At 53.7% G+C, this 62,608-nt stretch overlaps 4 protein-coding genes across 6 annotated transcripts in view; all 4 read left to right on the top strand.

Annotated features, from left to right (window-relative positions):
- APOBEC3C (apolipoprotein B mRNA editing enzyme catalytic subunit 3C) overlaps nt 1-2,563 on the top strand; it is a 5,501-nt gene extending 2,938 nt beyond the window's left edge. For 2 of the 3 annotated variants that reach the window (XM_064368340.1, XM_064368338.1), the window contains 2 exons: nt 1,715-1,994; nt 2,222-2,563. In XM_064368340.1, the coding sequence (XP_064224410.1) occupies nt 1,715-1,994; nt 2,222-2,376 (435 nt within the window). In that variant the 3' untranslated portion in view covers nt 2,377-2,563. The remainder of the gene's footprint in view (nt 1-1,714; nt 1,995-2,221) is intronic. The other variant, XM_064368339.1, reaches the window with a different exon arrangement.
- A 3,441-nt stretch (nt 2,564-6,004) lies between these two features.
- On the top strand, nt 6,005-30,941 carry LOC105721802 (uncharacterized). Its single transcript, XM_064368313.1, is given in 16 exon segments — nt 6,005-6,134; nt 7,715-7,865; nt 8,846-9,639; nt 9,950-10,229; nt 10,442-10,556; nt 13,965-14,121; nt 16,244-16,523; nt 16,752-16,899; nt 17,056-17,180; nt 19,144-19,258; nt 20,827-20,983; nt 23,316-23,595; nt 23,808-23,922; nt 27,325-27,481; nt 29,485-29,764; nt 29,991-30,941. Coding segments are annotated over 14 exon segments (2,550 nt in total). The 5' UTR covers nt 6,005-6,134; nt 7,715-7,865; nt 8,846-9,453; the 3' UTR covers nt 30,146-30,941.
- A 1,831-nt stretch (nt 30,942-32,772) lies between these two features.
- Nucleotides 32,773-45,293, top strand: LOC105721803 (DNA dC->dU-editing enzyme APOBEC-3G-like). The gene is made up of 8 exons (XM_064368341.1): nt 32,773-32,845; nt 34,777-34,933; nt 37,699-37,993; nt 38,233-38,347; nt 40,776-40,929; nt 42,129-42,417; nt 43,105-43,220; nt 43,496-45,293. The coding sequence occupies exons 1-8, from the start codon at nt 32,829-32,831 to the stop codon at nt 43,502-43,504; spliced, it is 1,152 nt and encodes a 383-aa protein (XP_064224411.1). The 5' UTR covers nt 32,773-32,828; the 3' UTR covers nt 43,505-45,293.
- An 854-nt stretch (nt 45,294-46,147) lies between these two features.
- On the top strand, nt 46,148-56,363 carry APOBEC3G (apolipoprotein B mRNA editing enzyme, catalytic polypeptide-like 3G; the record flags this gene model as incomplete). Its single annotated transcript, NM_001308530.1, is given in 7 exon segments — nt 46,148-46,164; nt 48,868-49,027; nt 50,820-51,111; nt 51,351-51,462; nt 53,585-53,738; nt 55,594-55,882; nt 56,248-56,363. Coding segments are annotated over 7 exon segments (1,140 nt in total), but the record flags the coding sequence as incomplete, so codon positions are not given.
- Between the last annotated feature and the right edge of the window lie 6,245 nt (nt 56,364-62,608).

Below are 62,608 nucleotides of genomic sequence, written 5' to 3' on the forward strand. Positions count from 1 at the left end.
GCCACCATGCCCAATGCCCTCCCACATTTTTTAAGTCCTTGGCTCAGATCTTCCTGCCTGACTCTCCTGGGATCCTAGCCTGGAGGGGGTTGTCCTCTTCACAAAGGCGTTGTTTGGAGCCCAGCACCCTGATTCTTGATTTGTTTCCTAAAATCTTGTCATGGAGCTGTGCGTCCAGCAGTCCTCAGGAAACAGCAGCTATGGGATGCGGGGTGTGGGGTGTCCAGCGTGGTGTCTGTGTCAGTCACTGCTGGGCTGGTGTGGCCTCCCCCACCACTGCCCTGATTCCTGGATGTCAAGGACACATCATCACAGGATGGTGAACCCTCGATCCTCACCCTGCTGCCCACAGTGGACCACTGACCATCTCCCCACCCTGTCATGTCCCACTCTCCACCCAGGCAGGAGACTTTTCACAGTGTGTCTGGGGAGGGAGCTGTCTGTGTTCTGGGCAGGCCTGGCTGACGGTGGTGCTGGCCATGGAAACACCCAGGGCTCAGGAGTGAAGGGGTTCCAGTCCCCATAAGCTAAAAAAGCAACAAGAACTGGCAGAAGTAATTTTAATGTCTGCCTTAGCTCTAATCTTTCACATACAATTTCAACATATAATTAATATAAAATTCCTCACCAGAGAGGTGAACATTCATTTTATTCTGAGACATGTCAAGATCTCTAATCAGAGCCCCATTTCAGGTGCTCGGTAGCCCCCATGGTCAACCTTGAACTCCATGGGGCAATGCTGGTCCAGTGACCTCCCCAGCAGAAGGCAGGCAGGGAACAAGGCAGACCCTAGGGGGCCAGGCCACAGCAGGGACTGAGGATGCCTCCTGAATGGATGCCTGGGAGAATGGATGCCAGAATTCACACATGAGGCCGTGATGAGACAGGGAAAGTCTCAATCAAATAAAGAAGGAAGGGACCAGGTGTGGTGGCTCAATGTAATTCCAGCACTTTGAGAGGCCGAGGCAGGTGGATCACCAGGGGTCAGGAATTCGAGAGCAGCCTGGCCAAAGTGGTGAAACCCTGTCTCTACTAAAAATACAAAAATTAGCCAGGCGTGGTGGTGGGCGCCTGTAATCCCACCTACTCAGGAGGCTGAGGCAAGAGAATCGCTTGAACCTGGGAGGCAGAGGTTGTAGTGAGCTGAGATCACCCCACTGTGCTCCCGCCTTGGTGACAGAGCAAGACTCTGTCTTGGGAAAAAATAAAAATAATGAAAGGAAGGAGAAGGATGGAAGGAGGAAACTCAGTCAATTAAATGCCCTTGCATCTACTATGTACCCATAAAAATTAAAAGTAAATAAATAAAATAAGGCCATGCATGGTGGTTTGCACTCATAGTCCCAGAACTTTGGGAGGCTGAGGCAGGAGGATTGCTTGAGCTTAAGAATTTGAGATCAGCGTGGGTAACATGGCAAAACCCTGTCTCTAAAAAAAAAAATAAGCCAGGGGTGGTGGCACGCACCTGCACCCCCAGCTAATCAGGAGGCTGAGGTGGGAAGATTCCTTGTGCCTGGGAGGTCAAGGCTGCACTGAGCCCAGATCTCACCACTGCACCCCAGCCTGGGCAACAGAGAGAGACCCTGTCTCAAAAATACATCAAGAAAGAAATGCCTTGGGGCTCCTGGCCTGCCCTCTGCTCCCATCGCCCCACCCCTGCACTCCTCCTGCTCCTGGTCTGAGCTCCCCCTACCCCCTCCTCCTCCTTCCCTAGGTGAGTCCTGATCCCTCCTGTCATGCAGAAATGTGCTTCCTCTCTTGGTTCTGCCACAACATGCTGTCTCCTAACAAGGACTACGAGGTCACCTGGTACGCCTCTTGGAGCCCTTGCCCAGAGTGTGCAGGGCAGGTGGCCGAGTTCCTGGCCAGGCACAGAAACGTGAGGCTCACCATCTTCACTGCCCGCCTCTACTACTTCTGGAATCCAGGTTTCCAGCAGGGGCTCCGCAGGCTGAGTCAGGAAGGCGCCTCCGTGCTGATCATGGGCTATGAAGGTGAGATGTGCAGGGCTGAGGAGAGCAGGTGGCGGGGGATGGCATGAGGGACAGGTGGGTCTGCAATGCTGTGGGGCGGGGCAGTGTCCCCGAGGAACCTGTGGGGACAGGCTGGTGGTGACTGCAAGTGGCAGCCAGGAGACCTGGCCTGGGAGAGGAGGGCCCAGGGCCCGGGAGAGAGGCCTGCTGGGCCCTCACTGCTTTCTCCTGTTTTTTTTTTCTCACAGATTTTGAATATTGTTGGGAAATCTTCGTGTACAATAACGGTCAGACATTCAAGCCTTGGAAGAGACTACAAGACAACTCTCTATCCCTGGACAGAACGCTGCAGGAGATTCTCCAGAGAGGGGTCTCCCTGGGTCTCCCTGTCTGGCTGCTCTAGCCTCCTGCTCTTCCTGCGAGGGCCTCCAACCCATCCTGGACCAGCTTTGCTTTTGCTGGATCATCCTGAGCTCCTCCTGTCCTCAGGCCCATTCCACAGTGCTCCCTGCCTCACCGCCTCCTCCTGGCTCTCCCGGGCTCCTCCTGCAGAGGCCCCTCTCTGCCTCCATGGCTGTCTCCATCCACCCCCTTAGAATGCATTCCCCAGCCTGGCGCCCCTAACCTGGCTCTTCCCATCTCTCCAACAAAATCTTATTAAACTTAACATAGGCTGGGGGTGGAGCCTCAAGCCTATAATTTCAGCACCTTGGGAGGCCGAGGTGAGAGAATCACTTGGTATCAGGAGTTTGAGACCAGCCTGGCCAACATGGTGAAACCCCATGTCTACTAAAAATACAAAAAAAAAAAAAAAAAAAAAAAAAATTACTCAGGCCTGGTGGCTCATTCCTACAATGTCAGCTACTCGGGAGGCTGAGGCAGGAGAATCGCTTGAACCCAGGAGGCCAAGGCTGCAGTGAGCTGAGATCACGCCACTGCACTCCAGCCTAGGTGACAGAGCAAGACTCCCTCTCAAATAAATTAATTAAATAAATATAAATAAATAAATAAAATGTAGTATGACTAATGATAATAATGATCAGTTCTTCCATTCTATTAACGTTCCAAGAACTGTGCTAAGTTCTTCACATAAACTTTTACAATTTTATCTTCCCCATGACCCTATAAGCTGAGTATTATTAGGTCCATTTATAGATCGATCTAGGGTTATTATTACATTTTCTTTTACAAAGCACGTTTCTGGTAAACTGTGGGTAACTCTCCATCTGGACACTGAGGAAGGAGCGCTAAGCAGATCCCCGGCAGAGTTAGTGCCTGAAGAATATCTTAGTTTGTAGCAGGAGCGGCGGCGGGAAACGGATCTCTCGGACACCGAATACAGGAGGAAGGAGTTTATTCGACTGGGAGCAAGGTGGCATAGTTGCCTAACAGCCAAGCTCTCCTAACAAAGGAAGGCTCCGTCTTTATATAGGCTTATACCTTAGATGTTACACGTGGAAGGATCTTAGGTTTGTAGCTTAACATATGAAAAGGGTCTCGGTTTACAGTCTCAGGAATTACATATGAAAAGGGCTTCAGTTTACAGTCTTAGGAATGAAAAGGGGAAGTTTACAGTCTTAGGAAAAAGGGGAAGTTGATCTGAGATGCCTGGGTCTCCCTCTTCAAGTTTATAGTGCTATTACTCAGTTATTTCCTTTCTATAATCCTTTATGTATAATCATGTATTAGTTTATAGTCGGAACAACTGGTGGCTGAAGAATATCTTAGTACTCAGTTATTTCCTTTTATATATATATAATTATATCTTAAGTTTATAGTCAGAGGAATATTTAGGGCAGACTCAGTACAGAGCATGAATTAAGGGAAAAGCAGCTATATATATATGTATAATCATATCCTGCTTATAGTCAGAGGAATGTCTAGAGCAGACATGATGCAGAGCATGAATTAAGGGAAAAACAGTTATACCAGGACAAGAATCTATGGCCCAAACGGTAGTCCCTCTGCCTGAAAGGGACTACCTGGCAGGCCGGCCCAGGCGGCAGGGTTCATTATCGTAAAGAGACCCGCTGTACAGCAGGCTTGGCACAAGAGGCACTCCTCCTGAAAAGGAGTTGTGGTACCTTGTGTCCAGTTCTTGTGGAAAGTTGGCCTCTGGCAGGCAATCCCGTATGCGTCAGAAGGCTTAAAACCCCTCCCATATAATCGCACCTTGGTGGCTGTGAATGCTGTCAGATCTGTTGTTACTGTGTTGACTCAAAGCATCCTCCTATAGAAATCACTGGACGCTGCCACGGGTGGTGGTAGACCCTGTCAACTCTGTCGCTGCTGTGCTGACTCAAGGCATCCTCCTATAAATATCCTTAGAAGTAGCCTGCCCATAGATAAGGGATGATGCATACTGCCCCCTCCTCACTGCACACAGCCCACCTCCTCGGTGACCTAACAGAGGTGGACCCCTTGTTCCGAACTGCCCACCTCCTTGCCTCGGTGACCTAATGGGGGTGGTGGGCTCCTTGCTTATAGCTCAAGCAAATGTCTTGACTCTTATCACTATCCTTAAGATAACCTCACTCACCACCCTGCCCCCTAACCTATACCCGATAAATACAGATGCTTCTGGACATTCGGGTCCTCACCTGTCTCCGATTGCAGGTGGCATGCCCCCCCACCCAAGCCCAGCTGCGCTTTCTTTGTCCTTCTGTGTCCCGTCTCTTTATTTCTTGGATCCTGTGCCTCAGTACAAAGATAGGGGACACCCCACGCACAACCTTGTAGGGCTTGACCCTACAGTAAACGAAACTGTTTATTTAATACCAATTTTTTTTTTTTTTTTTTTTTTTTGAGACAGAATCTTGCCCTGTTGCCCAGGCTGGAGTGCAATGGTGCAATCTGGGCCCACTGCAACTTTTGCCTCCCGGGTTTAAGCAAATCTTCTGCTTCAGTCTCCTGAGATGGGGTTTTCACCATGTTGGCCAGGCTGGTCTCGAACTCCTGACCTCGTGATTGCCCACCTCTGTCTCCCAAAGTGCTGGGATTACAGGTGTGAGCCACCACACCTGGCTCCACCGATGTTCTTATCCTTTGTCCATCTGTTTCTGATGACAACAGAAACTTCACCTTCCAAAAACCATCACTGGGAGTCCACTTTGTGCTGAGGGAGGACAAGCTTCCGTGCAGGTAGGGGCGCTGCTGCACCCCCAACACCCCTGTAGCCTCCTCCCTATCTGCCTGCATGTTGCAGCCAGAGGAGTTCGGAGCCTCTACAGAGAGCACAACTTCTCTAACTGGAACAGGCTCCTCCTAAAGGAATCTATCCAGTAAGATTATTTCAAGAATACAATGTACATGCATTCCTCCAAAATATGCTTAGATGGACTTAAGTAATCAGAAAGCTCTGTGTGTGTTTGTGTGTGTGTGTGTGTGTGTATGTGTGTGTGTGTTTCACATGTTCTTGGTCCACACGGAACCCCTTGAGAGGTCCCTGTGGGCAGTGAGCCTGTTTGTAGACATCTCCCTCCCCTCCTTGATGTCACAGACACCACAGTCCCTCTGAGGGTCTGACCTGCCCCCGACCCTCTGGAAGCTGGGAGGTTGGAAGAGGGGACGCCTGCAACAGAGCCAGCACACAGCTGGGGACTCAAGGCACATCTGAGCCTTCGTTACTGCTGTGCGGAGTCCACGCTTCCTTCACCACTGAAGTCTCAAAACCTCCCCTCACTCAACAGGGAGGTGCTGCTCCAAACTCTGGGCAGACATTAGGGCTGGGGAGGGGGTGGTGCAGAGGGGACTCCAGCCTGGCCATCCACCAGGCAAGGAGGCACCTGCCTCTCTCTCAACCTGGTCTGGACCCCCCTCCCGGGCTCTGGCTGCAATGCCTTTGTCTTTCCTTTGGCAATTCCCTTGGGTCCTGCCCAAGACGGATAAAGACAGAGCAGCTTGTGTTTATGAGAGGTTACTCTGCCAGGGGGAGGGACCCGGAAAAAAACAGAGAAAGAGAAAGCAACCAAGGGCCTCCCACACCAGTGCCTGAGCAGGAATGGGGAGGGGCCATGTCTCGCAAGGCCCTGGGATGTCACTGTAAGGAGGACTGCCCAGCTGCAAGACTCTGTAATCAGAAAGTGAAACCACAGCGCTTCAGAAAAAGGGTGAGACTGGGATAAGCCCAGCAAAGAGGCTGAGCATGAATCCACAGATCAGGTACACTTGCCCACTCTGTCTGCTGGGCCCTTCCTGCCCCTTCCTGTCTGGTGGCTCTGCAGGGTCTCAGCCCTGGTCTCCCCCTGCCCCTGCCTCATCCCCAGTCCTGGGCTCCCTCCTCTCTGGCTCCTCTACTCTGCTGTGTGGTTGCCCCACTGCTGCTTCTGAACGGGCCGCCTCCCCTGCCTGCCCCAGCTCAGGCCTCCTGCTGAGACTCTTCCCTGAAAGTCATGGCCAGGCTGGTGCTCCCTGCCTTGGGAGGGTGCTCCCTCTGCGTGCTTCCCACCATTCCTCAGCTCTGGAATGGGGAGAACTGAACCAAAGGATGACTGGAGCAATCGGGCATTTTGTTCACAGGGCTTTGGTGGATTTTCTGTAAGATTTACTTTGCTTAAATACAAAGTCTTAGGAGAGGGTTTCAGGGAGGAAATGGTCTCTGAAGCACAAGGTAAGTCATGTCACCCAAGGATGACTCCAGGGTGAGCAGATGTCCCCACACAAAGGTTCCAGTCCAAGGTCACTCTTCATCTTGTAGAACATGACCAGTAACACAGAATGTGAGAAAAAACGCAATGGTCAGGAGAAATGCTCTTAAGATTGAATGAAAAGAGAGCCAGTCCCCAACGGCTCCCTCCTGCAGGGCCCGTGATGCAGAGGCTGGACAGGGCTGGCCTGAAAAGGAGCCCCAGCTCCCTCCACCCAGCTCCATGTCCTGGGCAGGTTACCCCGCCCTCTGTGCCTCTGTTATCCCTCCTCTGTAAAATGGGGATGGCCCCTGCAGGCCCAGGTCAGCATCACATGAGCTCAGAACCTCACAGCACTTAGAAGAGTGGCCTGGGCCTTGGAATTTGGTTCTAGCATGATTCAAAAATAATGTTAGCCAGACACGGTGGCTCACGCCTGTAATCACAGCACTTTGGGAGGCTGTGGTGGGTGGATCACCTGAGGTCAGGAGTTGAAAACCAACCTGACCAACATGGAGAAACCCCGTCTCTACTAAAAATACAAGATTAGCTGGGCATGGTTGCAAATGTCTGTAATCCCAGCTACTCGGGAGGCTGAGGCAGGAGAATCACTTGAACCTGGAAGGCCGAGGTTTCGGTGAGCCCAGATCTCACCACTGCACTCCAGCCTGGGCAGCAAACGCAAAACTACATCTTAAAATAAAATAAATTAAAAAACACAAATAATGTTAACATGCAGAGGTGAAGCGTCAGGAAGGAATTGAGCTGAAAGGTTAAAAGCTATTATTTTGGGGTGAGGAGTTTTATTCTCCTTTGCATTTTCCTAATGGGTGGGGAGTGGGTGGGCAGAAATACTGGAGGGTGGGGAAAGTACCCCTGGAAAGACCAGCCCTGGGGCCTGAGCGGGGAGAGGTCACCCCGCCCTGCCGCCCCTGCCACCATCGTCTCCTCTTCCTGTCTCCTCATCTTCCTGCCTGGGAAGGGGGCAGAAACTCTCAGGGCTGTGGAGGGATGGGGGAGTCCCAGGGCTGTCCCGGGAGCTGTGTTGAGTGGACATCAGCCCCGAGACTCCGGGGAGAGATCTGTGCATGGGCCCTTTCTCTCTTGTGCCTTCAGAAATCCGATGGAGCGGATGTATCGAGGCAGATTCTACTACAACTTTGAAAATAAACCCATCCTCTCTGGTCGGAAGTATACTTAGCTGTGCTACGAAGTGAAGAGAACGAAGGACCCCTCAAAACTGGACACAGGGGTATTTCAAGGCCAGGTACCACCCAAAGTTCAATCACAGACAGGAACTAAGCAGCTGGGACTGCAGAGAACACAGCACTGAGTAAAATGCCGGGTGGCGGACTCTCAATTGTGTATTTTTCCCTTCTTTCTTTCCTTTCTTTCTTTCTTTATTCCTTCTTTCTCTCTTTCTTTCTTTCTCTTTTTCTTTCTTTTTTTTTGAGATGGCTTGCTCTTGTTTCCCAGGCTGGAGTGCAATGGCGCGATCTCAGCTCACTGCAACCTCTGCCTCCTGGGTTCAAGCAATTCTCCTGCCTCAGACTCCCAAGTAGCTGGGATTACAGACACGTGCCACCACACCCAGCTAATTTTTTGTAGAGATGGGGTTTCACCATATTAGCTAGTCTGGTCTTGAACTCCCGACCTCAGGTTATTCAACTGCCTCAGCCTCTCAAAGTCCTGGGATTACAGGTGTGAGCCACCGCATCCAGCCTCCACTTCCCACATTTAAATCCGTGGCCCAGACCTTTCAGCTTGACTGCCCCGGCCATGCCCTGATCCTTCCGTGGCAAGGCATCATCACAGAATGGTGAACCCTCACTCCTCACCCTGCCGTCCCCAACTCGAGACACTAAAGCCTATGCCTTGTCCCACCCGTCCCTGCGGCCCCCTCCATCCAGGCAGGAGACTTTTCAAAGTACATTTGTGGGGGAGCCCTCTGTGTGCTGGACAGGCCTGGCCAATAGCAGTGCTGGCCACGGAAACACCCAGGACTCAGGAGCCAAGCACAAGTGTCTCAAGTCCCCACACACTAAAAAGGTGACAAGAACTGGAAAAGCAATTTTTTTCTTTTTTGAGACAAGTCTTGCTCTGTCACCAAGGCTGGAGTGCAGTGGCACAATCTCACCTCACTGCAACCTACACCTCCTAGGTTCAAGAATTCTCCTGCCTCAGCCTCCCCAGTAGCTGGGATTACAGACCCACGCCACCATGCGCAGCTAATTTTTATATTTTTAGTAGAGACGAGGTTTCACCATGTTGTCCAGACTGGTCTCGAACTTCTGACCTCGTGATCTGCCTGCCTTGGCCTCTCAAAGTGCTGGGATTGCAGGTATGAGCCACTGCGCCCAAGCAGCAATTTTCATATTTTGTTTAATGCAATGTAGCTAACATATTATTTCACATTAATATAAAATTCTTCACAACATAATGAAGTTTTGTTTTCTTCTTACACTGAGTCTTTGAAATGAGCTGTGTATTTTTCCTGTGCCCAGGTCTCTCATCAGGCCCCATTTCAAGTGCTCTGTAGCCCCCGTGGCCAGTGCCCACCACCCCACATGGGACAGCACAGGTCCAGAGGCCTCCCCAGCAGACGGCAGGCAGGGAACAAGGCTGACCCAAGAGGGCCAGGCCACAGTAGGGGCTGAGCATGTCTGGTGAATGGATGTTTGGGAGAATGGATGCCAGAATTCACGCATGAGGCCGTGAACAGGGCCAGAAAAACTACCAACAGAAGGGAAGCACGTCTTCGTGCACCCTGTGATGCTTCAACAGCATGACTGAGATGGGGAAATTTACAATGAACAGAAATACATTGGTTCCAGTTCTGGACTCTGGGAAGTCCAATGTCAAGGCACCGGCAAGTTTCTGGGGCCTGCGAGCTGTGCTGTCACGTGGGGGTGAAGGTTGTTGGGGAAGCTCAGGGGATGCTGCAGACAGAGCGGCCTGGGATGTGGAGTCACTGCTGCTCCACCACACGGGGACAGAGGAAGCAGGAGTTTAGTCTGACACGCTGCCCCTCCGGCTGGCGGGTAAGAGACAGAGAGAGGGGCTGAAGTCACCCTTGAATAACCACCCCAGTGGCACCCACAAAGGTGCAGTCCCCACAGCCTCATAGCCGAGTGTCGGTGCCACCTCTTAAGGCCATTACAATAGCGATTAACACTGAACATGAGCTTTGGAGCAGACACTCAAACCAAACAGGGGGGATGGAGAAAAGGAGCTTCCATGAACAAGATCCCCTGGGCTCCTGTCCTGGCCCCTCCTCCCCCTGCCCCACCCCAGTACTCCCCCTGCTCCTCCTCTCAGAGCTTCCCCTGCTCCCCCTTGCTCCTCCCCCAGGTCAATTTCGACCCTGAGCACCATGCAGAAATGTACTTCCTCTCTTGGTTCCGCGGCAACCTGCTGCCTGCTTGCAAACGCTCCCAGATCACTTGGTTTGTATCCTGGAACCCCTGCCTGTACTGTGTGGCAAAGGTGGCCGAGTTCCTGGCTGAGCACCCCAACGTCACCCTGACCGTCTCCACCGCCCGCCTCTACTACTACTGGAAGAAAGATTGGCGGAGGGCGCTTCACAAGCTGTGTCAGACAGGGGCCTGTGTGAAGATCATGGACTATAAAGGTGAGGAGATGGAGGGGTCAGGGGAGCTTGAGAGGGAGGAACAGCCTCAGGGATGGATGGATCTGCAATGCCCTGGGTGAGGGTGTCTCAGGGCAGCCTGCAGGGGCGGGGCGGGGCGGGCACTGACCGAAACTGACAGCCAAGAGACCAGGCCTGGGACGGCAGGTCCAGGGTCAAGGAGAACCTGACTGCTTCCTGTCTCTTCATCTCAGAATTTGAATACTGCTGGGAAAACTTTGTGTACAAAGGACGTAAGCCATTCAGGTGTTGGTACAAATTCAATGACAATTACACATTCCTGCGCTGTAAGCTACAGGAGATTCTCAGGTGAGGGTCTTCCTCTGGCCTCATCTTCTCTCTCCTCTCACCTACTACTCATCCTCCTGAGGCCTCCCCTGGCGTGGCCCTCCTGCCCGGATGCCTGCCCTCACGGCCGCACCCCCTCACCCCTACGCCTGGTGATCCCTCGACCTCCTCGCTGTCTCCCCTGCTTTCATGGGTCCCTCCTGTGAGCGAGAGGCCCCTTCTGCCTCCAGAGTGATCCCCATTCACCTCCGAGGCCGGCCTCCCCACAGCCTGGGAGCCCCAACCAGGCTCCTTCCATCTTCTTGGCATAACCGAATTTATCATAAACGGGTGTGAATATTCACAAGTACAATAGTCGAAAGATTTCAGCAACATCCTTCAAGGCCGACCCGAGCCTCTGAGAAGGAGCCGCCTCCGTGGAAACAGAGCTTCAGGCTTCGGCTGCCATAGAAGATGCCCCGGGCCGGGCACCCACACGGCAGCCGTTTACTTATTCACAGATGTGGAGGCTGTAAATCCAAGGTGGAGCTGTGGGCAGGGTTGTTTCTTCTGAGACCGTCCTGGCTGGCAGGGGTTCTTCCTACCCGGTTGAGAAGATGTCATTTAGCTCATGACAATGGCACAGGGTGCTTTGGATCAGTCTTGGGTGGGGCATGCAGGGGTCCCCGTTCTGTGTGTCTGTCTCCCACTTGAGTCCTGCCCTGACCCTCCCAGCCCCTCCCTCCACACCTTGCCCAACCCTGGGCCCCACCCCATGGCTTCCCCACCCAACAGCACCCAGTCATCCCTCCTGCTCATGCCTGTCCTTTTGCAAATCCACCCCCCACAGGGATGGAGACGGAGAAAGAGCCAAGAAAACACTCTGTGATCAAGGTCCCATTTGAGTAAGATTTTTTTTTTCTTTGAGACAGAGTCTAGCTCTGTTGACCAGGCTGGACTGCAGTGGCGCACCTGATCTCGCTCACTGCAACCTCCACCTCCCAGGTTGAAGCGTTTCTCCTCCTCAGCCTCCCAAGTACCTGGTATTGCAGGCACATGCCATCATGCCCAGCTAATTTTTGTATTTTCAGTAGAGACGGGGTTTTGTCACATTGACCAGACTGTTGAGTAAGATTTTACAAAAGAGTAGGCTTGGATAACGGGAGGCTTCAGATGCCAGGAGCTTTCCAAAAAGCAGAATAGAAAAGTGGAACCAGGGACCAGAGAGCCCATAGAAAGGAGCTCACACCCTTGGGAGAGATGGGAAGTGAGCACCTGGGACCAGAGGAGCAAACTGCAAGACAGGGTGACCCGGGACACCAGCCACTGCCCTTCTGTGACATGGGGACAAGAAGAGGCAGGAGCTCAGCCTGCCAGGGAACAACTCCGGGCAGGAGATGCAGAAGGAAGGACGGAGCTCAGTGTGGGGGCACACATGGCATCCTGGGGACATCTGGGGGCCACGCCCACCCCCATTCCTCCCTCTGAGTGTGAAGGCATGGGGGGAGGCAGACACCTGCCCTTCACTCACCCTCCCTACCACAAGTTGCCGGGTGGGGGTGTCCCTGGGATGGTTCCTGAGGCCAGGATCCCAGGGTCCCTCCGGAGGTCCTCCCATCCAGGTGAGAAAGCAGCATGAAGTGAGGCCTGCCCTCGGATGGGCCTGGGAGGTCACTCACAGTGCGGGTGTCTCCTGGAACAAGGGCCCAGGAAGGTAGAAATAGAACCCAAGCCCCGGACTAACATCAGGGCCAGGACAAGCCTGCCAAGGAGGCTGCACATGAAGCCTCAGATCGGGGACCACTGCCCTCTCTACCTGCTGGCCCACTGATGCCCCTTTCTGCTTGCTGGCCTTGCTGGGCCAAAGCCCTGGTGTACCCCTGCCCCATCCCCAGCCCTGGGCTCCCTCCCCTCTGGCTCCTCTGCCGCCCCCACTCCTGGCCAGGCTCTTTGCTCTGCTGTGTGCTCACCTCCCTGCTGCTTCTGAACAGCCTGCCTCCCACACCTGCCCCAGCCCAGGCCTCCTGCTGAGACTCTCCCCTGAAAGTCGTGGCCAGGCTGGTGCTCCCCACCTTGGGAGGGTGCTCCCTCTGTGTGCTTCCCGACATTGTTCTGCAGTTCTGGAACTCTCTGGGTTCTGGAACTAACTGGGAGAAATGAACCAAAGGATGATTGGAGGAATCAGGCATCTTGTTTCCAGGGCTTTGCGGGATTTTCTGCAAGATTTACTTTGTTTCAATACAAAGTCTTAGGAGAGGGTATGGGGGAGGGAATGGTCTCTGTACCAGAAAATGTCATTTTTTCCAAAGATACCTCCACTGTGAGCAGAGGAGGATGCACATGACCGCAGACACACGCTCCTCCTCCGTGAGCACCATCCACCTTTTACAGTGACACCTGTAACATGGAATGGAGGAAGAAATATAATGATCAGGAGAAATGCTCTTATTTTAAAATGTAGTGAGAAGAGAGCTGGGTCCCTAACAGCTCCCTCCTGCAGGGCCCGTGAAGCAGAGGCTGGACAGGGCTGGCCTGGAAAGGGGCCCCAGCTCCATCCTCCGCCCCAGCTCTGTGGCCTGGGCAGGTTACCCTGCCCTCTGTGCCTCTGGCACTTCCTCTGTAAAATGGGGATGGCCCCTGCAGGCTTCAGGCACAGGCCATGAGCTCAGACACACATGCAACACTCAGAAGAGTAGCCTGAGCCTGCTGCGCACAGTGGCTCACGCCTGTAATCCCAGCACTTTGGGAGGCTGAGGCGGGCAGATCACGAGGTCAGGAGTTCAAGACCAGCCTGGCCAACATGGCAAAACCCCGTCTCTACTAAAAGTACAAAAATTACCTGGGTGTGGTGACCCACACCTGTTTTCCCAGCTACTCAGGAGGCTGAGGCACGCAATCACTTGAACCTGGGAGGCGGAGGTTGCAGTGAGCCGAGATTAAGCCACTTCACTCCAGCCTGGGCAACAAAGCAAGACTCAGCCTCAGAAAAAAAAAAAAAAAGAGAGAGAGAGAATAGCCTGGGCCTGGGAATTCTGTATGATCCCAAAGAAAAAGAATCGTCATTGTCATCAGACAGGTGAAATGTGAGGAAGGAACTGAACCGAAATGTTCAAGCAATTATTTTAGGGTGGAGAGTTGTATTCTCTGTTGCATTTTCCTAATGGGTTGGGAGATGTGTGGCAGAAAAACTGGGAGGTGGAGGGTGGCCCATTGGTAGGTCCAGAGCTGGGGTTCCAGCTAGGAGAGGTCACCTGGCTGCCCCTGTCAGCATCCCCTCCTCTTTCTCTCTCCCAGTCTTCCTGCCTGGGAAAGGGGCAGACATGCTCAGGGCTGTGCAGGGATGCGGGAGGCCCAGAGCCCAGGGCTGTCCAGGGAGTGGGATTCAGTGGCCATCAGCCCCGAGGACCCGGGGCCGCTCTGCATTGGCAGGTTTCTCTCTTGTGCCTTCAGACACCCGATGGATGCTATGTATCCGGGCATATTCTACTTCCACTTTAGAAACCTACGGAAAGCCTACGGTCGGAACGAAACCTGGCTGTGCTTCACAGTGGAAGGTACAAAGCACCGCTCACCTACCTCCTGGAAGAGTGGCGTCTTCTGAAACCAGGTAGCACCAACGTCCTAGTTGCACCCCCAAAAAGGAGCTAAGCAGCTGGGCACGCAGAAAACACAACCGTAAGAGGCGTGCCTGGCGCAGGTCTCCGGCGTGTGCTCTTCTCCCGCATTTTCTTTTTCTTTGTTTTGTTTTTTGAGGTGGAGTCTTGCTCTGGCTCCCAGGCTACAGTGCAGTGGCATGATCTCAGCTCACTGCAACCTCCACCTCCTGGGTTCAAGCGATTCTACTGCCTCAGCCTCCTGAGTAGCTGGGATTACAGGCGCCCAGCACCACACCCGGCTAATTCCTTTGTATTTTTAGTAGAGACAGGGTTTCACCATGTTGGCCAGGCTGGTTTCAAACTTCGGACCTCGTCATCCTCTCGCCTCGGCCTCCTAAAGTGCTGGGATTACAGGTGGGAGCAACTGTACCCAGCCTCCTCCCACATTTTTGAAGTCCCTGGCCCAGATCTTCCTGCCTGACTCTCCTGGGGTCCTAGCCTGGAGGGGGTTTTCCTCTTCACAAAGGCCTTGTTTGGAGCCCTGCACCCTGATTCTTGACTTTGTTTCCCAATATCTTGTCATGGAGCTGTGCGTCCAGCAGTCCTCAGGAAACAGCAACTATGGGATGCGGGGTGTGGGGTGTCCAGCGTGGTGTCTGTGTCAGTCACTGCTGGGCTGGTGTGGCCTCCCCCACCACTGCCCTGATTCCTGGATGTCAAGGACACATCATCACAGGATGGTGAACCCTCGATCCTCACCCTGCTGCCCACAATGGACCATTGACCATCTCCCCACCCTGTCATGTCCCACTCTCCACCCAGGCAGGAGACTTTTCACAGTGTTTCTGGGGAGGGAGCCGTCTGGTGCTGGGCAGACCTGGCTGACGACGGTGCTGGCCATGGAAACACCCAGGACTCAGGAATGAAGCACAAGGGGTTCCAGTCCCCACATGCTCAAAAAGCAACAAGAACTGGCAAAAGTAATTTTAATGTCTGCCTTAGCTCAATTTTTTCACATACAATTTCAACATATAATTAATATAAAATTCTTCATGAGAGAGTTAAAGTTTGTTTGCCAAGATCTCTAATCAGAGCCCCATTTCAGGTACTCGGTAGGCCCCATGGCCAATCTTGAACCCCATGGGGCAATGCTGGTCCAGTGATCTCCCCAGCAGAAGCCAGGCAGGGAACAAGGCAGACCTCAGGGGGCCAGGTCACAGCAGGGGCTGAGGATGCCTCCTGAATGGATGCCTGGGAGAATGGATGCCAGAATTCATACATGAGGCCGTGACGAGACAGGGAAAGACTCAATCAAATAAAGAAGGAAGGGGCCAGGCGCGGTGGCTGAAGCCTGTAATCCAGCACTTTGGGAGGCCGAGGCAGGTAGATCACCTGAGGTCAGGAGTTTGAGACCAGCCTGGCCAGCATGGTGAAACCCTATCTCTACTAAAAATACAAAAATTAGGTGGGCGTGGTAGCGAGGGCCTGTAATCCCAGCTACTCAGGAGGCTGAGGCAGGAAAATCGCTTGAACCAAGGAGGTAGAGTTTGCAGTGAGCCAGGATTGCACCAGTGCCCTCTAGCCTCGGTGACAGAGCAAAACTCTGTCTCGGGAAAGAATAAAAATAAAAATAATAAAAGGAAGGAGAAGAATGGAAGAAGAAAAAGTCAGTCAATAAAACACCCTGGGACCTACTATGTACCCTTAAAAATTAAAATAAATAAATAAAATAAGGCCATGCATGGTGGTTTACACTCATTGTCCTAGATCTTTGGGAGGCTGAGGCAGGAGGATCGCTCGGGCCGAAGAGTTCTAGATCAGCCTAGGATACATGGCAAAACCCCATCTCTACAAAAAAAATAAGCCAGGGGTGGTGGCATGCACCTGCACCCCCAGCTAATCAGGAGGCTGAGGTGGGAAGATTCCTTGTGCCTGGGAGGTCAAGGCTGCACTGAGCCCAGATCTCACCACTGCACCCCAGCCTGGGCAACAGAGAGAGACCCTGTCTCAAAAATACATCAAGAAAGAAATGCCTTGGGGCTCCTGGCCTGCCCTCTGCTCCCATCGCCCCACCCCTGCACTCCTCCTGCTCCTGGTCTGAGCTCCCCCTACCCCCTCCTCCTCCTTCCCTAGGTGGGTCCTGATCCCTCCTGTCATGCAGAAATGTGCTTCCTCTCTTGGTTCTGCCACAACATGCTGTCTCCTAACAAGGACTACGAGGTCACCTGGTACGCCTCTTGGAGCCCTTGCCCAGAGTGTGCAGGGCAGGTGGCCGAGTTCCTGGCCAGGCACAGAAATGTGAGGCTCACCATCTTCACTGCCCGCCTCTACTACTTCTGGAATCCAGGTTTCCAGCAGGGGCTCCGCAGGCTGAGTCAGGAAGGCGCCTCCGTGCTGATCATGGGCTATGAAGGTGAGATGTGCAGGGCTGAGGAGAGCAGGTGGCGGGGGATGGCATGAGGGACAGGTGGGTCTGCAATGCTGTGGGGCGGGGCAGTGTCCCCGAGGAACCCGTGGGGACAGGCTGGTGGTGACTGCAAGTGGCAGCCAGGAGACCTGGCCTGGGAGAGGAGGGCCCAGGGCCCGGGAGAGAGGCCTGCTGGGCCCTCACTGCTTTCTCCTGGTTTTGCTTTTTTCACAGATTTTGAATATTGTTGGGAAATCTTTGTGTACAATAACGGTCAGACATTCAAGCCTTGGAAGAGACTACAAGACAACTCTCTATCCCTGGACAGAACACTGCAGGAGATTCTCCAGAGAGGGGTCTCCCTGGGTCTCTCTGTCTGGTTGCTCTAGCCTCCTGCTCTTCCTGTGAGGGCCTCCAACCCATCCTGGACCAGCTTTGCTTTTGCCGGATCATCCTGAGCTCCTCCTGCCCTCAGGCCCATTCCATAGTGCTCCCTGCCTCACCGCCTCCTCCTGGCTCTCCCGGGCTCCTCATGCAGAGGTCCCTCTCTGCCTCCATGGCTATCTCCATCCACCCCGTTAGAACGCATTCCCCAGCCTGGCGCCCCTAACCTTGCTCTTCCCATCTCCCCAGGAAAACCAGATCTTATTAAAGTCAACACAGGTTGGGTGCGGTGGCTCATGTGTGTAATCCCAGCACCTTGGGAGGCCGAGGTGAGAGGATCACTTGAGGTCAGGAGTTTGAGACCAACCTGGCCAACATGGTGAAACCTCATGTCTACTAAAAATACAAAAAAAAAAAATTAATCGGGTGTGGTGGTTCACGCCTACAGTGTCAGCTACTCGGGAGGCTGAGGCAGGAGAATTCCTTGAACTCTGGAGGCCGAGGTTGCAGTGAGCCGAGATCGTGCAATTATACTCCAGCCTAGGTGACAGAGCAAGACTCACTCTCAAAATAAATAAATTAATTAAATACAAATAAATAAATAAACTGTAGTGTCATTAATGATAATAACCTTCATTTCTTCCATTCTATTAACACTCTAGGTACTGTGCTAAGTTCTTTACATAAAGTTTCACATTTTTATCTTCCCCATAACCCTATAAGCTGGGTATTATTAGGTCCATTTACAGATGAGGAATATCACAGGCCCAGAGACACTAGGGTCACGCAGTAAGGAAGGGGCAGATCTCAGAATTGCCTGGCTGCAGAGCTGGTGTCCCTGCCCCACTGTGGCTTGATTGCCGCCTTAGAGCTGGATTTGAGGCCTCCCTGGTCTAGGGTCATTATTACATTTTCTTCTACAAAGTATGTTTCTGGTTAATGGAACTGCTTAATTAACACAGATGCTCTTATCCTTTGTCCGTCTGTTTCTTTTGTTTTGTTTTGTTTTGGAGCTAAAATTTTGGTCTTGTTGCCCAGGCTGGAGTACAATGTCTCAATCTTGGCTCATTGCAACCTCTGCCTCCCAGGTTCAAGTGATTCTCCCACTTCAGCCTCCTGAATAGCTGGGATTATAGGCAGGTGCCAGCACGTCTGGATAATTTGTATTTTTAGTAGAGACGGGGTTTCACCATGTTGGTCAAGCTGGTCTCAAACTCCCAACCTCAGGTGATCTGCCTGCCTTGGCGTCCCAAAGTGCTGGGATTACAGGCGTGAGCCACTGTGACTGGTGGTCCATCTGTTTCTGATGACAACAGAAACCTTCACCTTCCAAAAACCATCCCCAGGACAAGATTCCATGCAGGTAGGGGCACTGCTGTACGCCCAACACCCATGCAGCCTCCTCCCTATCTGCCTGCATGTTGTAGAGGAGTTCGGAGCCTCTACAGAGAGCAAAACTTCTCCAACTGAAACAGAATCCCCTTAAAGGAATCTATTCAGGAAGATTATTTCAAGGATACAATGTACATGAATTCCTTCAAAATATGGTTAGATGGACTTAAGAAACCAGAAAGCTCTGTGTGTGTGTGTGTTTCACATGTTCTTGGTCTACACGGAACCCCTTGAGAAGTCCCTGTGGGCAGTGAGCCTGTTTGTAGACATCTCCCTCCTCTCCTTGATGTCACAGACACCACAGTCCCTCTGAGGGTCTGACCTGCACCCGACCCTCTGGAAGCTGGGAGGTTGGAAGAGGGGACGCCTGCAACAGAGCCAGCACACAGCTGGGGACTCAAGGCACATCTGAGCCTTCGTTACTGCTGTGCGGAGTCCACGCTTCCTTCACCACTGGAGTCTCAAAACCTCCCCTCACTCAACAGGGAAGTGCTGTTCCAAACTCTGGGCTGATATTAGGGCTGGGGAGGGGGTGGTGCAGAGGGGACTCCAGCCTGGCCATCCACCAGGCAAGGGGGCACCTGCCTCTCTCTCAGCCTGGTCTGGACCCTCCTCCCGGGCTCTGGCTGCAATGCCTTTGTCTTTCCCTTGGTAATTCCCTTGGGTCCTGCCCAAGACAGATAAAGACAGAGCAACCTGTTTTTATGAAAAGGTTCTTCTGCCAGGGGGAAGGACCAGAAGGAGGGCCAGAGCCAGAGAAAGATAAAGCACCCCAGGGCCTCCCACAGCAGTGCCTGAGCAGGAACCGAGAGGGGCCATGACTCATGAGGCCATGGGAGGTCACTTTAAGGAGGGCTGTTCAGCTGCAAGACACTACAAGCAGGAAGTGAAACCACAGTGCTTCAGAAAAAGAGCGGGACTGGGACACATCTAACAAAGAGGCTGAGCATGAATCCACAGATCAGGTACTGCTGCCCCTTCCTGCCTGGTGGCCCTGCAGGGCCTCAACCCTGGCCTCTCCCTGCCCCTGCCCCATCCCTAGCCCTGGGCTCCCTCCCCTCTGGCTCCTCTGCTTCCCATACTCCTAGCCACGCTCTTTGCTCTGCTGTGTGGTTGCCTCACTGCTGTTTCTCAATGGGCCGCCTCCCCTGCCAGCCCCAGCCCGAGACCCCTGCTGAGACTCTCCCCTGAAAGTCATGGCCAGGCTGGTGCTCCCTGCCTTGGGAGGGTGCTCCCTCTGTGTGCTTCCCACCATTCCTGAGCTCTGGAACCAGGAGAATTGAACCAAAGGATGACTGGAGCAGTCGGGCATTTTGTTCACAGGGCTTTGGTGGATTTTCTGTAAGATTTGCTTTGCTTAAATACAAAGTCTTAGGACAGGGTTTCGGGGAGGAAATGGTCTCTGAAGCACAAGATAAATCATGTCACCCAAGGATGACTCCAGGGTGAGCACATGTCCCCACACATAGGTTCCAGTCCAAGGTCACTCTTCATCTTGTAGAACATGACCAGTAACATGGAATGTGAGAAAAAACGCAATGGTCAGGAGAAATGCTCTTAAGATTGAATGAACAGAGAGCAGGTCCTCAACGGCTCCCTCCTGCAGGGCCCGTGCTGCAGAGGCTGGACAGGGCTGGCCTGGAAAGGGGCTCCAGCTCCATCCACCCAGCTCCGTGTCCTGGACAGGTTACCCTGCCTCTCTGCGCCTCTGGAACCTCCTCTGTAAAATGGGGATGGCCCCTGCAGGCCCAGGTCAGCATCACATGAGCTCAGAACCTCGAGGCACTTAGAAGAGTGGCCTGGGCCTTGGAATTTGGTTCTAGCATGATTTAAAAATAATGTTAGCCAGACACGGTGGCTCACGCCTGTAATCCCAGCACTTTGGGAGGCTGTGGCGGGTGGATCACCTGAGGTCAGGAGTTGGAGACCAACCTGACCAACATGGAGAAACCCCATCTCTACTAAATACAAGATTGGCCGGGCATGGTGGCGCATGTCTGTAATCCCAGCTACTCGGGAGACTGAGGCAGGAGAATCACTTGAACCTGGAAGGCCGAGGTTGTGGTGAGCCCAGATCACGCCACTGCACTCCAGCCTCGACAACAACAGGGAAACTCTCTCTTAAAATAAAATAAAATATAAATAATGTTAACATGCAGAGGTGAAGCATCAGGAAGGAATTGAGCTGAAAGGTTAAAAGCTATTATTTTGGGGTGAGTTTTATTCTCCTTTGCATTTTCCTAATGGGTGGGGAGTGGGTGGGCAGAAATACTGGAGGGTGGGGAAGGTACCCCTGGAAAGACCAGCCCTGGGGCCTGAGCTGGGAGATGTCACCCCACCCTGCTGCCCCTGCCACCATCGTCTCCTCTTCCTGTCTCCTCAGTCTTCCTGCCTGGGAAGGCAGCAGAAACTCTCAGGGCTATGGAGGGATGGGGGAGTCCCAGGGCTGTCTGGGAGCTGTGTTGAGTGGACATCAGCCCCGAGACTCTGGGGAGCGCTCTGTGCATGGGACCTTTCTCTCTTGTGCCTTCAGAAATCCCATGGTGCGGATGTATCGAGGCACATTCTACAAGAACTTTGAAAATGAACCCGTCCTCTCTGGTCAGAAGTACACTTGGCTGTGCTACGAAGTGAAGATAAAGAACGACCCCTCAAAACTCCCTTGGGACACAGGGGTCTTTCGAGGCCAGGTACCACCCAAACTTCAATGGGATCATAGGCAGGAGCTGAGCAGCTGGGAATGCAGAAAACATAAGACTAAGTAAAATGTGCGGCGGTGGGCTCTCAATTGTCTATTTCTTCCCACATTTCTCTCTCTTTTCTTTCTTTCTTTCTTTCTCTCTCTTTCTCTCACTTTTTTTTCTCTCTCTCTCTTTCTCTCTCTCTTTCTCCCTCTCTTTCTCTCTCTCTTTCTCTTTCTTTTTTTTTTGTGGAGATGGAGTCTTGCTCTTCCTGTCCACACTGGAGTGCAGTGGCACAATCTCACCTCACTGCAACCTCTGCCTCCCAGGTTTAAGTAATTCTTCTGCCTCAGCCTCTGGAGTAGCTGGGATTACAGGTGCGTGCCACCAAGCCCAGCTAACTTTTTGTATTTATTGTAGAGATGGGGTTTCCTTATGTTGGCCAGTCTGGTCTTGAACTCCTGACCTCAGATGATTCACCCACCTCGGCGTCTCAAAGTTCTGGGATTACAGTTGTGAACCACCTCGTCCAGCCTCCCCTTCCCACATTTAAGTCCATGGCCCAGACCTTCTGGTTTGACTGCCCTGGCCACTGCCCTGATTCTTCCCTGCCAAGGACACATCATCACAGGACGGTGAACCCTCACTCCTCACCTTGCCGCCCCTACTCGGGACACTAAACCCCCTGCCTTGTCCCACCCACCCCTGCAGCCCTCTCCACCCAGACAGGAGACTTTTCAGAGTGTGTTTGGAGGGGAGCTCTCTGTGTGCTGGGCAGGCCTGGCCTATAGCAGTGCTGGCCACGGAAACACCCAGGACTCAGAAGCCAAGCACAAGTGTCTCCAGTCCCCACAAGCTAAAAAGGAGACAAGAACTGGAAAAGCAATTTTTTTTTTGAGACGGAGTCTTGCTATATCACCAGACTGGAGTGCAGTGGTGCCATCTTTACTCACTGCAATCTCCACTTCCTGAGCTCAAGTGATTCTGCTGCATCAGCCTCCCGAGTAGCTGGGACTACAGGCACATGCCACCACGCCCAGCTAATTTTTGTATTCTTAGTAGAGACAGGGTTTCACCATGTTGGCAAGTATGGTCTTGATCTATTGACTTTGTGATCTGCCTGCTTCAGGCTCCCAAAGTGGTGGGATTACAGGCATGAGCCACAGCTACTCAGCCTCCCGAGTAGCTGAAATTACAGACATATGCCACCATACCTCGCTAATTTTCCTATTTTCAGTAGAGATGTGGTTTCACCATGTCGGCCAGGCTGGTCTTGAACTCCTGACCTCGTGATCTGCCTGCCTTGGCCTCCCAAAGTGCTGGGATTGCAGGTATGAGCCACTGCGCCCATGCAGCAATTTTCATATTTTGTTTAATGCAATGTAGCTAACATATTATTTCACATTAATATAAAATTCTTCACAACATAATGAAGTTTCCTTTTCTTCTTACACTGAGTCTTTGAAATGAGCTGTGTATTTTTCCTGTGCCCAGGTCTCTCATCAGGCCCCATTTCAAGTGCTCTGTAGCCCCCTTGGCCCGTGCCCACCACCCCACATGGGACAGCACAGGTCCAGAGGCCTCCCCAGCAGACAGCAGGCAGGGAACGAGGCTGACCCAAGAGGGCCAGGCCACAGTAGGGGCTGAGCATGTCTGGTGAATGGATGTTTGGGAGAATGGATGCCAGAATTCACGCATGAGGCCGTGAACAGGGCCAGGAAAACTACCAACAGAAGGGAAGCACGTCTTCGTGCACCCTGTGATGCTTCAACAGCATGACTGAGACGGGGAAATTTACAATGAACAGAAATGTGTTGGCTCCAATTCTGGACTCTGGGAAGTCCGATGTCAAGGCACCGGCAAGTTTCTGGGGCCTGCGAGCTGTGCCGTCACGTGGGGGTGAAGGCTGTTGGGGAAGCTCAGGGGATGCTGCAGACAGAGCGGCCTGGGATGTGGAGTCACTGCTGCTCCACCACACGGGGACAGAGGAAGCAGGAGTTTAGTCTGACACGCTGCCCCTCCAGCTGGCAGGGAAGAGACAGAGAGAGGGGCTGAAGTCACCCTTGAATAACCACCCCAGTGGCACCCACAAAGGTGCAGTCCCCACAGCCTCATAACCGAGTGTCGGTGACACCTCTTAAGGCCATTACAATAGCGATTAACACTGAACATGAGCTTTGGAGCAGACACTCAAACCAAACAGTGGGGATGGAGGAAAGGAGCTTCAGTGAACAAGATCCCCTGGGCTCCTGCCCTGGCCCCTCCTCCCCCTGCCCCACCCCAGTACTCCCCCTGCTCCTCCTCTCAGAGCTTCCCCTGCTCCCCCTTGCTCCTCCCCCAGGTCAATTTCGACCCTAAGCACCATGCAGAAATGTACTTCCTCTCTTGGTTCCGCGGCAACCTGCTGCCTGCTTGCAAACGCTCCCAGATCACTTGGTTTGTATCCTGGAACCCCTGCCTGTACTGTGTGGCAAAGGTGGCCGAGTTCCTGGCTGAGCACCCCAACGTCACCCTGACCGTCTCCACCGCCCGCCTCTACTACTACTGGAAAAAAGATTGGCGGAGGGCGCTTCGCAAGCTGTGTCAGACAGGGGCCCGTGTGAAGATCATGGACTATAAAGGTGAGGAGATGGAGGGGTCAGGGGAGCTTGAGAGGGAGGAACAGCCTCAGGGATGGATGGATCTGCAATGCCCTGGGTGAGGGTGTCTCAGGGCAGCCTGCAGGGGCGGGGCGGGGCGGGCACTGACCGAAACTGACAGCCAAGAGACCAGGCCTGGGACGGCAGGTCCAGGGTCAAGGAGAACCTGACTGCTTCCTGTCTCTTCATCTCAGAATTTGAATACTGCTGGGAAAACTTTGTGTACAAAGGACGTAAGCCATTCAGGTGTTGGTACAAATTCAATGGCAATTACACATTCCTGCGCTGTAAGCTACAGGAGATTCTCAGGTGAGGGTCTCCCTCTGGCCTCATCTTCTCTCTCCTCTCACCTACTACTCATCCTCCTGAGGCCTCCCCTGGCGTGGCCCTCCTGCCCGGATGCCTGCCCTCACGGCCGCACCCCCTCACCCCTACGCCTGGTGCTCCCTCGACCTCCTCGCTGTCTCCCCTGCTTTTGTGGGCCCTTCCTGTGAGCGAGAGGCCCCTTCTGCCTCCAGAGTGATCCCCATTCACCTCCGAGGCCGGCCTCCCCACAGCCTGGGAGCCCCAACCAGGCTCCTTCCATCTTCTTGGCATAATCGAATTTATCATAAACGGGTGTGAATATTCACAAGTACAATAGTTGAAAGATTTCAGCAACATCCTTCAAGGCCGACCCGAGCCTCTGAGAAGGAGCCGCCTCCGTGGAAACAGAGCTTCAGGCTTCGGCTGCCATAGAAGATGCCCCGGGCCGGGCACCCACACGGCAGCCGTTTTCTTATTCACAGATGTGGAGGCTGTAAATCCAAGGTGGAGCTGTGGGCAGGGTTGTTTCTTCTGAGACCGTCCTGGCTGGCAGGGGTTCTTCCTACCCGGTTGGGAAGATGTCATTTTAGCTCATGACAATGGCACAGGGTGCTTTGGGTCAGTCTTGGGTGGGGCATGCAGGGGTCCCCGTTCTGTGTGTCTGTCTCCCACTTGAGTCCTGCCCTGACCCTCCCAGCCCCTCCCTCCACACCTTGCCCAACCCTGGGCCCCACCCCATGGCTTCCCCACCCAACAGCACCCAGTCACCCCTCCTGCTCATGCCTGTCCTTTTGCAAATCCACCCCCCACAGGGATGGAGACGGAGAAAGAGTCAAGAAAACACTCTGTGATCAAGGTCCCATTTGAGTAAGATATTTTTTTCTTTGAGACAGGGTCTAGCTCTGTTGACCAGGCTGGACTGCAGTGGCGCACCTGATCTCGCTCACTGCAACCTCCACCTCCCAGGTTGAAGCGTTTCTCCTCCTCAGCCTCCCAAGTACCTGGGATTGCAGGCACATGCCATCATGCCCAGCTAATTTTTGTATTTTCAGTAGAGACGGGGTTTTGTCACATTGACCAGGCTGTTGAGTAAGATTTTACAAAAGAGTAGGCTTGGATAACAGGAGGCTTCAGATACCAGGAGCTTTCCAAAAAGCAGAATAGAAAAGTGGAACCAGGGACCAGAGAGCCCATAGAAAGGAGCTCACACCCTTGGGAGAGATGGGAAGTGAGCACCTGGGACCAGAGGAGCAAACCGCAAGACAGGGTGACCCGGGACACCAGCCACTGCCCTTCTGTGACATGGGGACGAGAAGAGGCAGGAGCTCAGCCTGCCAGGGAACAACTCTGGGCAGGAGATGCAGAAGGAAGGACGGAGCTCAGTGTGGGGGCACACATGGCATCCTGGGGACATCTGGGGGCCACGCCCACCCCCATTCCTCCCTCTGAGTGTGAAGGCATGGAGGGAGGCAGACACCGGCCCTTCACTCACCCTCCCTACCACAAGTTGCCGGATGAGGGTGTCCCTGGGATGGTTCCTGAGGCCAGGATCCCAGGGTCCCTCCGGAGGTCCTCCCATCCAGGTGAGAAAGCAGCATGAAGTGAGGCCTGCCCTCGGATGGGCCTGGGAGGTCACTCACAGTGCGGGTGTCTCCTGGAACAAGGGTCCAGGAAGGTAGAAATAGAACCCAAGCCCCGGGCTAACATCAGGGCCAGGACAAGCCTGCCAAGGAGGCTGCACATGAAGCCTCAGATCGGGGACCACTGCCCTCTCTACCTGCTGGCCCACTGATGCCCCTTTCTGCTTGCTGGCCGTGCTGGGCCAAAGCCCTGGTGTACCCCTGCCCCATCCCCAGCCCTGGGCTCCCTCCCCTCTGGCTCCTCTGCCGCCCCCACTCCTGGCCAGGCTCTTTGCTCTGCTGTGTGCTCACCTCCCTGCTGCTTCTGAACAGCCTGCCTCCCACACCTGCCCCAGCCCAGGCCTCCTGCTGAGACTCTCCCCTGAAAGTCGTGGCCAGGCTGGTGCTCCCCACCTTGGGAGGGTGCTCCTTCTGTTTGCTTCCCGACATTGCTGCAGTTCTGGAACTCTCTGAGTTCTGGAACTAACTGGGAGAAATGAACCAAAGGATGATTGGAGGAATCAGGCATCTTGTTTCCAGGGCTTTGCGGGATTTTCTGCAAGGTTTACTTTGTTTCAATACAAAGTCTTAGGAGAGGGTATGGGGGAGGGAATGGTCTCTGTACCAGAAAATGTCATTTTTTCCAAAGATACCTCCACTGTGAGCAGAGGAGGATGCACATGACCGCAGACACACGCTCCTCCTCCGTGAGCACCATCCACCTTTTACAGTGACACCTGTAACATGGAATGGAGGAAGAAATATAATGATCAGGAGAAATGCTCTTATTTTAAAATGTAGTGAGAAGAGAGCTGGGTCCCTAACAGCTCCCTCCTGCAGGGCCCGTGAAGCAGAGGCTGGACAGGGCTGGCCTGGAAAGGGGCCCCAGCTCCATCCTCCGCCCCAGCTCTGTGGCCTGGGCAGGTTACCCTGCCCTCTGTGCCTCTGGCACTTCCTCTGTAAAATGGGGATGGCCCCTGCAGGCTTCAGGCACAGGCCATGAGCTCAGACACACATGCAACACTCAGAAGAGTAGCCTGAGCCTGCTGCGCGCAGTGGCTCACGCCTGTAATCCCAGCACTTTGGGAGGCTGAGGCGGGCAGATCACGAGGTCAGGAGTTCAAGACCAGCCTGGCCAACATGGCAAAACCCCGTCTCTACTAAAAGTACAAAAATTACCTGGGCGTGGTGACCCACACCTGTTTTCCCAGCTACTCAGGAGGCTGAGGCAGGCAATCACTTGAACCTGGGAGGCAGAGGTTGCAGTGAGCCGAGATCAAGCCACTTCACTCCAGCCTGGGCAACAAAGCAAGACTCAGCTTCAAAAAAAAAAAAAAAAAAAAAGAGAGTAGCCTGGGTCTGGGAATTCTGTATGATCCCAAAGAAAAAGAATCGTCATCGTCATCAGACAGGTGAAATGTGAGGAAGGAACTGAACCGAAATGTTCAAGCAATTATTTTAGGGTGGAGAGTTGTATTCTCTGTTGCATTTTCCTAATGGGTTGGGAGATGTGTGGCAGAAAAACTGGGAGGTGGAGGGTGGCCCATTGGTAGGTCCAGAGCTGGGGTTCCAGCTAGGAGAGGTCACCTGGCTGCCCCTGTCAGCATCCCCTCCTCTTTCTCTCTCCCAGTCTTCCTGCCTGGGAAAGGGGCAGACATGCTCAGGGCTGTGCAGGGATGCGGGAGGCCCAGAGCCCAGGGCCGTCCAGGGAGTGGGATTCAGTGTCCATCAGCCCCGAGGACCCGGGGCCGCTCTGCATTGGCAGGTTTCTCTCTTGTGCCTTCAGACACCCGATGGATGCTATGTATCCGGGCATATTCTACTTCCACTTTAGAAACCTACGGAAAGCCTACGGTCGGAACGAAACCTGGCTGTGCTTCACAGTGGAAGGTACAAAGCACCGCTCACCTGCCTCCTGGAAGAGTGGCGTCTTCCGAAACCAGGTAGCACCAACGTCCTAGTTGCACCCCCAAAAAGGAGCTAAGCAGCTGGGCACGCAGAAAACACAACCGTAAGAGGCGTGCCTGGCGCAGGTCTCCAGCGTGTGCTCTTCTCCCGCATTTTCTTTTTCTTTGTTTTGTTTTTTGAGGTGGAGTCTTGCTCTGGCTCCCAGGCTACAGTGCAGTGGCATGATCTCAGCTCACTGCAACCTCCACCTCCTGGGTTCAAGCGATTCTACTGCCTCAGCCTCCTGAGTAGCTGGGATTACAGGCGCCCAGCACCACACCCGGCTAATTCCTTTGTATTTTTTGTAGAGACAGGGTTTCACCATGTTGGCCAGGCTGGTTTCAAACTTCGGACCTCGTCATCCTCTCGCCTCGGCCTCCTAAAGTGCTGGGATTACAGGTGGGAGCAACTGCACCCTGATTCTTGACTTTGTTTCCCAGTATCTTGTCATGGAGCTGTGCGTCCAGCAGTCCTCAGGAAACAGCAACTATGGGATGCGGGGTGTGGGGTGTCCAGCGTGTGTCTGTGTCAGTCACTGCTGGGCTGGTGTGGCTGTCCCCGCCACTGCCCTGATTCCTGGATGTCAATGACACATCATCACAGGATGGTGAACCCTCAATCCTCACCCTGCTGCCCACAATGGACCACTGACCATCTCCGCACCCTGTCATGTCCCACTCTGCACCCAGGCAGGAGACTTTTCAGTGTTTCTGGGGAGGGAGCTGTCTGTGTGCTGGGCAGGCCTGGCTGACTGCGGTGCTGGCCATGGAAACACCCAGGACTCAGGAATGAAGCACAAGGGGTTCCAGTCCCCACATGCTCAAAAAGCAACAAGAACTGGCGAAAGTAATTTTAATGTCTGCCTTAGCTCAATTTTTTCACATACACTTTCAACATATAATTAATATAAAATTCTTCATGAGAGAGTTAAAGTTTGTTTGCCAAGATCTCTAATCAGAGCCCCATTTCAGGTACTCGGTAGGCCCCATGGCCAACCTTGAACCCCATGGGGCAATGCTGGTCCAGTGATCTCCCCAGCAGAAGGCAGGCAGGGAACAAGGCAGACCTCAGGGGGCCAGGTCACAGCAGGGGCTGAGGATGCCTCCTGAATGGATGCCTGGGAGAATGGATGCCAGAATTCACACATGAGGCCGTGATGAGACAGGGAAAGACTCAATCAAATAAAGAAGGATGGGGCCAGGCGCGGTGGCTGAAGCCTGTAATCCAGTACTTTGGGAGGCCGAGGCAGGCAGATCACCTGAGGTCAGGAGTTTGAGACCAGCCTGGCCAACATGGTGAAACCCTATCTCTACTAAAAATACAAAAATTAGGTGGGCGTGGTAGCAAGGGCCTGTAATCCCAGCTACTCAGGAGGCTGAGGCAAGAGAATCGCTTGAACCAAGGAGGTAGAGTTTGCAGTGAGCCAGGATTGCACCAGTGCCCTCTAGCCTCGGTGACAGGGCAAGACTCTGTCTCGGGAAAGAATAAAAATAAAAATAATAAAAGGAAGGAGAAGAATGGAAGAAGAAAAAGTCAGTCAATAAAACACCCTGGCACCTACTATGTACCCTTAAAAATTAAAATAAATAAATAAAATAAGGCCATGCATGGTGGTTTACACTCATAGTCCTAGATCTTTGGGAGGCTGAGGCAGGAGGATCGCTCGGGCCGAAGAGTTCTAGATCAGCCTGGGAAACGTGGCAAAACCCCATCTCTACAAAAAAAATAAGCCAGGGGTGGTGGCATGCACCTGCACCCCCAGCTAATCAGGAGGCTGAGGTGGGAAGATTCCTTGTGCCTGGGAGGTCAAGGCTGCACTGAGCCCAGATCTCACCACTGCACCCCAGCCTGGGCAACAGAGAGAGACCCTGTCTCAAAAATACATCAAGAAAGAAATGCCTTGGGGCTCCTGGCCTGCCCTCTGCTCCCATCGCCCCACCCCTGCACTCCTCCTGCTCCTAGTCTGAGCTCCCCCTACCCCCTCCTCCTCCTTCCCTAGGTGGGTCCTGATCCCTCCTGTCATGCAGAAATGTGCTTCCTCTCTTGGTTCTGCCACAACATGCTGTCTCCTAACAAGGACTACGAGGTCACCTGGTACGCCTCTTGGAGCCTTTGCCCAGAGTGTGCAGGGCAGGTGGCTGAGTTCCTGGCCAGGCACAGAAACGTGAGGCTCACCATCTTCACTGCCCGCCTCTACTACTGCTCGAATCCAGGTTTCCAGCAGGGGCTCCGCAGGCTGAGTCAGGAAGGGGCCTCCGTGCTGATCATGGGCTATGAAGGTGAGATGTACAGGGCTGAGGAGAGCAGGTGGCGGGGGATGGCATGAGGGACAGGTGGGTCTGCAATGCTGTGGGGCGGGGCAGTGTCCCCGAGGAACCTGTGGGTACAGGCTGGTGCTGACTACAACTGGCAGCCAGGAGACCTGGCCTGGGAGAGGAGGGCCCAGTGCCGGGGAGAGAGGCCTGCTGGGCCCTCACTGCTTTCTCTTGTTTTTTTTTTTCACAGATTTTGAATATTGTTGGGAAATCTTTGTGTACAATGATGGTCAGCCATTCGAGCCTTGGAAGAGACTACAAGACAACTCTCTATCCCTGGACAGAACGCTGCAGGAGATTCTCCATGGAGGGGTCTCCCCGGGCCTCCCTGTCTGGCTGTTCTAGTCTCTTGCTCTTCCTGCGAGGGCCTGCAACCCATCCTGGACCAGCTTTGCTTTTGCCGGATCATCCTGAGCTCCTCCTGCCCTCAGGCCCATTCCACAGTGCTCCCTGCCTCACCGCCTCCTCCCGGGTCTCCCGGGCTCCTCCTGCAGAGGCCCCTCTCTGCCTCCATGGCTGTCTCCATCCACCCACTTAGAATGCATTCCCCAGCCTGGTGCCCCTAACCTTGCTCTTCCTATCTCCCCAAGAAAACCAAATCTTATCAAAGTCAACACAGGTTGGGTGCGGTGGTTCATGTGTGTAATCCCAGCACCTTGGGAGGCTGAGGTGAGAGGATCACTTGAGATCAGGAGTTTGAGACCAATCTGACCAACATGGTAAAATCCTGTGTCTACTGAAAATACAAATAAAATTAATCGGGTGTGGTGGTTCACGCCTACAGTGTCAGCTACTCGGGAGGCTGAAGCAGGAGAATTCCTTGAACTCCAGAGGCCGAGGTTGCAGTGAGCCGAGATCGTGCAATTATACCCCAGCCTAGGTGACAGAGCAAGACTCACTCTCAAAATAAATAAATTAATTAAATACAAATAAATAAATAAACTGTAGTGTCATTAATGATAATAACCTTCATTTCTTCCATTCTATTAACACTCTAGGTACTGTGCTAAGTTCTTTACATAAAGTTTCACATTTTTATCTTCCCCATAACCCTATAAGCTGGGTATTATTAGGTCCATTTACAGATGAGGAATATCACAGGCCCAGAGACACTAGGGTCACGCAGTAAGGAAGGGGCAGATCTCAGAATTGCCTGGCTGCAGAGCTGGTGTCCCTGCCCCACTGTGGTTTGATTGCCGCCTTAGAGCTGGATTTGAGGCCTCCCTGGTCTAGGGTCATTATTACATTTTCTTCTACAAAGTATGTTTCTGGTTAACGGAACTGCTTATTTAACACAGATGCTCTTATCCTTTTTCCATCTGTTTCTGTTTGTTTTGTTTTTGGAGCTAAAATATTGGTCTTGTTGCCCAGACTGGAGTACAATGTCTCAATCTTGGCTCATTGCAACCTCTGCCTCCCCGGTTCAAGCGATTCTCCTGCCTCAGCCTCCTCAATAGCTGGGATTATAGGCAGGTGCCACCATGTCCAGATAATTTTGTATTTTTAGTAGAGATGAGTTTTCACCATATTGGTCAGGCTGGTCCAAACTCCCAACCTCAGGTGATCTGCCCGCTTTGGCCTCCCAAAGTGCTGGGATTACAGGCATGAGCCACTGCACTCAGCTTGTCCATCTGTTTCTGATGACAACAGAAACTTCACCTTCCAAAAACCATCACTGGGAGTCCACTTTGTGCAGAGGGAGGACAAGCTCCTGTGCAGGTAGGGGCGCTGCTGCACCCCCAACACCCCTGCAGCCTCCTCCCTATCTGCCTGCAGGTTGTAGAGGAGTTTGGAGCCTCTATAGAGAGCAAAACTTCTCCAACTGGAACAAACTCCCCTTAAAGGAATCTATCCAGGAAGATTATTTCAAGGATACAATGTACATGCATTCCTTCAAAATATGCTTAGATGGACTTAAGTAACCAGAAAGCTGTGTGTGTGTGTGTGTGTGTGTGTGTGTGTGTGTTTCACATGTTCTTGTTCCACACTGAACCCCTTGAGAGGTCCCTGTGGTCAGTGAGCCTGTTTGTAGACATCCCCCTCCCCTCCTTGATGTCACAGACACCACAGTCCCTCTGAGGGGCTGACCTGCCCCTCACCCTCTGGAAGCTGGGAGGTTGGAAGAGGGAGGTGTGTGAATGAGCCAGCACACAGCTGGGGACTCAAGGCACATCTAAGCCTTTGTTACTGCTGTGCAGAACCTGTGCTTCCTTTGCCACTGGAGTCTCAAAACCGTCCCTCACTCAACTGGGAGGTGCTGCTCCAAACTCTGGGCAGACATTAGCGCTGGGGAGGGGGTGGTGGAGAGGGGACTCCCGCCTGCCCATCCTCCAGGTGAGGGGGCACCTGCCTCTCTTTCAGCCTGGTCTGGACCTGCCTCCCAGGCTCTGGCTGCAATGCCTTTCTCTTTCCCTTGGCAATTCCCTCGAGTTCTGTGCAAGACAGATAAAGGGCACGGTGGCTCAAGCCTGTAATCCCAGCACTTTGAGAGGTCGAGGCGGGTGGATCACGAGGTCAAGAGATCGAGGCCATCCTGGTCAACACGGTGAAACCCCGTCTCTACTAAAAAAAAAAAAATTAGCTGGACATGGTGGCGCGTGCCTGTAATCCCAGCTACTCAGGAGGCTGAGGCAGGAGAATTGCCTGAACCCAGGAGGCGGAGGTTGCGGTGAGCTGAGATTGCACCATTGCACTCCAGCCTGGGTAACAAGAGCGAAACTCCGTCTCAAAAAAAACAAACAAACGAACAAAAGACAGAGCAACCTGTTTTTATGAGAGGTTCCTCTGCCAGGGGGAGGCACCTGGAGAAAACCAGAAGAGAAGGAGGGCCAGAGCCAGAGAAAGATAAAGCACCCCAGGGCCTCCCACACCAGTGCCTGAGCTGGAATGGGGAGGTGCCATGACTCACAAGGCCCTGCGAGGTCACTTTAAGAGGGCTGTCCAGCTGCAAGATACTGTAAGCGGAAAGTGAAACCACAGAGCTTTGAAAAAGAGCGGGACTGGGACAAGCCTAGCAAAGTGGCTGAGCATGAATCCACAGCTCAGGTAGGCTGCCCGCTCTGTCTGCAGGTCCTCTTCTGCCCCTTCCTGCCCGGTGGCCCTGCTGGGCCTCAGTCCTGGCCTCCTCTGCCCCTGCCCATCCCTAGCCCTGGGCTCCCTCCCCTCTGGTTCCTGTGTCACTCTCACTCTCGGCCAGGATCTTTGCTCTGCCGTGTGGTCGCCCCACGGCTGCTTCTGAATGGACCACCTCCCCCGCCTTCCCCAGCTCAGACTGCCCTGTTCAGACTGATCTATGGTGGCTCCCATTACAAAGTTCTCCACCCTGAAAGTCATAGCTGAGCTGGTGACCCTGGGAGGGTGCTCCCTCTGCGTGCTTCCCACCATTCCTGAGCTCTGGAACACGGAGAATTGAACCGAGGGATGATGGGAGCAATCCGGCGTTTTGTTCACAGGGCTTTGGTGGATTTTCTGTAAGATTTACTTTGCCTAAATACAAAGTCTTAGAAGAGGGTGTTGGGGAGGAAATGGTCTCTGAAGCACAAGATAAGTCATGTCACCCAAGGATGACTCCACAGTGAGCAGATGTCCCCACACAAAGGTTCCAGTCCAAGGTCACTCTTCATCTTGTAGAACATGACCAGTAACATGGAATGTGAGAAAAAACGCAATGGTCAGGAGAAATGCTCTTAAGATTGAATGAAAAGACAGCCGTCCCCAACGGCTCCCTCCTGCAGGGCCTGTGATGCAGAGGCTGGACAGGGCTGGCCTGGAAAGGAGCCCCAGCTCCCTCCGCCCAGCTCCGTGTCCTGGACAGTTTACCCTGCCTCTCTGCGCCTCTGGCACCTCCTCTGTAAGATGGGAATGGCCCCTGCAGGCCCAGGTCAGCATCACATGAGCTCAGAACCTTGCAGCACTTAGAAGAGTGACCTGGGCCTTGGAATTCAGTTCTACCATGACTTTAAAATAATGTTGGCTGGGCACAGTGGCTCATGCCTGTAATCCCAGCACTTTGAGAGGCTGACTGGGGTGGATCACCAGCTCAGGAGATCGAGACAATCCTGGCCAACATGGTGAAACACCGTCTCTACTAAAATACAAAAATTAGCTGGGTGTGGTTGTGGGTGCCTGTAGTCCCAGCTACTAGGGAGGCTGAGGCAGGGAATCACTTGAACCCAGGAGGCGGAGATTGCAGTGAGCCCAGATCTCGCCACTGCACTCCAGCCTGGCAACAGAGCAAGACTCTGTCTCAAAATAAATAAATAAAAAATAATAATAATGTTAGCCAGGCACAGTGGCTCACACCTGTAATCCCAGCACTTTGGGAGACTGAGGCAGGCAGATCACCTGAGGCCGGGAGTTTGAGACCCACCTGACTAACACAGTGAAACCCTGTCTCTACTAAAAATACAAAATTAGCCAGGTATGGTGGCGCATGCCTATAATCCCAGCTACTTGGGAGGCTGAGGCAGGAGAATCACTTGAACCTGGGAGGCAGAGGTTGCAGTGAGCCCAGATCTCACCACTGCATTCCAGCCTGGGCAACAGCAGGGAAACTCTGTCTCAAAATAAAATAAAATATAAATAATGTTAACATGCAGAGGTGAAGCGTCAGGAAGGAATTGAGCTGAAAGGTTAAAAGCTATTATTTTGGGGTGAGGCGTTTCATTCTCCTTTGCATTTTCCTAATGGGTTGGGGAGTGGGTGGGCAGAAATACTGGAGGGTGGGGAAAGTACCCCTGGAAAGACCAGCCCTGGGGCCTGAGCGGGGAGAGGTCACCCCGCCCTGCTGCCCCTGCCACCATCGTCTCCTCTTCCTGTCTCCTCAGTCTTCCTGCCTGGGAAGGCAGCAGAAACTCTCAGGGCTGTGGAGGGATGGGGGAGTCCCAGGGCTGTCTGGGAGCTGTGTTGAGTGGACATCAGCCCCGAGACTCTGGGGAGCGCTCTGTGCATGGGCCCTTTCTCTCTTGTGCCTTCAGAAATCCCATGGTGCGGATGTATCGAGGCACATTCTACAAGAACTTTGAAAATGAACCCGTCCTCTCTCGTCGGTCCTACAGCTGGCTGTGCTACGAAGTGAAGATAAAGAAGGACCCCTCAAAACTCCCTTGGGACACAGGGGTCTTTCGAGGCCAGGTACCACCCAAACTTCAATGGGATCATAGGCAGGAGCTGAGCAGCTGGGAATGCAGAAAACGTAAGGCTAAGTAAAATGTGCGGTGGCAGCGGCGGGCTCTCAATTGTCTATTTCTTCCCACATTCCTTTTTTTTTTTTTTTTTTTGAGATGGAGTCTTGCTCTGTTGCCCAGGCTGGAGTACAATGGCATGATCTTGGCTCACTGCAACCTCTGCCTCCCGGGTTCAAGCAATTCTCCTGCCTCAGCCTCCCGAGTAACTGGCATTACGGGAGCCCGCTGCCACGCCCAGCTAATGTTTCTGTTTTCAGTAGAGACAGCATTTCGCCATGTTGGCCAGGCTGGTCTGTAACTCCTGACCTCAGGTGATTCAGGAGTTGGGATCCCTTCCAAAGTGCTGGGATTACAGGCATGAGCCACTGCACCTGGCCACTTCCCACATTTCTTCTTCATTTTTTGAGACAGAGTTTCACTCTTGTTGCCCAGGCTGGAGTGCAATGGTGCGATCTCGGCTCACTGCAACCTCTGCCTCCTGGGATCAAGTGATTCTCCAGCTTAGCCTCCTGAGTAGCTGGGATTACAGGCTCCCACCACCATGACTGGCTGATTTTTTGTATATTTAGTAGAGACGGGGTTTTGCCATGTTGGCCAGGCTGGTCTTGAACTCCTGACCTCGTGATGTGCCCACCTCAGCCTCCCAAAGTGCTGGGATTACAGGCGTCTGCCACGGAGCCTAGCCTCTAATTCCTACATTTCTTAAGTCCGTGGCCCAGACCTTTTGGCTTGATTGCCTGGCCACTGCCCTGATTCCTCCATGCCAAGGTATCATCACAGGATGGTGAACCCTCACTCCTCACCCTGCCGCCCCCACTCGGGACACTAAAACCCCTGCCTTTCCCACCCACTCCTGCAGCCCCCTCCACCCAGGCATGAGACTTTTCAGTGTGTTTGGGGAGGAAGCCGCCTGTGTGCTGGGCAGTTCTGGCCACAGAAACACCCAGGACTCAGGAGTGAAGTGCAAGAGTTTCCAGTCTCCACACACCAAAAGGCAACAAGAACTGGCGAATAAATATTTTATTTAGTCCACTGCTAACGTATTACTTCAGCATTAATTAACATACAATTCTTCGCGGCCAGGTGTGGTGGCTCACACCTGTAATCCCAGCACTTTGGGAGGTCAAGATGGGTGGATCACGAGGCTGGAGTTCAAGACCAGCCTAGCCAAGATGATGAAACCCCATCTCTACTATAAAGTACAAATTTAGCTGGGTGTGGTGGTGTGTATCTGTAATCCCAGCTACTTGGGAGACTGAGGGAAGGAATTGCTTGAATCCGGGAAGCGGAGGTTTCAGTGAACCGAGATCATGCCTCTGTACTCCAGCCTGGGTGACAGAGCCAGGCTTCACCTCAAAAAACAAAACAAAACAAAACAAACAAACAAACAAAAATACTACTGGTCGGGCATGGGGTCTCACGCCTGTAATCCCAGCACTTTGGGAGGCCAAGGCGGGAGAATCACGAGGTCAAGCGTTCGAGACCAGCCTGACCAACATGGTGAAACCCCGTCTCTACTAAAAAATACAAAAATTAGCCTGGCATGGTGACATGTGACTGTTATCCCAGCTACTCAGGAGACTGAGGCAGGAGAATTGCTTGAATTCGGGAGGCAGAGGTTGCAGTGAGCCGAGATCACATCATTGCACTCCAGCCTGGGCAACAGAGTGATACTCCCTCTCAAAAAAAATACAAATACAAATACAAAAATTAGCTGGGTGTAGTGGCAGGCACCTGTAATCCCAGCTACTTGGGAGGCTGAGGAAGGAGAATTGCTTGACCGTGGGAGGCGGAGGCTGCGGTGAACCAAGATTGTACCATACGCTCCAGCTTGGGAGACAGAGTGAGACTCCATCTCAAAAAGAAACAAACAAAAATTCTTCACAAGATAGTGAAGTTTTTTATTCTTCTCACTCTCAAAAGAGTGGTGTATTTTTCCTGTGCCCAGATCTCTCATCAGGCCCCATTTTAAGTGCTCTGTAGCCCCCGTGGCCAGTGCCCCTGACCAACATGGGACAGCACAGGTCCAGAGGCCTCCCCAGCAGACAGCAGGCAGAAATGAGGCCGACCCCAGAGGGCCAGGCCACAGCTGGGACTAAGCATGTCTGGTGAATGGATGCCTGGGAGAATGGATGCCAGAATTCACGCATGAGGCCGTGAACAGGGCCAGGAAAACTACCAACAGAAGGGAAGCACGTCTTCGTGCACCCTGTGATGCTTCAACAGCATGACTGAGACGGGGAAATTTACAATGAACAGAAATGCATTGGTTCCAGTTCTGGACTCTGGGAAGTCCAATGTCAAGGCACTGGCAAGTTTCTGGGGCCTGCGAGCTACAGCGTCACATGGGGGTGAAGGTTGCTGGGGAAGCTCAGGGGATGCTGCAGACAGAGCGGCCTGGGATGTGGAAGAGACAGAGAGGGGGCTGAAGTTACCCTTGAATAACCACCCCAGTGGCACCCACAAAGGTGCAGTCCCCACAGCCTCATAGCCTCTTGTCGGTGCCACCTCTTAAGGCCATTACAATAGCGATTAACACTGAACATGAGCTTTGGAGCAGACACTCAAATCAAACAGCGGGGATGGAGGAAAGGAGCTTCAGTGAACAAGATCCCCTGGGCTCCTGTCCTGGCCCCTCCTCCCCCTGCCCCACCCCTGCACTCTTCCTGCTCAGTGTCCCACAGCTTCCCCTGCCCCCTCCTCTTCTCACAGGTCTATTTTTTTGAGCCTCAACACCACCCAGAGATGAAATTCCTCCATTGGTTCCGAAAGTGGAAGCTGCATGGTGACCAGGAGTATGAGGTCACCTGGTTTGTGTCCTGGAGCCCCTGCCCAGTGTGTGCAAGGAATGTGGCCGAGTTCCTGGCCGAGGATAGGAAGGTCACCCTGACCATCTTCGTGGCCCGCCTCTACTACTTCTGGGACCCACATTACCAGGAGGAGCTTCGCAGACTGTGTCAGAGAAGAGACGGTCCGCATGCCACCATGAAGATCATGAGTTATGGCGGTGAGAAGTGGGGGTTCAGGGGTGTGGGAGGGACTGCATGAGGGTCTGTGATGGGTCCCTCCCACACCTACCTGTGGGTCTGTGATGCCAGCAGAGGCCAAGTGTCCCTGGGTAGCCCGTGGGGTCAGGTCTGGCACTGAGTGTAACTAACATCCAGGAGTAGGTCTGGGAGGGGAGGGACCCAGGGTCATACGAGAGAGGCCAGCTGGGTGTGACTGGTTCTCTCTTCTTTTTCTCAGAATTTCAACACTGTTGGGACAATTTCGTGGACAACCAAGGAGAGCCATTCGAGCCTTGGAATGCACTGCGTAAACATTACACATTACTGCGCATCACGCTGGGGGAGGTTCTCAGGTGAGGGGCTCCCTCCGGCCTTATCACCTCTCTCCTCTCACCTCCTGCTCATCCTCCTGAGGCCTCCCCTCTGTCCCAGAGCAGGTCCCCCTCCTGGCTGAGCCCTCCTGCCCTCCCTCCTGCCCTGCTTCCTGCCCTCATGGTCACACCCCCACCCCCACCCTCACCCCCACCTCTGCTCCCTCCACCTTGCTGTCTCCCCTGCTTTCCTGGGCGCTTCCTGTGAGTGAGAGGCCCCTTTTGCCTCCAGAGTGACCTCCATCCACCCCTGAGGCCGCCCTCCTCTCAGCCTGGGAGCCCCAGCCTGCTCCTTCCATCTCCCTGGCATAACCGAATTTATCACAAATGGGTGTGAATATTCACAAGCCGGACAATCGGAAGCTTTGAGCAACATTCCTAAAGGCCCGGTCTTGAGCTCCTGAGAAGGAGCCACCTCCAAGGCCGCTCCTCCTGGCTCACAGGGGGTCCTTTCCGGTCTTTCCTCTGTACACCTGCACCCCTGGGGCCTCTCTGCCCCCAGATGTCCTCCTCATTTATGGACCCTAGCCAAGTGAATTTGGGCCCACACTAAAGGTCTCATTTAAATTAAGGTCCTGATATAAGGACTTGTCTCCAGGCAGGGTGCGGGGGCTCATGCCTGTAATCCTAGCACTTTGGGAGCCAAGGGAGGTGGATCACTTGAGGTCAGGAGTTCGAGACCAGACTGGCCAACATGTGAAAACCCATCTCTACCAAAAATATGAAACTTAGCCACGCGTGGTGCTGGTGCGCACCTGGTAATCTGTTACCCAAGAGGCTGAGGCAGGAGAATCGCTTGAACCTGAGAGGCGGAGCTTTCCATGAGCTCAGACTGTGCCACCGTACTCCAGCCTGGGTGAAAGAGCGAAACTTCTTCTCAAACAAACAAAAAAGAAAGGACCTGTTTCCAAATACAACCACACTTTGAGGTAGCAGGGGTTAAAATGTACGCTCTGAATGAAGAGACCCCTAAACAGGGTTTGTGTGAGCAACATGGCTGTTTATTAACCTGGGTTTTGGCGGGCTGAGTCCGAAGAGTCAGCGGAGGGCGGTGGGATAGGAGTTGGTTTTATAGGTTTGAGGTTAACAGTAGAAAGTTACAGAAGTTACAGTTTATGGTGGTTTCTTGCAAGACGGGAGGGGGTCATAGGTTTGCAAGCTGGGAGGGTGTCCTAGGGTTGAGGTTGACCAAGGTCAGTTACAAAGTCCAATGGCCTTATCAATTAAGGCCAGAATAAGAAACAATAGAAGAATGTCTCAAGTTAGTTAAGCACTTCAGGGGTTCATCGTTTTTCCACTTTTCATGGTCTTCAGGTTTTCTAATTCCGGAAGGCCCTTCAGAGGTGACCATGCCGTCCACAGGGCGGTCATACCTTACAGTGGGGGTTGGGGCCTCAATATGTGGATTTTGGGGAGAAACAGTGCAGCCCACGGCAACATGCACGGTCATTGTGGGCGGGCCTGGGGGGCGAGGGAGGGGTTCCTGTCCTGTGTGTGTCTCCCAGGGCGTCCTGACCCAACCCTCACAGCCCCTCCACCCAGACCTTCCTGCATGCTCCAGTCACCCCATTCCTCCCGCACCCCACACTCCTGAGCCACTCCTTAGCCCCCAACAGGCTCTCCGCCCTGGGCTGCTCCTCTTCTCAACCTCTCTCTGGATCTCTTTGGGGTCCCCACATGACTCCTTAGCTGATGCCCGTGGCTTCCCCAGCCAGACTCCTCCCAGTTCCAGGCTCTGCAGAGTCCCATCAGAGCTCACATCCTCCCCTCTGTCCAGTCCAGGGAGAAGACCCAGCGTTTCTGTTTTGGAAATGCCTCTGCACTAAGAGTTCACTTTTATTTTCATAATTTGTGGTCTTGTGAGGTTAGGTGTTTTTTTGGCAACAGAAGAAAATTCTGTGAATTATCCAAAAAAAGTCCCTAGCAGGCTCTTCTCCTGCTGGTCCTGCTCAGGAGTGTCTCTGCCCCGATGCTGGGTGTGGTAGTATTAACCCCGCTTGCAGGAGGGAAGCCCCAGCGGGTCCATCTCCAGCAGGGACTGAGGGTGAGCAGAGCCAGCACTGGGTTGCATGGTGAGGCCAGGGGAAGGAGACCCAGCTCTAGCTCAGGGAGAGGGGCAGGGGCCTCCCTGGAGGGCCTGAGCACACGGAGCTGACCCTGGGAGACCCTGACAAGGCCCTGACAGGCCCCAGGGCTGCAGGGATCTCCCAGTGAGCCCCAGAAGGGGTCAGAAGAGGAGGTTTGGAGATTCCAGCAACTGAGCAGGAGCCCCTCCTGAGCGGTGCCAAGGGATTTGGGGAGCAGGGGGAAGGAATTTCGGGTGCCTGAGGGAAAGCGCGGGGAGGGAGGGGGAGGTGGGGCAGTCCAGGAGGGCTCTTACTTTTCTGGGCTTTTCTCCCGCTGTCCACAGACACCTGATGGATCCAGGCACATTCACTTACAACTTTACCAATGACCCTTCGGTCCTTGGACGGCACCAGACCTACCTGTGCTACGAGGTGGAGCACCTGAACAATGGCACCTGGGTCCCGCTGCACCAGCACAGGGGCTTCATACTCAACGAGGTGATCACCAGCCACCCACATCCAGGCAGGGCCCTCCCCATCCAAGGACACACATGGCTAGAAGGTTCTGGGTGCCCGTGGGGTCCCGCAGACTGTCTGTCACCTGTGCTTCCTGCACTGCTGCTGCTTGGCCCTGGGGTTGGGGGAGAACTCGGCTTCAGTGACTCTCTGGGATCGGCAGCTTCCAGCCCCACATGCCTAACCGGCCACATGTCTTGTGGGCACCACTAGTCCAGAGTCACCCCCAGGTCCAGGGCTCAGCCATTCCCCCTCCTGCTGTGCTCTGAGAGGGTTGGGGCAGACCCCAGAGCCAGGTAGGTTCAAAGGCAAAGTGCTTCCTGAGGACCCTCCCAGGATCCCCTCACAGAAGCAGCTCTCCCCAGGAATGATTCAGAACTGTGGGTTTTGAGGACTCAGGGCCTACTTGACCTCACAAGGCCAGGATTCCCCAGTGCCTGCTCCTGGGCTACATCCTGCCGGGAGAGAGACTGAGGAAGAAGAGGCTGACCTGGGATTCTGTCCTGGCCAGGGTGGAGCCCACAGCAAGGCCAGAACGGTCTCCCCACGAGGGACAAACATGCAGCTCAGTGGCATCTGTCCTACCCTCCCCTAGCTCTGCAGCCCCTCCTGGGCCCAGAGTGAGGGTCGTGAAGGCACTGACCTCAGGTGCAAAATGAGAGGATGCTCCAAATACTCAGTATCAGAGAAATCCCATCGTAATGTAAAATAAAATTATTTAATGCATTATTTAAAAAATCAGCTCAGGTGTGGTGGCTAACACCTGTAATCCCAGCAGTTTGGGAGGCCAAGGCCAGAGGATTACTTGACGTTATGAGCTGGAGACCAGCCTGGCCACCATGGTGAAACCTCATCTCTACTAAAAATACAAAAATTAGCCAGGTGTGGTGGTGGGCGCCTGTAATCCCAGCTACTGGGGAGGCTGAGGCAAGAGAATCGCTTGAACCCAAGAGGCGGTGGTTGCAGTGAGCTGAGATCGCAGCACTGCATGCCAGCCTGAGGGACAGAACCAGACTCTGTCTCAAAAAAGGAAAAATAAGAAAAGAAAATCATCTTGATAACTGGGATTTGGTGCCCCTTCTAATTTTGTGCTGGAGGCTGCCCCGCACCCAGCCTCACCTGATCCAGGCTGTCCCTCCCTGCTCACAAAAGACGGCCTCACACCTTGCTTTCTTTTCTAGGCTTCAAATAATACGGGTTTCCCTGAAGGCCGCCATGCAGAGCTGTGCCTCCTGGACCTGATTTCCTTTTGGAAGCTGAAACAGGCCCAGTGCTACAGGGTCACCTGCTTCATCTCCTGGAGCCCCTGCTTCAGCTGTGCCCAGGAAGTGGCTGAATTCCTTCAAGAGAACCCACACGTGAACCTGCGCATCTTCACTGCCCGCATCTATGATTATCACCCAGGATATGAGAAGGGGCTGTGCAGGCTAGGCTGGGCTGGGGCCCCAATTTCCATGATGAAATACAGTGGTGAGAATGGAAGCCTGGAGTGGGGTGGAGTCAGCTGGGGCAGGAGAGGCCCTGGAGAGTTACTAGAAAGTGGGGAGGGCGGGCATCCCTGGGGGAGAGGCCTTGGTCTGCTGCCTGCAGAGGTGAGGGCTACACACTGGGCCTGACTTTGGGGACTATGGGAAGAGAGAGGCCAGGCCAGGAGATGGGGGCCTGAGGAGGGCGGGGAGGGTGGCTGGACGTGGAAGAAGGACTTGGGGCTTCCAGAAGAATGAAAACTCCTCCTGCCTCCCCTCCATCCCCGGCTTCCTCCCTCGCACCCTACCCTCTTTCCCCTGCTCCCCACATCCCTTGGCACCTATCAGAAGGGGCTCCCGCTCCTTTGCTGGAGCCTCCAAACCTCCCTGTCTGACCCCTTCTGGGGCTCACTGGGAGATCCCTGCAGCCCTGGGGCCTGCTGGGGCCTTGTCAGGGTCTCCCAGGGTCAGCTCCGTGTGCTCAGGCCCTCTAGGGAGGACCCTGCTCTTCTCCCTGGCCCAGATTCCAATGGGAAGGAAGTGGCTAATACCAGAGCAAAATCCTGAGGGGAGGAGGAGGGAAAGGAGGGACTGAAACCAGCCTGTGGGAAGTCTGTCCTGAGAGTCAGGGCCCTAGGTGCCTCCCCTTCCTCACAGGGGAACATGACTTATCTCCCCTGTCCCTTTCCAGAGTTTAGGCACTGCTGGAACACCTTTGTGGATCACCAGGGACGCCGCTTCAAGCCCTGGGAGGGACTAGATGAGCACAGCCAAGCCCTGAGTGGGAGGCTGCAGGCCATTCTCCAGGTGAGGGCTTCCTCCCTCTGCCCAGTGCCCCATCGGCCTCCCCTCCTCCCCTCACCCCCTGGGCCTTGCTTTCCTCTCTGCTCAGAGCCTCCTCTGGGTTCCCTGCTCCCCCAAGGGTGTCCAGCTCCTTCCCTCCCTTTCCTCCTCACAGCCTCCCTCTCTCTCCCACCTCCTCTATCCCCCGCTCCCATCATTGTCCCTGTCCCCAGGCCTCCTCCTGTGCCCTCTTAGCACTCTCCCCTGCTCCATTCAACTCCCTGCTCTTCCTGAATCAGGGAAACTGATGGATGAGCCTCAGTCTCTAAGGAAGGCAGAGACCTGGGTTGAGCAGCGGAATAAAAGATCTTCTTCCAAGAAATGCAACCAGGCTGTTCACCACCATCTCCAGCTGATCACAGATGCCAGCAAAGCAATGCGCTCCTCACAAGTAGATTATTTTAAAAATTAGAGAGTGTAAGGTTAGCGTAGTGAAAGGAGAACGGACCCTAAGCCAGGCAAAGCACCTTTTATTAACCTGACGGGCTGCCCCATAGCAGTCAGAGGAGGCAGCCCCGAGCTTATAAAATGAGGGGTTTATATGGGGTGAGAGGAGCATAAGGGAGTTTCAGGACTGAGATAATCTATCAGCTTGTAACAGGCACAGAGATAGTTTGTTAACTTGTGACCTACTTACAATACGTCATCCTGTGACTTTTGTGGGGGCAATTTTTTAAAAATCAGGATTTTACAGGTATGTGTAGAGTAGGAATTTACAAGTGTGGGTAGCAAACTGGTTTTCCCTGTCCTCTCCCGAGCTGCCCGGATGGCTGTAATCAGGCTTTGCTTAATTGTAGCAGGTCTGGCAGCCTTGACCTGGCACCCAGATAGGAGTTCAGAAATGCAGCTGCGGAGTACTCAGAGTGCGGAGGGCTCAGGTTGAGTGGAGGGGGTTTTCTGAGGCAGCTTGTCCCTAACAGAGCAAATTACTTTTAATCAAAAATTTATGTGATGTTTCAAGAATACAGCAGTGAGATTGTGCTCAGAAAGGTTTCAGACCTACTAATCCAGTGATGAATTGAATTGGCTTTATGTTAAAACATGCGCTCTGAATGAGGAGACCCCCCAAACAGGCTTTGTGTGAGCAACATGGTTGTTTATTCACCCTGGTGCGGGCGGGCTGAGGCCGAAAATGGAGTCAGCAAAGGGCGGTGGGATAGGAGTTGATCTTACAGGTTGTGGGGAAGGCAGTGGAAAGTTATGAAAGTTACTTTAGGGTGGTTTTTTGAAAGCTGGGAAGGGGTCGTAGGTTTACAAGCTGGGAGGGGGTTGTAGGGTGTGGAGTCAAGGCTGGTTACAAAGTCCAATGGCCTTGTCAATTGAGGCCTGAATAAGAAACAATAGAATAATGTCTCAGGGTAGTTAGGCGCGGCAGGGGTTGATTGTTTGTTACAGGAACTCACCGGGATGTGTGTGCAGATCACAGAGATGATCATGCTGTTCATGGCGAGTCCTTATACTTGATGTAGAAGAATAAAATGAAATACTAATTTTTTTTTTTTTGAGGTGGAGTCTCACTCTGTCACCAGAGCTGGAGTGCAATGGCATGGTCTTGGCTCACTGCAACCTCCGCCTCCCAGGTTCAAGCAATTCTCCTGCCTCAGCCTCCCAAATAGCTGGGATTACAGGCGTGGGACACCACACCCAGCTAATTTTTATGTTTTTAGTAGGGACAGGGTTTCACTATGTTGGCCAGGCTGGTTTCAAACTCCTGACCTCGTGATCCACCTGCCTCGACCTCCCAAAGTGCTGGGATTACAGGCGTGAGCCACCATGCCCAGCCGGGATCATATGTTACCCACATGTCTATTCAATAAGCATGGAGTGCAACCACCGGCATGAATATTCCTAGCTCCTCCTATATCCTGTTGAATATGTATATTTGGCCAACCCCTTCAGCATAAAGCTCCTGCCCCAACCCCTCCTGCTTCTAAAGGTCTGTCCCTGGTGTTTCCCAGAGGCTGCTCTTCCCAGCCTGCCAGATGACTATCTTGTAGGCTGTCACCCTTAACAAGAAATAAAAGTTTTCCTTCCGAATTTATACGTTGTGAAATGTTTAGTTAACTGCACCATGGGAGCACACTACTAGGGGAAGGGAGCTGTGAGATGCACAGGGAGGCTCCAGACAGGTTGGCCTGGGACACCAGCCACTGCCCTTTCATGACATGGGACAAGAGGAGGCAAGAGCTCAGCCCACCAGGGAGGAACTCCGGGCAGGAGAAGCGGAAGGAGAAGCCGGAAGGAAGGAGCTTAGTGTGGGAGTGCCCATGACATCCTGGTGGGCCAGCTGGGGGTCACACCCACCTGCTGTCCCTCCCTCCCATGCTGGCCTCCAAGTGTGAAGGCATGGGGGGGATGTAGACACCTGGCCCTTCACTCTCCCTCCTTGTCCCCACGGCAGCTGGGTGGGGTGTCTCTGGGATGATCTTTGAGGGCAGGATCCAGGAGTCCCTGCAGAGGCTTCAGCCTGTCTGTCCTGATGGTGGAGAGGTGGCTCCAGCTGACCCGGACCACCAGGGAGGGGCCTCTGCTCTGCTCGCTCAGCCTAGTATGGACCCACCTCCCCAGCTCTGGCTGAAATGACTTTCTCTTTCCCTTTGCAATTCCCTTGGGTCCTGCCGCACAGAGCAGCCTGCTTTATCAGAGGTCTCTCTGCCAGAGGGAGAGCCTCCGAGAAAGAGAAAACCAGAAAGAGGGTGAGAGCCCAGGAAGATAAAGCACTCCGGAGCCTCCCGAACCAGAGCCTGAGCTGGAAGGGGGAGGGACCATGACTCACAAGGCCCTGGGCGTGGTCACTTTAAGGAGGGCTGTCCTAAAACCTGGAGCCTGTAGCAGAAAGTGAAACCATAGTGGTCCAGACAAAGATCATGGTTGGGACTAGCTGGCCACAGATGAAGCTTCAGACCAGGTACGGCTGCCCCCTCCTGCCTGGTAGCCCTGCTGGGACTTAGCCCTGGCCTCCCCCTGCCCCTGGCCCACCCCTGGGCTGGCTCCCTCCCCTCTGTCTCCTCTGTTGCCCCCACTCCTGGCCAGGATCTTTGCCCCACTGTGTGGTCGCCTCACTGCTGCTTCTGAATGGGCCACCTCCCCCACCTGCCCCAGCCCAGGCCTCCTGCTGAGACTCTTTTCTGAAAGTCATGGCCAGGCTGGTGCTCCCTGCCTTGGGAGGGTGCTCCCTCTACGTGCTTCCCACCGTTCCTAAGCTCCGGAACTGGGAGAAATGAACCAAAGGATGACTGGAGCAATCAGGCATTTTTGTTCACAGCGCTTTGATGGATTTTCTGTAAGATTTACTTTGCTTAAATACAGAGTCTTGGGCCAGGGGTGGTGGCTCACGCCTGCAATCCCAGCACTTTGGGAGGCGGGTGGATCATGAGATCGGGAGTTCAAGATCAGCCTGGCCAACATGGTGAAACCTCATCTCTACTGAAAATACAAAAAATTAGCTGGGCATATTAGCAGGCATCTGTAATCTCAGCTACTCAAGAGGCAGAAGCAGGAGAATCGCTTGAACCCAGGAGGTGGAGGTTGCATTGAGCTGAGATCGCGCCATTGCACTCTAGCTTGGGCAACAGAGGGAGACTCCATCTCGAAAAAAAAAAAAAGTCTTGTGAGAGGGTGCAGGGGAGGGAATGGTCTCTGAAGCACAAGATAAATCATCTCTTCCAAGGATGTCTCCACTGTGGGCACAGGAGGCTGCAGATGACCCCAAACAAACGCTCTTCCTCCAGTGTTAAAACGTGAGCTCTGGATGAAGAGACCCCCAAACAGGCTTTGTGTGAGCAACATGGCTGTTTATTCACCCAAGTGTGGGCAGGCTGAGGCCGAAAATGGAGTCAGCAGAGGGTGGAGGGAGAGGAGTTGGTTTTATAGGTTTGGAGTTAAACAGTGGAAAGATACAGAAGTAACTTTAGGGTGTTTTTTTGCAAGCTGGGAGGGGGTTGTAGGTTTGCAAGCTGGGAGGGGGTTGTAGGGCATGGAGTCACGAGGTTGGCCAAAGTCGGTTACAAAGTCACAAAGTCCAATGGCCTTGTCAATTGAGGCCGAATAAGAAACAATAGCGACATTTTGGCCTGGATGATAATTTAAAAGAAGAAACAAAGAAAGAAACAATAGAAGAATGTCTCAGGTTAGTTAGGCATCGCAGGGGTTATCGTTTCTTCCAGGAACTCATCTGGGGTGTGTGTGCAGCGTACACAGAGATTACCATGCCATTCATGGGCAGTCAGACCTTACATCCAGGACTGCTATTCACCATTTATGATGACACCAGTAACATGGGATATAGAGGAAAAAACGCAATGATCAGGAGAAATGCTCTTATTTTAAAATGTAGTGAGAAGAGAGCCCAGTCCCCAACGGCTCCCTCCTGCAGGGCCCGTGATGCAGAGGCTGGGCAGGGCTGGCCTAGAAAGGGGCCCCAGCTCCATCAGGCTAGCTCCGTGTCCTGGGCAGGTTACCCTGCCTCTCTGTGCCTCTGGCACCTCTTCTGTAAGATGGGAATGGCCCTGCAGGCCCAGGTCAGCATCATCAGAGCTCAGAACCTCGAAGCACTTAGAAGAGTGGCCTGGGCCTCAGCATTCAGCTCTACCGTCATTTAAAAATAATCATATAGAGGTGAAATGTCAGGAGGGAACTGAGCTGAAAGGTTAAAAGCTATTATTTGGGGGTGAAGAGTTTTGTTCTCTGTCTTTTTTTTTTTAAACGGAGTTTAACTCATCACCCAGGCTGGAGTGCAGTGGCGCCATCTCAGCTCACTGCAACCTCCAACCGGTGGTTCAGGCAATTCTCCTGCCTCAACCTCCGTAGTATCTGGGATTATAGGCACCTGCTACCATGCCTGGCTAATCTTTTTTTGTATTTTTAGTAGAGACGCGGGGTTTCACCATGTTAGCCAGGCTGGTCTCAGGAAAACTCCTGACCTCAAGTGATCTGCCTGCCTCAGCCTCCCAAAGTGCTGGGATTACAGGCATGCGCCGTAACGCCAGCCAAGAACTTTATTCTCTTTTGCATTTTCCTAATGGGTTGGAGAGTGGGTGGGCAGAAATATTGGGAGGGTGAGGAATGTATCCATGGAAAGACCAGAGCTGGGCCCTGAGCAGGGAGAGGTCACCCTGGCCCCACTGCCCCTGCCACCATCCCCTTCTCTTGTTCTCCCCATGGTCTTTTTTTTTTGAGATGCAGTCTTCCTGTGTCACCAGGCTAGAGTGCAATCGGATGACTTCGGCTCACTGCAACCTCCGCCTCCTGGGTTCAAGATTCCCCTGCCTCAGCCTCCCTAGTAGCTGAAATTACAGGCATGGCACTACCATGCCCGGCTAATTTTTTGTATTTTAGTAGAGACAGGCTTTCACCATGTTGGCCAGGATGGTCTCGAACTCCTGACCTCATGATCCGCCCGCCTCAGCTTCCCACAGTACTGGGATTACAGGCATGAGACACCCAGCCATCTCTCTGGTCTTCCTGCCTGGGCAGGCAGCAGAAATTCTCAGGCCTGTGGAGGGATGGGGGAGGCCCAGGGCTGTCCAGCGAGCTGTGTGGAGAGGACATCAGCCCGGCGGGCTCCAGGGAGCGCTCTCCGCATTGGCTGGTTTCTCTCTTGTGTCTTCAGAACCACGGTGGTGCGAATGGATCCAGACACATTCTTCTACAACTTTTATAATAGACCCATCCTTTCTCATCGGAACATCATCTGGCTGTGCTACGAAGTGAAAATGAAAACGAACGACCTCTCGAGGCCCCCTTTGGTTGCAAAGACCTTTCAAGGCCAGGTACCCCCCAGACTCCAATTAATTTGCAGGCAGGAGCTAAGCCTGCTGGGGAAGCAAAGCACGCACTGATCAGTGACATGCTCTGTGGCGGGCTATGCAGTGTGTACTTTTCTCCCACGTTTTTCAAGTTCGTGGACCTGACCTGCTGGCTTGACCATCCTGGGATCGGATCGTGGGGGTTTGCCTCTTAACAAATAGCCTTTTTTTTTTTCAAATATGGAGTTTTGCTCTTGTTGCCCAGGCTGGAGTGCAATGGTGCGATCTCAGCTCACCAGAACCTCTGCCTCCAGGGTTCAAGCAATCAGACTCTTGAGTAGCTGGGATTACAGGTGCCCATCACTACGCCCAGCTAAATTTTTTGTATTTTTAGTAGAGATGGGGTTTCATCATGTTGGCCAGGCTGGCCTCAAGCTCCTCACGTCAGGTAATCCACCTGCCTTGGGCTCCCAAAGTGTTGGGATTACAGGTATGAGCCACCACGCCCGGCCTAATTTTAATATTTTATTTATTCCAATGTAGCCAACATATTACTTCAACATTAATTAACATAAAATTCTTCGTAAGATAGTGAAGTTTCTTTTTCTTCTCATATTGAGTCTTTGAAATGAGCAGTGTAGGTCACGCACAGTGGCTCATGCCTGTAATCCCAACACCTTGGGAGCCCAAGGCAGGTGGATCACCTGAGGTTAGATGTTCGAAACCAGCCTGACCAACAGCGTGAAATCCCGCCTCTACTAAAAATCCAAAAAAAAAAAAAAAATTAGCCAGGTGTGGTGGTGGGCACCTGTAATCCCAGATACTCCAGAGGCTGACTCAGTAGAATCACTTGAACCCGTGAGGCAGAGGTTGTGGTGAGCCAAGATCGCACCATTGCACTCCAGCCTGGGCAACAAGACAAAACTCCGTCTCAAAAAAAAAAACAGAGAGAGAAATGAGCTGCATATTTTTCCTGTGCTCAGGTCTCTCATCAGGCTCCATAGCCCCCATGACCAATGCCCCCCGCTGCCCACATGGGACAGCATAGGCCCAGCAGCCTCCCCAGCAGACGGCAGGCAGGGAACCAGGCCGACCCCAGAGGGCCAGGCCACACCAGAGGCTGAGCATGTCCGGTGAATGGATGCCTTGGGAGAATGGATGCCAGAATTCACGCATGAGGCCGTGAACAGGGTCAGGAAAACTACCAACAGAAGGGAAGCACGTCTTCGTGCACCCTGTGATGCTTCAACAGCATGACTGAGATGGGGAAATTTACAATGAACAGAAATACATTGGTTCCAGTTCTGGACTCTGGGAAGTCCAATGTCAAGGCACCAGCAAGTTTCTGGGGCCTGCGAGCTGCACCGTCACGTGGGGGTGAAGGTTGTTGGGGAAGCTCAGGGGATGCTGCAGACAGAGCGGCCTGGGATGTGGAGTCACTGCTGCTCCACCACACGGGGACAGAGGAAGCAGGAGTTTAATCTGACACGCTGCCCCTCCAGCTGGCAGGGAAGAGACAGAGAGAGGGGCTGAAGTCACCCTTGAAAAACTACCCCAGTGGCACCCACAAAGGTGCAGTCCCCACAGCCTCATAGCCTCTTGTCAGTGCCACCTCTTAAGGCCGTTACAATAGCAATTAACACTGAACATGAGCTTTGGAGCAGACACTCAAACCAAACAGGGGGGATGGAGGAAAGGAGCTTCAGTGAACAAGATCCCCTGGGCTCCTGCCCTGGCCCCTCCTCCCCCTGCCCCACCCCTGCACTCTTCCTGCTCAGTGTCCCACAGCTTCCCCTGCCCCCTCCTCTTCTCACAGGTCTATTCGAAGCCTCAACACCACCCAGAGATGAGATTCCTCCATTGGTTCCGAAAGTGGAAGCTGCATAGTGACCAGGAGTACGAGGTCACCTGGTTTGTATCCTGGAGCCCCTGCCCAGTGTGTGCAAGGAACGTGGCCGAGTTCCTGGCCGAGGACAGGAAGGTCACCCTGACCATCTTCGTGGCCCGCCTCTACTACTTCTGGGACCCACATTACCAGGAGGGGCTGCGCAGACTGTGTCAGAGAAGAGACGGTCCGCATGCCACCATGAAGATCATGAGTTATGGCGGTGAGAATGGGGGTTCAGGGGTGTGGGAGGGACTGCATGAGGGTCTGTGATGGGTCCCTCCCACACCTACCTGTGGGTCTGTGATGCCAGCAGAGGGCAAGTGTCCCAGGACAGCCCGTGGGGTCAGGTCTGGCACTGACTGTAACTAGCATCCAGGAGTAGGTCTGGGAGGGGAGGGCCCCAGGGTCATAGGAGAGAGGACAGCTGGGCGTGACTGTGTTCTCTCTTCTTTTTCTCAGAATTTCAGCACTGCTGGGACAAGTTTGTGGACAATCAAAGATTGTACAAGCCTTGGAATAAGCTGCCTAAACATTATACATTACTGCACATCACGCTGGGGGAGGTTCTCAGGTGAGGGACTCCTTCCGCCTCATCGCCTCTCTCCTCTCACCTCCTCCTGCTCATCCTCCTGAGGCCTCCCCTCTGTCTCAGACCAGCTCCACTCCTGGCTGAGTCCTCCTGCCCTCCCTCCAGCCCAGCTGCCAGCCCTCATGGTCACACCCCCCACCCCCACCCTCACCCCCACTTCTAGCCCCACCCCTGCTTCTTCCACCTTTCTGTCTCCCCTGCTTTCCTGGGCCCTTCTTGTGAGTGAGAGACCTCTTCTGCCTCCAGAGTGACCTCCATCCACCCCTGAGGCTGCCCTCCCCTCAGCCTGGGAGCCACAGCCTGGCTCCTTCCATCTCCCTGGGCATGAATATTCACAAGCCCTACAGAAGCTTTCAGCAACATTCTTAAAGGCCAACCTGAGCCCCTGAGAAGGAGCCGCCTCCTTGGAAACAGAGCTTCAGGCTTCGGCTGCCATAGAAGATGGCCCCGGGCCGGGCACCCACAGGGCAGCTATTTATTTTCTTACAGATGTGGAGGTTGCAAGTTCAAGGTGGAGCCATCGGCTGGGTTGCTTCCTCAGGCCGCTCCTCCTGGCTGGCAGGGATCCCTCCTGGCCGTGTCCTCTGTGGCCTTTGCTCTGTGCACCTGCATCCCTGGTGTCTCTCTGCCTCCAAATGTCCTCCTGGTTTATGGACCCCAGCCAAGTGAATTTAGGCCCACCCTAGAGATCTCATTTAAATTAATCATCCGATGAAAGGACCTGTCTCCAGGCTGGGTGCAGAGGTTCATGCCTGTAATCGAGGCACTTTGGGAGTGTGAGGCAGGTGATCACCTGAGGTCAGGGCTTTGAGATCAGCCTGGTCAACATGGCAAAATGCTGTTTCTACCCAAAATAGAAAAATTAGCCAGGCGGGGGGGTGCATGTTTATAATCCTGGCTACTCCGGAGGCTCAGGCAGGAGAATGGCTTGAACCTGGGAGGCAGAGGTTGCGGTGAGGCCAGACTGTGGCACTGCACTCCAGCCTGAGTGAAAGATTGAAACTTCTCAAACAAACAAACAAAAAAAGACATGTTTCCAAATACAGCCACACCTTGAGGCAGTGGGGGTTGGGGTCTCAATATGTGGATTTTGGGGAGAAACAGTGCAGCCCACGGCAACATGCACAGTCATTGTGGGCGGGCCTGGGGGGCGAGGGAGGGGTTCCTGTCCTGTGCGTGTCTCCCAGAGGGTCCTGACCCGACCCTGACAGCCCCTCCACCCAGACCTTCCTTCATGCTCCACCCACCCCATTCCTCCTGCACCCCACACTCCTGAGCCGCTCCTTAGCCCCCAACAGGCTCCCTGCCCCGGGCTGCTCCCCTTCTCAACCTCTCTCCAGGCCTCTTTAGGGGTCCCTGCGTGACCCCTCAGCTGATGCCCGTGGCTTCCCCAGCCAGACTCCTCCCAGTTCCAGGCTCTGCAGAGTCCCATCAGAGCTCACATCCTCCCCTCTGTCCAGTCCAGGGAGAAGACCTGGCGTTTCTGTTTTGGAAATGCCTCTGCACTGGGCGCTAAGAGTTCACTTTTATTTTCATAATTTGTGGTCTTGTGAGGATATGTGATTTTTGGGCAACAGAAGAAAATCCTGTGAATTATTTAAAAAAAAAAAAAAGTCCCTAGCAGGCTCTTCTCCTGCTGGTCCTGCTCAGGAGCATCTCTGCCCCGATGCTGGATGTGGTAGTATTAACCCTGCTTGCAGGAGGGAAGCCCCAGCGGGTCCATCTCCAGCAGGCACTGAGGGTGAGCAGAGCCAGCACTGGGTTGCATGGTGAGGCCAGGGAAGGAGACCCAGCTCTAGCTCAGGGAGAGGGGCAGGGGCCTCCCCGGAGGGCCTGAGCACACGGAGCTGACCCTGGGAGACCCTGACAAGGCCCCGACAGGCCCCAGGGCTGCAGGGATCTCCCAGTGAGCCCCAGAAAGGGTCAGAGGAGAAGGTTTGGAGGCTCCAGCAAGTGAGCAGGAGCCCCTCTGAAGGTACTGAGAGATTTGGGGAGTAGGAGGAAGGGAGTAGGGGTGCCTGGGGGAAAGCGCGGGGAGGGAGGGGGAGGCGGGGCAGTCCAGGAGGGCTCTTACTTTTCTGGGCTTTTCTCCCGCTGTCCACAGACACCTGATGGATCCAGACACATTCACTTACAACTTTACCAATGACCCTTCGGTCCTTGGACGGCACCAGACCTACCTGTGCTACGAGGTGGAGCACCTGCACAATGGCACCTGGGTCCCACTGCACCAGCACAGGGGCTTCATACTCAACGAGGTGATCACCAGCCACCCACATCCAGGCAGGGCCCTCCCCATCCAGGGACACGCATGGCTAGAAGGTTCTGGGTGCCCGTGGGGTCCCGCAGACTGTCTGTCACCTGTGCTTCCTGCACTGCTGCTGCTTGGCCCTGGGGTTCGGGGAGACCTCGGCTTCAGTGACTCTCCAGGATCAGCAGCTTCCAGCCCCACATGCTTAACAGGCCACATGTCTGAGGGGCACCATTAGTCCAGAGTCACCCCCAGGTCCAGGGCTCAGCCATCCCCCCTCCTGCTGTGCTCTGAGAGGGTTGGGGCAGAGGAAAAGGGTCTGCACCAGGGCCAGGTGGGGTCAAAGACAAAGTGCTTCCTGAGCCTCCCAGGATCCCCTCACAGACGCAGCTCTCACCAGGAATCATTAGAATGGTGGGATTTGAGGACTCAGGGCCTAGCTGACCTCACAAGGCCAGGATTCCCCAGTGCCTGTTCCTGGGCTACATCCCATGGGGAGAGAGACTGAAGCAGGAGAGGCCGACCAGGGATTCTGTCCTGACCAGGGTGGAGCCCACAGCAAGGCCAGAACAGGCCCACATCAGGATGCAGGGATGGCCAGCATTTGGAGAGGAGCTGGGACAGGACAGGCCAAGGGGCCCTGAGCCCAAGGGATGATCTTTCCTGGCCCCCGCCCAGCACAGCCCCTGGTTAGAGAGGCCCGATTCTGCTCAGCTCTGGTGCTAGACATGGGGTCTCTTCTGGGCTTTACGAGCTCAATGTAGGCCCTGCTGGGCCCACACACACTGCTTGGAAGCTACTTTTTAGGGCTCCGGCCTCCATCACTGCCTATCCCGTGGGACAGGACTCGCCTGGAATGACCCACAGCCCCTTCTCAGCACAGACCGTGTCATCCCTTCTCCCCCGAGTCCTCTCCACACTGGCGTCCTGGGCTTCACCAGTTCCTCATCAAAATGGAAAATCCTGCACATGTGTTTGGACAAAATGCCATAAATACCTTGGGCTCAACAAGGACGATCACCCCATGATGGGGCCCTTCTCCATCTGGGGTTAGCCCTACTGGGGGCCCCCGTCCCCACTTCTCCCTGCAAAGGGAGCCCTCGGGCCTCAGTCTATGTTACTCCAACTCAATACGGTGTAAAGTGCAATGTGGAAGCTTCTAGAATTATAGGTCACAGAAGGGGTGGGCTGAGGGGAAATGATGGGTAGAGAGGTCAGTCTCCCCACAAGGGATTCAGCCGCAGCTCAGTGGCATCTGTCCTCCCTCCCCTAGCTCTGCAGCCCCTCCCTGCAGGCCTGGGCCCAGAGTGAGGGTCCTGAAGGCACTGACCTCAGGTCCAAAATGAGAGGATGCTCCAGATACTCAGTATCAGAGAAATCCCTTCATAATGTCAAATAAAATTAATGCATCATTTTCAAAATCAGGTCGGGTGTGGTGGCTCACACCTGTAATCCCAGCACTTTGGGAGGCCAAGGCAAGAGCATCACTTGAGGTCGGGAGTTCAAGACCAGCCTGGCTACCATGGTGAAACCCCGTCTCTACTAAAGATAGAAAAGTTAGACTGGGGTAGTGGGGAGCGCCTGTAATCCCAGCTACTGAGGAGGCTGAGGCAGGAGAATGCTTGAACCTGGGAGGCGAAGCTTGCAGTGAGCTGAGATGGCGCCACTGCACGCCGCCTGAGTGACAGAACCAGACTCTGTCTCAAAAAAGGAAAAAGGAGAAAAGAAAATCATCTTGATAACTGGGGTTTGGTGCCCCTTCTAATTTTGTGCTGGAGGCTGCCCCACACCCAGCCTCACCTGATCCAGGCTGTCCCTCCCTGCTCACAAAAGACGACCTCACACCTTGCTTTCTTTTCTAGGCTTCAAATAATCTGGGTTTCCCTGAAGGCCGCCATGCAGAGCTGTGCCTCCTGGACCTGATTTCCTTTTGGAAGCTGGACCTGGCCCAGCACTATAGGGTCACCTGCTTCATCTCCTGGAGCCCCTGCTTCAGCTGTGCTGAGAAGGTGGCTGAATTCCTTCAACAGAACCCACACGTGAACCTGCGCATCTTCGCTGCCCGCATCTATAATTATCAACGAGGATATAAAAAGGGCCTGCGCAGGCTGGACAGAGCTGGGGCCCCAATTTCCATGATGAAATACAGTGGTGAGAATGGAAGCCTGGAGTGGGGTGGGGTCAGCCGGGGCAGGAGAGGTCCTGGGGAGTTACTAGATAGTGGGGAGGGCGGGCATCCCTGGGGGAGAGGCCAGGCCAGGAGATGGAGTCCCAGGGATGGCAGGGAGGGTGGCTGCAAGTGGAAGACAGACTTGGGGCTTCCAGAAAGAATGAGAACTGGGGTGTCCCAGATTCCAATGGGAAGGAAGTGCCTGATGAAGGAGGGAAGTCCCTAGGGGAGGGGGAGGGACAGGAGGGACTGAAACTAGCCTGTGGAAAGTCTGTCCTGAGAATCAGGGCCCTCGGTGCCTCCTTCCCACAGGGGAACGTGACTTATCTCCCCTGTCCCTTTCCAGAGTTTAGGCACTGCTGGGACACCTTTGTGGATCACCAGGGACACCTCTTCAAGCCCTGGGAGGGACTAAATGAGCACAGCCAAGCCCTGAGTGGGAGGCTGCAGGCCATTCTCCAGGTGAGGGCTTCCTCCCTCTGCCCAGTGCCCCATCGGCCTCCCTTCCTCCCCTCACTCCCTGGGCCTTGCCTTCCCCTCTGCTCAGAGCCTCCTCTGGGTTCCCTGCTCCTCCAAGGGCACTCAGCTCTGTCTCTCCCTTTCCTTCTCACAGCCTCTCTCTCTCTCCCACCTCCCATGTCTCCCCCCACCATCATTGTCCCTGTCCCCAGGCCTCCCCCGTGCCCTCTTTCCACTCTCTCAGTCCCTGCTCCATTCAACTCCCCTGCTCTTCCTGAATCAGGGAAACTGATGGATGAGCCTCAGTCTCTAAGGAAGGCAGAGACCTGGGTTGAGCAGCAGAATAAAAGATCTTCCAAGAAATGCAACCAGGCTGTTCACCACCATCTCCAGCTGATCACAGATGCCAGCAAAGCAATGTGCTCCTCACAAGTAGATTATTTGAAAAATTAGAGTGAATTACCTTTAATCAAAAATTTATGTGCTATAGTAGTAAGATTATGCTCAATACATTCAGAAAAGTTTCAAACCTACTAATCCAGTGACAATTTGAATTGGTTTTATATGTAGTGGAATACAATGAAATGCTAAATATTTTCATATATTTTTCCCTCTATGATTGTATCATGACTTGCAAGTGTTTACATAAATATTCGCAAATGTGTAACTGTCTTTCCTTTTGTAGTGGACCTGTAGTGGGGCAAAGGTCACACTATATCCCTCTGGAGCCAGAAAACTCAGCTAAATCCCACAGGAGAGTGATAAAAAATGTGCGATCATTCTGGGCAAAGGGGCCAGTGTAGGGGAGGCCAGAGGGCCTGACCCTGGTGAAAGAACCCCACAGTTAGTCATGTCACAGTGTTGTAACCGAACGAGTTATAGAGAAAGTGCCACACTCTGAGATTGAATCAGGAGTCCTTTTATTGCCGGCGACTGAGAGACAGCTAACGCTCAAAATTCTCTCGGCCCTGAAGAAGGGACTTGATTCCTTTTTATACCTTGCATATGACATGGGAGGAGGAGTCTAGCTGAAGCAAAATTTCACAGAAGCAGAACAAGCAGGTTAGGGAGGAAAGCTGGTAACCAGGAGGAAGGAGCGTTCCCATAATTGTTGGTTACCAAAGAGGGTCTTCAGATACTTTCCATACAATCACCAAGGGGATGTTATTCACAATAGCAGGTGGACTTGCCAAGCCCAGATGCAGTTACAATGGTTACAGGTACTGAGAACAGCATGACCCAAACCTCAATGGTTCAAAGCTCTGAGCACAGCGTGACCTGAGGGGCTGTGGCAGGGAGGGAGAGCTAGAGAAAGCCTGTCAGGCTTGCAGCTAAGATGCAGTTGTCAGGCTAGCACAACACAGCAGGTCCCAGGGGGACCTGCCCCGGCCCCCAGAACTCCACCTGGGGCCCAGGCCCCCTGTCCCCTGGGCCTCCACTCACAGCTTTGCCCTGTGGGTCCTGGAGAAGGGGCTCTGTGGGTCCTGCGAAGGGGACTGGACACAGCCCCATGACACTGCTGAGAGCTGGGCTGGGAACTGGCAGCCTGTGGTCCTCTGGGCTGTAGGGGGTCGGGGCCCCACAGTGGTGGCAGAGCAGGGACCTCGGTACAGAGCAGCAAGGACTCCAGAACCCAGCGGGGCCTCCATTCTGGTACCAGGGTGACCCGGGCTGTGCATCCCAGCACCTGCCCAGGGTCCCTCTGCTCTGGTCTGTCCCCCAATAGTCTGAACCCCTGCTGGGCACCTGCCTCGTCCCCACTTACAGGGGACCAGGGTGAATCTCAGGCAATGCCTGCACCTGTGAAGGAGGCCATTCTCCCTGCACCCATCCCTGCCACCCACATGGGGAACCAGCTCCTTCCTGTCCCTGGGGACTTTTCCTGGGCTCCGGTGGAAACTCCAGCAGGATGTGGGGTCTTTCATTTTCAGTCAGTGTTGCAGGAGCCGAAATAGGGGTGGGGCTGTCACTCCCCAGGAGATAACGCTTGTAGATGATGCTGATAAAACACTGTGCATCCCAGAGATGCTTTTAAGTACACCTGTCACCTGTACCTAAAAGCGTCTCTGGGATGCACAGTGTTTTATCAGCGTTATCTACAAGGATTTTACAGTGAAGTGTTTTTCTTTTTTCTTTTTTAAGATGGAGTCTTGCTCTGTCACTTAGGCTAAAGAGTAATGGTGTGATATTGGCTCACTGCAACCTCTGCCTCCCAGGTTCAAGGGATTCTCCTGCCTCAGCCTCCCGAGTAGCTAGGATTGTAGGTGTGCGCCACCATGCCCAGCTAATTTTTGTAGTTTTAGTAAAGATGGGGTTTCACCACTTTTGTCCAGGCTGATCTCAAACTCCTGACCTCAAACTATCCACCTGCCTGGCCTCCCAAAGTGCTTGGATTACAGGCACGAGCCTCCATGGCCTGGCCATGAGTACTAGTTTTAGATCTGATCCTAGACCCCAGGCTGTGTCTGTCATGAGCAATCATGATGAACTTTTTTGTTTTTTTTTTTTTTTTTGAGACAGAACCTGGCTCTGTCGCCAGGCTGGAGTGCAGAGTTGCAATCTCAACTCACTGCAATCTCTGCCTCCTGGATTCAAGTGATTCTCCTGCCTCAGCCTCCTGAGGTGCTGGGACTACAGGCGGGTGCCACCACGCCCAGCTAATTTTTGTATTTTTAGTAGAGACACGGTTTCACCATGGTGGCCAGGATGGTCTCAATCTCTTGACCTAGTGATCCACCTGCCTTGGCCTCCCAAAGTGCTGGGATTACAGGTGCGAGCCACCGTGCCTGGCCTAATCATGATGAAATTTTGCTGCATTGTGCTCAGGGAAAAGGGAGAATTTTTTTGCTGGACATTTTGCCACCCACTCCACCCCACTTAGCAAACAAAACAAACCCCTCAGAATCCCAGCATGGAGGGCACGATAGTCTAACGGTTGGACAGACTGGCAGAGGCAGCACCGAGCTGTTCCTGGGAAAGTCCAAAGGAATGAGATCAGGATTCTGGTCAGTTCCAGGTGAATATCAGCCCCTTACCCTGCCCTCCCTCAGAACAAACATAGATTTTCCAAATCTGCCACTTTTGTCTTTCAAATTTTCTTTTTCTTTTTCTTGTTTTTGGGGGCGGGTGGATTCTTGCTCTGCTGCCCAGTGGCACGATCTTGACTCACTGCAACCTCCACCTCCCAGCTTCAGGCAATTCTCTACCTCAGCCTCCTGAGTAGCTCAGATTACAGGTGTGTGCCACCACATCCGGCTAATTTTTTTTGTATTTTGTAGTAGAGATGGGGTTTCACCATGTTGGTCAGGCTGGTCTTGAACCCCTGACCTCGTGATCCACCCACCTCAGGCTCCCAAAGTGCTGGGATTATAGGCGTGAGCCACTGCACCCAGCTGTGTTTCAAATTTTCTACCCATGTGAGAGTGAACGATCATCCAGAGATCGCAGGGAAAGTTGTTGCTTCATCAAGACGCTGGTGTGTTCCAGGGAGCTGGCCAGGGTGCAGTGAGCATGTGGCCCAGTTCCCTGGGTGGGAAGACTGAGATGGAGGTGGGGGTGGTCCAGGGCCTGCCAGGAGCAGGGCTGGGGGATCAAGATGGCCTGGCATAGGCCCATGCCCACACACGGAGCAGCAATGCCCACCATCAGGTCTGCCCTGTGCCAATCAGAAAACCCTGGGCAGAGACTGACCCTCTGTGTCACTTTTGGGCAGGCAGTGATGGCTCCACACACTTCTATGGGGACCTGGAGAGTAGGGACCAGAGCACTGGTACGTGGCCAGGCGAGCCTGCGTCTAAGAGCCCACTGTGCCTGCCACTGTTGGGTCCCTGGGCATATCGCCTCCCCTGAAACCTCTCTTTACTCATCTGTAAAGTGGGGGCAATGATACCTCCCTCTCAACTCTGCACTTGGAGGGCAGTGGGGGCTGGATTTAGGAAAGGCCTGGCCGCACCAGGCATTGGGCCAATCGGAGTCTCCTCCTCCCCCTGGGTCAAGCTTCCTGATGTCATAGCAGTCTCCCTGAGCCCAAGGTCGGCTCCAGCCGTTCAACCCAGGAAGCCCTTGGGGAGCTGATGCCACCGGCAGTGCTGTGGTTTTGGCACCCGCAGGCTCAGGATGGGTGGCCATGGAAGGCTCTTGCTGCTCCTCAGGGTCTGTACCTCTGCCTCCCTCCGGGGTGGGGCCCTGTCCTCTTCCCACTCCCTTCTCCAGCCCTCACCACCCCGGGCAGGCACTGCTTCCCAGAGAGCCATCTGGGCCAGGTGATGGCCTCTGTGGTCAAAGTCTGAAAGCGTTGCCCCGGCACCTGCCTAATGGTACACAGGTTTTCTGGGGGAACAAGGGGGAGGTGGGCAAGAGTCTGGCACCTTTTCTGAGTCACATCCCTTCTAACAGGGCCCTGAGTCTGCAGGATGGAAGGATGTGGCCTTGCCTGTCAGAGGGTTCTATGAACCCAGAAGGCGCCTGAGTCCTCCAGGGCTTCCTGAGTGGGAGGGTGGCCCTGAGCAGAGACAAACGTAAGGGCTAAGGCACAACCCTTGAGAGGTCTACGTCAGCAGCGAGCCTGTTTGCCTGCAGACATCCATCTCCCCTCCTATTTATTTATGTATTTTTTTGAGACAGGGTCTTGCTCTGTCACCCAAGCTGGAGTGCAGTGGCAAGATCACAGCTTGCTGCAGCCTCAACCTCCCAGGCCTAAGCGATCCTCCCATCTCAGTCTCCCAAGTAGCTGGGATTACAGGTATGCTACACCCAGCTAATTTCTGTGTGCGTGTGTGTGTGTGCGTGTGTGTGTGTGTTTTAGTAGGGATGAGGTTTTTCTATGTTGCTCAGGTTGGTCTTAAACTTCTAGGCTCAGGCGATCCACCAGCCTTAGCCTCCCAACATACCGGGATCGCAGGCAGAAGCCACTGCCACAGGCATCTTCTCTCTTTCACATTGCGGTGAGAAATGGCAAAAGTAGCCAGTCTCAGGGAGCAGAAATGTGCTTCCTGTCCTGATCTGCAATGCGCTGCCTCCTGACAAGTGCTACCAAATAGCCTGGTTCATATCCTGGAGCCCCACCTGGACTGTGCGTTGAGAGTGGTCAAGTTACTGGCCAAGCAAAACCAAGTGAGGCTGAGCATCTTCACTGCCCACCTCCACCACGACTGTGACCCACCATAATTCCAACATGGGCTTTGCAGACTGCATGACAAAGGAGCACGTGTGCAGATCACGTCTTCTAAGGGTGAGAGGGCCAGGCGCAGTGGCTCATTCCTATAATCCCAGCACTATGGGAGGTTGAGATGGGAGGATCACCTGAGGTCGGGAGTTCAAGACCAGCCTGACCAACATGGAGAAACCCTCGTCTCTACTAAAAATACAAAATTAGCCAGGCATGGTGGAACATGTCTGTAATCCCAGCTACTGCGGAGGCTAAGGATGCCGAGGCAAGAGAATCACTTGAACCTGGGAGACGGAGGTTTCAGTGAGTTGAGACCATGCCATTGCACTCCAGCCTGGGCAACAAGAGCAAAACTTCATCTCAAAAAAAAAAAAAAAAAAAAAGGGTGAGAGGTTGGGGCCTGAGGGGTGTGTTGGAGGGAGGAAAAGCATGAGGGGCAGGGGAGTCTGGGATGCCATTGGGACAATGTCTCAGGGGAGCCTGCAGGGACTGAGCCAGCACTGACAGCCATGAGATCACTCCTGGGAGGGGTGGGCCCAGGGTGAGGGGAGAGAGGCCTGCTGGGCCTGACTGCCTTCTTTCCTCTTTTATCTCAGAATTTGAACACTGTTGGGAAGACCGTGTACAAGAGAGATGAGCCACGTCAGCCTCGCATGACACAGCATGAAAGCTACCCATCTCTGGTCCCCAAGCTGAAGAGTAGCCTCACAGCCTCACAGCCTCTTGGCTTCTGCTCAGCCTCCTGATGCCTTCCCTCCGTCCTGTACCAGATTCACCCCTACCTGGGCCTTCTGAGCTGCTCCTGCCCTGAGTACCGCCCCTCAGTGCCCAACACCTTGCTGCCTCCTCCACACTTTCCCAACCTGCCAGTGAGAGGCTGCTTTCTGCCTCCAGAGCAACCTCCATCCACAACCCCCAGACTCCTTCCTCCCATCCTGGGGCCCGCTAGCCTGGCTCCTACCATCTCCCCAACATACTTGAATCTTGTCATTGAACTGAATATAAATGGGTAGTAGAAATATACATAAGTGTGAAAGTTAAGTTTTGAGAAACACCTTTTGTAAGAACTGATGCTAAGCAT

The sequence above is a fragment of the Aotus nancymaae genome, unplaced genomic scaffold (assembly GCF_030222135.1).
Source record: "Aotus nancymaae isolate 86718 unplaced genomic scaffold, 86718_ANA_hifiasm-v0.15.2.pri h1tg000076l, whole genome shotgun sequence".
NCBI classification, from domain to species: domain Eukaryota; kingdom Metazoa; phylum Chordata; class Mammalia; order Primates; family Aotidae; genus Aotus; species Aotus nancymaae.

Coding starts and splice junctions, on each gene's coding strand:
- LOC105721803 (XM_064368341.1), top strand. Junction 40,930..42,128: donor GGGGCTTCATACTCAACGAG/GTGATCACCAGC, acceptor TTTCTTTTCTAG/GCTTCAAATAATACGGGTTT. Junction 42,418..43,104: donor TTCCATGATGAAATACAGTG/GTGAGAATGGAA, acceptor GTCCCTTTCCAG/AGTTTAGGCACTGCTGGAAC.